Raw genomic sequence first — 72,089 nt, forward strand, 5'->3', positions numbered from 1 at the left:
TCTCTCAGCTTTGATAAACAGCCGAACAGAAGGTAATATTTTAAATTCAGACAAGCGTTGCATAGCGCATATGAACAAGTTTTCATAATACAGGATTACACGAGCAAGTTCATTCAAATATTACATCTTTCGCACACTCGTCCGCTACGAGACGGGCACCCTTCAGGACACCCTCATAGTACATCTCGGGGTGGCGATGCTCCTTGCCCTGCGGCGGCCCTTCCTTCACCAGCTTCACGGCGTCCATCTTGGCCCATTGCACCTTCACACGAGCGAAAGCCCGGCGTGCACCTTCGATGCAGACGGACCGCTTGATGACTTCCAGCCGTGGGCAGGCATCCACAAGCCGCCTCACTAGGCCGAAGTAGCTGTTGGGAAGGGCGTCGCTAGGCCACATCCGGACTATAAAGCCCTTCATGGCCTGTTCGGCCGCCTTGTGGAGCTCGACCAGTTGCTTCAGCTGGTCGCTCAGAGGCATCGGGTGTTCGGTCCCAGTATACTGAGACCAGAACAGCTTCTCCGTTGAGCTTCCCTCCTCGGCCTGGAAAAACTGTGCGGCATCCGACACGCTGCGGGGCAAATCTGCGAATGCTCCTGGAGAGCTCCGGATTCGGGTAAGTAACAAGTAATTTACTTTCACATGCTTGCTTTGCATATAGAATGCCTTACCCGCCGCTATCTTCTTCATCGCATCAATCTCCTGGAGGGCCTTTTGGGCTTCGGCCTTGGCACTCTTTGCACTCTCAAGGGCCGTGGAAAGCTCGGACTCTCGCGTCTTCAAGTCAAGCTCCAATGCCTCGTGCTTCGTCATGAGAGCGTGGAGCTCTTGCTGCACCTCGCCCACCCGTGCCTCATGCCTTTCCTGCTCAGTGCGTTCCTTGGCCGCTTTGTTTTCGGCCTCGGATAGCGCTTGCTTCAGGGTCGCCACCTCGGTCGTGGCCCCTGGCAAATTTATGATGATCCTGTCATTTTGCATTTGCATTCTTTTTATATATATATCCATAGACTAGGTATTACTTACCTTTGTTCTCCTCGAGCTGCCTCTTAGCAAGGCCGAGCTCTTCTTTGGACCCTTCGAGGTCCTGGTTCAGTGCGGCGACCTCCGCAGTCAGTGCAGCAGAGGCCAGCAGCGAAGCCTACATACGCATATAGACATACTTATATTAGACTCCTGCGATATTGTTTGATCCTCTGTTCGGCTTTTCTTTGTGAACACCGAACAGAGCATCAGGGGCTACTGTCTATGCGGTAATATTTTTCCTATATTTCAAATACTTACCTCAAAGCCTGTCAGAAGGCTGGCACAGGCTTCAGTCAGCCCGCTCTTGGCGGACTGAACCTTCTGGATCACCGCACTCATAATAGTGCGATGCTCTTCGTCGATGGAAGTGCTGTGAAACGCTCCAAGCAGATTGTCCGGTGCCTTTGGATGGACAGAGGTCATCGGCACAGGCGTATTGCCCCTTTTGGAAGGAGGCCGCCTGCCTGAGTCCGGAACCACTAGAGGTTCCGGCGCAGTGTTTGGCTGAGGGCCAAACTCGGAGCCCTCGGGAGCCTTGCTCCCTCTGCTCCCGGAATCCGGAAGGTCGCCTCGAGGCGCCTCCGGGACTGTCTCCCCTTGACCCGGTGCCTCTTGAGACAATACCTCGGCATTGTCCATAGGGCAAGGGGAGGTGGAGGTCGGAAGTGGATCGCTATCCATATCCGACGAGCCCAGGGAGCCGTCCGACGATACGTCGATACGGGCTCGTGGCGGTCTGCATAATCATAATTCGGCGTTAGGAGAAGCAGTGCGACAAAGGTATTCTATGAGTTACTCTGGCATCCGAATACTTACGACTTCGCCAGGGGCTTGGCCCTGAGCAGCCACTCGCCTTCGCCTTCGGCGGCGGTGGTGGAGTAGTCCGAAAGGAGAGTCCTTCCCTTCTTGGACCCTTCGCCCCCCCCCCCCCCCGGTTGGGCGACCTTCCTTTTCTTGTCTCCCCCGACTGGAGGGGGAGCATCTTCACTTCCTCCTCGTCTTCGGGGGAGGAGTGCGTCGCGGAGTTATCGGACGATGAGTCTGATAACACCTGGCATCCGGAACTCTTTCGGGTTCCCTTGGCCTTCTTGGTCTTCTCCGGCACCTTGTAAGGAGCCAGAGTCAGCATCTCCATCAGGAGAGCATCCGCAGTGTCTTCGGGCAGAGTGGCCGGACAGTTAATCTGCCCCGACGTCTCCGCCCAGTCCTGTCAAAGGCATGGAGCTCAGACCCCGCACATGATTAAGCTAGGGGAAATAAAATATCCTACCGAATGTACAGAACTCACTGAATGCGCTGGGCGCTTCACGCCTAGCCCACGATCCTCGGTGAGAGAGGGAGGGACCTCGGCGCCCTTGAACAGCACCCTCCAGACGTCCTTGTGCGTCGTGTCAAAGAGCTCGCTCAGAGTCTGGTGCTGGGCCGGGTCGAACTCCCACAAGTTGAAATCCCGTTGTTGACACGGGAGGATCCGGCGGATGAGCATGACCTGGACTATGTTGACAAGCTTGAGCTTTTTTCTTGCCATATTCCGCATACACTTCTGGAGTCCGTCCAGCTCCACCGATGAACCCTAGGACAGACCCTTCTCTTTCCAGGAGGTGAGCCGCGTGGGGATTACGGATCAAAACTCGGGGGGCCGCCACCCAGTTGGTGTCGCGCGGCTCGGTGATGTAGAACCACGCCGATTGCCACCCCTTTATGGTCTCCACGAAGGAGCCTTCAAGCCATATAACATTGGGCATCTTGCCCACCATGGCTCCGCCGCATTCTGCTTGTTGGCCTCCCACCACCTTCGGCTTGATATTGAAGGTCTTCAGCCACAGGCCGAAGTGGGGCCGGATGCGGAGGAAAGCCTCACACACGACGATGAACGCCGAAATGTTGAGGATGAAGTTCGGGGCCAGATCATGGAAGTCCAGCCCGTAGTAGAACATGAGACCACGGACGAATGGATGGAGGGGAAACCCCAGTCCATGGAGGAAGTGGTGGAGGAAAACTACCCTCTCGTGAGGTTCCGGGGTAGGAACGATCTGCCCCGCAGGGGGCAGCCGATGCGCGATATACGTGGCTAAGTATCCGGCTCCGCGCAGCTTCTTGATGTGTCCCTCCGTAATGGAGGAAGCCATCCATTTGCCTCCCGCTCCGGACATGTTTGGAGAAGGTTGATGGGAAGGATGTGGACTTGGGTGTTGGAGCTCGAGTGCGCAAGAATGGATGAGCAAGGAGGAAGAAGGCGTGGGTAGAAAAAGGTTAAACCTTGTCCCTTTATAAGGGTGGCCGAAACTATGCGCCCCCACTAGCCTGGTAAAACTCGCTTATCCCCCAAGCGCCGTAATCGATGGCGCGGTTGGGTTACCCACGCCCGTATTGATGAGAATCCCGTAATAAGGGGGACACGATCTCTGCTTTGACAAGACATGTCAAGAAACTGCCTCGCGTTATGTGCGGGGCTAGTTAAAGGAAACGGTTCGAATAATCATCGGGCCATGGCATAATGTCATGTTGCCAAAATGGGTCAGCAGATTAGATTTGTGGAAATATTATTCTCTCTACGGTGGTATGTGGAACTTATTTTGCAGGGTCGGACACTATCCTTGTATTCAAATTCTTCCGTGGTGTATTCGGAGGAGGAACCCGCCTTGCAATGTCGAAGACAATACTGCACGCCGGACTCATCGTCATTGAAGCCTGGTTCATGGGCTACTTAGGGAGTCCTGGATTAGAGGGTATCCGGACAGCCGGATTATATCCTTTGGCCGGACTGTTGGACTATGAAGATACAAGATTGAAGACTTCATCTCGTGTCCAGATGGGACTCTACTTGGCGTGGAAGGCAAGCTAGGCAATACGGATATGTATATCTCCTCCTTTGTAACCGACCTTGTGTAACCCTAGCCCCCTCCGGTGTCTATATAAACCGAAGGGTTTTAGTCCGTAGGACAACATACAATCATACCATAGGCTAGCTTCTAGGTTTTAGCCTCTCTGATCTCGTGGTAGATCAACTCTTGTAACACTCATATCATCAAGAATAAATCAAGCAGGACGTAGGGTTTTACCTCCATCAAGAGGGCCCGAACCTGGGTAAAACATCGTGTCCCCTGCCTCCTGTTACCATCCGCCTTAGACGCACAGTTCGGGACCCCCTACCCGAGATCCGCCGGTTTTGACACCGACACCCACCGACATGCCGTTCTCTGGAACTATGGAGCGAGCAACAGATTTGTTGGAAATCATACATACTAATGTATGTGGTCCAATGAATATTGAGGCTCGCGGCGGGTATTGGTATTTTCTCACCTTCACAGATGATTTAAGCAGATATGGGTATATCTACTTAATGAAACATAAGTCTGAAACATTTGAAAAGTTCAAAGAATTTCAGAGTGAAGTGGAAAATCATCGTAACAAGAAAATAAAGTTTCTGTGATCTGATCATGGAGGAGAATATTTGAGTTATGAGTTTGGCCTACATTTGAAACAATGCGGAATAGTTTCGCCACCCGGAACACCACAGCTAATGGTGTGTCTGAACGTTGTAATCGTACTTTACTAGATATGGTGCGATCTATGATGTCTCTTACTGATTTACCGCTATCGTTTTGGGGTTATGCTTTAGAGACGTCTGCATTCACGTTAAATAGGGCACCATCAAAATCCGTTGAGACGACTCCTTATGAAGTATGGTTTGGCAAGAAACCAAAGTTGTCGTATCTTAAAGTTTGGGGCTGCGATGCTTATGTGAAAAATCTTCAACCTGATAAGCTCGAACCCAAATCGGAGAAATGTGTCTTCATAGGATATCCAAAGGAAACTATTGGGTACACCTTCTATCACAGATCCGAAGGCAAGATATTCGTTGCTAAGAATGGATCCTTTCGAGAGAAGGAGTTTCTCTCGAAAGAAGTGAGTGGGAGGAAAGTAGAACTTGATGAGGTAACTGTACCTGCTCCCTTATTGGAAAGTAGTTCATCACAGAAACCGGTTCTTGTGACATCTACACCAATTAGTGAGGAAGCTAATGATAATGATCATGAAACTTCAGATCAAGTTACTACCGAACATCGTAGGTCAACCAGAGCAAGATCCGCGCCATAATGGTACGGTAATCCAGTTCTGGAGGTCATGTTACTTGACCATGACGAACCTACGAACTATGAAGAAGCGATGATGAGCCCAGATTCCGCAAAATGGCTTGAAGCCATGAAATCTGAGATGGGATCCATGTATGAGAACAAAGTGTGGACTTTGGTTGACTTTCCCAATGATCGGCAAGCCATCGAGAATAAATGGATTTTCAAGAAGAAGACAGACGCTGGCGGTAATGTTACTGTTTACAAAGCTCGACTTGTTGCAAAAGGTTTTCGACAAGTTCAAGGAGTTGACTACGATGTGACCTTCTCACCCGTAGCGATGCTTAAGTTTGTCCGAATCATGTTAGCAATTGCCGCGTTTTATGATTATGAAATTTGGCAAATGGATGTAAAGACTGCATTCCTGAATAGATTTCTGGAAGAAGAGTTGTATATGATGCAACCTGAAGGTTTTATCGATCCAAAGGGAGCTAACAAATTATGCAAGCTCCAGCGATCCATTTATGGACTGGTGCAAGCATCTCGGAGTTGGAATAAACGTTTTGATAGTGTGATCAAAGCATATGGTTTTATACAGACTTTTGGAGAAGCCTGTATTTACAAGAAAGTGAGTGGGAGCTATGTAGCATTTCTAATATTATATGTGGATGACATATTTCTGACTGGAAATGATATAGAATTTCTGGATAGCATAAAAGGATACTTGAATAAGAGTTTTTCAATGAAAGACCTCAGTGAAGCTGCTTATATATTGGGCATCAAGATCTATAGAGATAGATCAAGACGCTTAATTGGACTTTCACAAAGCACATACCTTGATAAAGTTTTGAAGAAGTTCAAAATGGATCAAGCTAAGAAAGGGTTCGTGCCTGTGTTACAAGGTGTGAAGTTGAGTAAGACTCAATGTCCGACCACTGCAGAAGATAGAGAGAAAATGAAAAGTGTTCCCTATGCTTCAGCCATAGGCTCTATGATGTATGCAATGTTGTGTACCAGACCTGATATGTGCCTTGCTATTAGCTTAGCAGGGAGGTACCAAAGTAATCCAGGAGTGGATCATTGGACAGCGGTCAAGAACATCCTGAAGTACCTGAAAAGGACCAAGGATATGTTTCTCGTTTATGGAGGTGACAAAGAGCTCATTGTAAATGGTTACGTTGATGGAAGCTTTGACACTGATCCGGACGATTCTAAATCGCAAACCGAATATGTGTTTATATTAAATGGTGGATATGTCAGTTGGAGCAGTTCTAAACAGAGCGTCGTGGCGGGATCTACATGTGAAGCGGAGTACATTGCTGCTTCGGAAGCAGCGAATGAAGGAGTCTGGATGAAGGAGTTCATATCCGATCTAGGTGTCATACCTAGTGCATCAGGTCCAATGAAAATCTTTTGTGACAATGCTGGTGCAATTGCCTTGGCGAAGGAATCCAGATTTCACAAGAGAACCAAGCACATCAAGAGACGCTTCAACTCCATCCGGGATCAAGTCCAAGTGGGAGACATAGAGATTTGCAAGATACATATGGATCTGAATGTTGCAGACCTGTTGACTAAGCCTCTTCCACGAGCAAAACATGATCAGCACCAAGGCCCCATGGGTGTTAAAATCATTAATGTGTAATCTAGATTATTGACTCTAGTGCAAGTGGGAGACTGAAGGAAATATGCCCTAGATGCAATAATAAAGTTATTATTTATTTCCTTATTTCATGATAAATTTTTATTATTCATGCTAGAATTGTATCAACCGGAAACATAATACATGTGTGAATACATAGACAAACATAGTGTCACTAGTATGCCTCTACTTGACTAGCTCATTGATCAAAGATGGTTAAGTTTCCTAACCATAGACATGAGTTGTTATTTGATCAATGGGATCACATCATTAGGAGAATGATGTGATTGACTTGACCCATTTCGTTAGCTTAGCACTTGATCGTTTGTTTACTGCTATTGCTTTATTCATGACTTATACATGTTCTTATGACTGTGAGATTATGCAACTCCCGAATACCGTAGGAACAGTTTGTGTGCTACCAAACGTCACAACATAACTGGGTGATCATAAAGCTGCTCTACAGGTGTTTCCGATGGTACTTGTTGAGTTGGCATAGATCAAGATTAGGATTTGTCACTCCGATTGTCAGAGAGGTATCTCTGGGCCCTCTCGGTAATAAACATCACTATAAGCCTTGCAAGCATGATAACTAATGAGTTAGTTACAGGATGATGTATTACAGAACAAGTAAAGAGACTTGCCGGTAACGAGATTGAACTAGGTATTGGATATCGACGATCGAATCTCGGGCAAGTAACATACCGATGACAAAGAGAACAACGTATAGTGTTGTGCGGTTTGACCGATAAAGATCTTCGTAGAATATGTAGGAACCAATATGAGCATCCAGGTTCCGCTATTGGTTATTGACCGGAAACGTGTCTCGGTCATGTCTACATAGTTCTCGAACCCGTAGGGTCCGCACGCTTAAAGTTCTTGACGATCGGTTTTATGAGATTATATGTTTTGATGTACCAAAGGTAGTTCGGAGTCCCGGATGTGATCACGGACATGACGAGGAGTCTCGAAATGGTCGAGACATAAAGATTTATATATTGGAAGCTTATATTTGGATATCGGAAGTGTTCCGGGTGAAATCGGGATTTTACCGGAGTACCGGGGGTTACCGGACCCCCCCCCCCGGGGGGGGGGGGGGTTAATGGGCCATGATGGGCCTTAGTGGAAGAGAGGAGGGGATGCCAGGGCAGGCTGCGCGCCCCCTCTCCCTCTAGTCCGAATTGGACAAGGAGGGGGGCGGCGCCCCCCTTTCCTTCCTCTCTCCCTCCTCCTTCCCCCTTCTCCTATTCCAACTAGGAAAAGAGGGAGTCCTAGTAGGACTCCTCCTGGCGCGCCTCCTCCTGGCCGGCTGCCTCTCCCCCCTTGCTCCTTTATATACAGGGGCAGGGGGCACCTCTAGACACACAAGTTGATCATTGAGATCTCTCCAGCAGTGTGCGGTGCCCCCTCCACCATAATCCACCTCGGTCATACTGTAGCGGTGTTTAGGCGAAGCCCTGCTGCGGTAGCTTCATCAACATCGTCACCACGCCGTCATGCTGACGAAACTCTTCCTCGAGCCCTACTGGATCGTGAGTTCGCGGGACGTCACCGAGCTGAACGTGTGCTGAACGCGGAGGTGTCGTACGTTCCGTGCTGAGGATCGGTCGATCGTGAAGACGTACGACTACATCAACCGCGTTGTTATAACGCTTCCGCTTAACGGTCTACGAGGGTACGTGGACGACACTCTCCCCTCTCGTTCCTATGCATCACCATGATCTTGCTTGTGCGTAGGAAAATTTTGAAATTACTACGTTCCCCGGCACCCTCTCCCTCTAGTCCGAATTGGACAAGGAGGGGGCGGTGCCCCCCTTTCCTTCCTCTCTCCCTCCTCCTTCCCCCTTCTCCTACTCCAACTAGGAAAGGAGGGAGTCCTACTCCCGATGGGAGTAGGACTCCTCCCTGGCACGCCTCCTCCTGTCCGGCCGCCTCCCCCCTTGCTCCTTTATATACTGGAGCAGGGGGGCACCTCTAGACACAACAATTGATCTCTTGTATCTCTTAGCCGTGTGCGGTGCCCCCCTCCACCATAGTCCACCTCGATAATATCGTAGCGGTGCTTAGGCGAAGCCCTGTGTCGGTAGAACATCACCATCATCACCATGCCGTCGTGCTGACGGAACTCTCCCTCAAAGCTCGGCTGGATCGGAGTTCGAGGGACGTCATCGAGCTGAACATGTCCTGAACTCAGAGGTGTCGTACGTTCGGTACTTGATCGGTCGGATTGTGAAGACGTATGACTACATCAACCACGTTGTGCTAACGCTTCCGCTTTCGGTCTACGAGGGTACGTGGACAACACTCACCCCTCTCGTTGCTATGCATCACCATGATCCTATGTGTGCGTAGGAAATTTTTTGAAATTACTATGTTCCCCAACAGGGTCACACCATGCCGGGTCACAATTACAAATTTTAATTATTACTTAGCAATTTTAGGCAATATTGTAGAATATAAAAGTGAACCTAACAACTGCATAGATGATTCTAGTGCTAAGCAACTACAACAAGAGTAAGGTAAGCATGCAAAATAAGATGAAAGTAAAGGTAAAGACACAACTAACCACAAGTAGCAAGCTATGGTTAGGGATAACCGCAACTCCGAGAGACGAGGATGTATGTTGATGTGCACTTCCTTGAAGGGAAGCTAGTCACTGTTAGAGAGGTGAATGTTACCACGAAGGCACACGAATGCCACGAAGGCTCACCCGCATTCTCCCTTTGAGACAACACCATGAACGCGTTTCTCAACCACTAGTGGTAGACCTTGAGGTGGTCTTCAAACCTTCACAAACTTTCTGGGGGACGGGGGGTAATCACAATGCTTGATTCCTCACCGAAGAACTCCTACTGCCTAGGAGTCTCCAACCTCCAAGAGTAATAAGATCAAGGGGAAATGCTCAAGACTTTCTTAAATCACAAATTCCTTTGGTCAAGAGAAGGGGAAGAAGTGGATCTATCACTTGATTGGAGAAGCTATGAAGATCTTTCACAAATTCCTCCGGAATCAAAGATTTGGTGTATGAAGATGTGAGAAAGTGTAGAATATGTTCTAGCGTTATCTCAAAGTGAATTGTCAACCTTCTCCCCGAGTGTAAGAAAGCTATTTGTAGTGGAAGTGCTAAAATGGTCGTTGGAGTTACTTACCTAAGATCTTACCATACGTCTAGAGGCAAAAAAAAAGCATCGGACGTTTGACAGAGCTACCGGCTGTTCGACTGCCAGAACATGCACACACAAGGGTGAAGTGTAAAGATTCCACAAATGGGGTATTGCCAGACATCTGGTACTTTTCGGTTGTCCGGTATCTCGAGAGGCACCGGACGTCTGATGGTTACCGAAAATCCGACAATAAGATTATGTTGGGAGACAATCAGATTTCCGTATAGAGACAGTCATCCGTTGGAAGGAGGGACCGAACGTCCGGTTGGACTGGACGTCCGACATTTTGACTTTGCAGGGATAGAGAGGATGTCTGGCCTAGACCGGAAATCCGTCAATTTGGTTATGTGGTGAGACACCGGATTTCCGGGGGGTACCGGACGTCTAGACGTCTGGTAACTACAAGTCATCCATTTGAACCAAAGACAAAGCAGAACAAACCCTAGGAGATAGTATGATGGAGAGTTTAGGGTAGTATTATGTGTGAAGAATGAGATATCTGTGGGTTTTGGAGCAAGTCAATCACGAGTACCGATGATCCACTCTTAATAGTGCGAGATCCCTATACCCAAGAGCCAATGGAAAAGCCTAAGATATTTTTCTTGTATCTTTGTTCTTGATAAATATACACTTGGTAGTCATGATCCATACATCATTCCTTGGGGACTAAACCTGAGATATACTTGACAAACATGATTGGTCCCCTATATGTATATTGTCATCAACATCAAAATATGATTAAGATCATGATTTCACTTTTAGCCCCAAACTACTATGAGTGCCACGGGTTGAGCGGTGGATGTTAGGGGCTATGTGAGAAGAGTGTATCAACACGTGCGTGTGTGTGCGCGCACACACACAACTCACGTGCACACGTACAAAGTAGTATTAGACCTTATGAAGTTGAATACTTTTGCTTTGCATTTGTTGTTTACTACTTAGGCTACAAGTCCCTTTTATAGGACAAAACAAACCAAATACATGAGGATGACCTCATTGCTTACCTATGTACTAATTGACCTGACATGCTCATTAAATGCATGTTATCTTATCATATCCTATCCTGCCATGAGCAGGTTATCTTATCCTATCCTATCCTGCCATGAGCAGGTTATCTTATCATATCCTATCCTATCCTACCATGAACAATTATCTTATCCTATCCGGTTGCAGGCTATCCCTTGCATCCCTTTTTGACTTGTGCTGCAGCTTGTTCACACTAGCTGTGAATTTATCTAGACAGAGTTTAATCCCAACAATCTCCCCTCAACCATGTCGAAGAGGTTTGACATTGTTGATCCCCACCCTGTCGTGCACCTCCTGGAAGTGAACACGGCCAAGGGGCTTGGTCAAGATGTCTGTGTTCTGCTCGTAGGTCCCAGTGAACTCCACGACCACCGTGCCCTTCTCGATGCAATCACGTATGAAGTGGTAGTGGAGATCGATGTGCTTGTTGCGGTTGTGAAGTATCAAATTGTTGCAGAGTTAGATCGCGAACTTTTTGTTGACTATGGGATCACATGGGTGATGTCTTTATTCGGCATCTCACTAAGAAGTCGAGCCATCCAGATCCCCTGTCACGCTATTGTTCCCGCTGTGATGTACTCCGCCTTGCACAAAGAGGTGGTGACAATATTCTGCTTCAGTGACTGCCAGGTGATTGGACTGCTCCCAAGGGGGAAAACGTGCTCGAGGTGCTTTTCCTGGAGTCCACATCGACGATGTGGTCAGAGTCGTTGTAGCCAACCAAGGTCTCACCATTGCCGCGGTGATACACACATTCGTGCGTGAGTGTGTCGGCGATGTAGCAGACCATGTGTTTAACAGCCTCAAGATCATCATTGGTTGGAGCCTGCTCAGGAACCCGACGATGATCGAGATGTTCGGTCGAGTGTGCACGAGATACATTAGGTTGTCGATGACGCTCCAACATAAGATAGTGTTCGTCGGCTTCTCCTTGTTGAGCTTGCAATGTGCCTTCATTGGGGAGTTCACGACATGGCAGTCCGCCATGCTCGCTTGCTTGAGTAGCTTGCTTGATTAGGCCGCTTGAATGATCATGGTGCGACAATGCTCCTGGTTCACCCCCAACCCGAGGTAGTACCAGAGCAGGGTGAGATCGCTCTTGTTAAAGAGAATTTTTCATCTCTTTCTTGAAGTTGCGCACCTCGTGCGGCTCGGCTCCAGTGATGAAGAGGTCATTGACACAGATGCCAATGATGAGCATCATGTCCCCAATTCCATGTGCGTACACACCATTCTTGGAGGCGTTGTGATGTCAAGCTTGTATCCTTCTTGGCATTCCACGCCCTTGGTGCTTGCCGAAGTCCATACAGTGCCTTGTGTATCATGTATAATCCATGCTTGTGTACATCGGCTATGAAGCTAGACGGTTTGGACTTGTAGACCTTCTCCTTGAGGTTGTTGTTGAGGAATACCAACTTGACATACTTGTGATGGACCTCCCAGCCCCAATGTGCCGCCAAGGCAAGGATCAGTCACACAAACTCGAGCCTTGCCACGGGTGCGAAGACTTCCTCAAAGTCCACCCTCGCGTGTTGTACATACCCTTTTTCTACAAGTCGGGCCTTGTGTTTGATGATGGTGCCGTCCTTGTTCTTCTTCACCTTGAATACCCACTTGAGCCCAATAGCTCCATGCCCTGGAAGCAGCGTGGTAAGTGTCCAAGTGGTGTTGTCGTCGATTGACGATACCTCATCCAACATAACGCGATGCCAATAGTCCTTGCGCTCTTCCTCAATGAATGTGGCTGGCTCCTTGGTGTCCATCAAATGCAACACCTCGTTGTCATCAAGGCTCTCCGCCAACTATGGTAGCTCGATGAGAAGGTCATCGATGCTTCGGTACTGGTGTGAGGCACCGGTGCTGTCATCAACGTCGATCAGGTCCGACCTCGCGATCGGTGGAGTTGTGAAGTGAACTGGCTCGACCTCACTTCGTGTGTCTGGGGTCGCTGAGCGTAGGGTTGTTGTGCCCATTATGCTCCGAACCACTGGGCTTGGGGTCGTAGTGCTCGAAATTGCTTTACCCAGGGTCACTATTGTGCTCGAGGTTGCTTCCCGAACACTAACACTTGTGCACACCATGTACTCCACAATGAAGGAGCTGCTCACTAGCGCCTCTCCGGCGCCTCCCATCCCCAAAGTGCCTCCTCATCAAAGACAATGTCGTGGGAGATGTGCACGCGCTTCGGGACGAGGTCATACATCTTGTATGCCTTAGATCATGTCTCATAGCCAAAGAATACCATTGGGGTGCTCCGATCATTGAGCTTATTCAGGTGTGGGTGTGTCGTCTTAACATGCCCAATGCACCCGAAGAATCGGAGGATGTGCACGTCTAGCTTCTTCACGTACCACGACTCGTAAGGCATCTAGCATTCGACACTCCTTGTGAAGGAATGGTCGAGGATAAAGACGGTCATGAGCGTGACCTCCCCCAATACGTGCTCGGCACCAGGTTGGCCTTGAGCATGCTATGTGTCATTCCGAACATGGTCTGATTCCGTCGCTCAAATATCTTTCGTTCTTTGTGAGATCGATGTAGTTGTCAGGTGTGAAGCAACTATGGTCTTCTTGGGCACTTCCCAAACTGATGTTCTTCGGCTGGCTAGTCCTCACATTTCCGTGTTGGACTTTATATCATCTTCAATCATGGGGAATGCCGCACCACGGGCCTACTCGCTTTGCCTTCAGGAGCCCAAATGCATTACCACCTCATTGTCCAGTGCTCAAGGAAAATATGGTTTCAGGTCTTCAATCACTTGGATTAGGGGACATATGCTGAGACTGGTGCACAGACATCATCACCTTGGCTGGTGGCGTGAAGTGCAAAGAGCTAAATCCCCTCACCATTTTCACGATAAATTGCATTTGGCAGGAATGGAATCAATGCACATTCAAGAACATCTATTCCTTGACCTTCATGGTTACCAATCATCTTTGTAATAAATGGAGACTATGGCTTGTGGTGCGGCAACAAAAACATAGGGTAGGGTCTCTAGTAGACGAGCGTGAGTAGTCCGAGTGGTTCTCCGGTGGTAATGTGGCATAGACTAGGGTAGTCACCCCCTAATCATTCTTTTTTGTAACTAATTATGCATTTTGTAATGAATGTTGCACAAATCTCTTGTGTATCCGGGGAAAGGGTGAATGGATCATGTCTACATCTACCAATGCCAACAAAGATCTTGCTTATTCTAGGGTAAAAAACTATGACCGCATCTCAATGTAAGTACAAAATGGTGCACCGAGCTCTTACATATGCCGAGAAAAATAATGATGAAACGAAGCACACAATGCAACTACAAGTAAAATGTGTTGTTCAGCAAATTCCTACTCACAAGTCATCCATGCCATGGATGGTTGTGGGCGCTCAATGGTAGTCCATCCCTAGCTCCTCCGACGGATTCAGATGGGCCTGGCCAATACATAACGGAGTCGATATATTATGCCTTCTTTCTGAGATCGACGTGGATGTTAGGTGCAGAGAACTATAGTGTTCTCGGGCACCTCCGAGATTGAATTTATTTGATTGGTTGTTCCTCAAAAATCGGGGTTGGAATTTAATGGTCTCCAAGCATGGGGTGTATGCTGCACCAATCGAACTGCTAGATTTGCCTTCATAAGCCGAAATATACTAACCAACTCATGGTCGAGCGTTCTTTCTCACCGAGTCTATTCTTAGGTTCTTCAACCGCATGGATTGGGATACATATCCCACTCCTTCGATGAACTTGGTCAACTGATGGATAGTCGTTAGCGCCTCCGCTGGTGGTGTAAAGCATAAATAGCTAAATTCTCTCACCATCCTCACCATGAGCTTCATTTGCCCGGAATGGAGTCAACACGCCTTCAACAACGCCACTTCATTGACTTTCATAGTTGTCAAGCACATCTGTATTGCGTGGACACTATGGCTTATGGTGTGGCAATAAACATGTAGGGTAGGGAGTCTAACAGCCAAGTGTGAGTAGTCTGTGTCGGTCTTCGATGGCAATGTGGCACAAAGTGCGGATGGTCACCCCCAATCACTCTTTCTTGTAACCGATTCTACATTTCTTAATGGTAGAACACAAAAGATCTTGCGTGCTACAAGAGGAAAAATATGAACATACCATCAATGCAACTTCAAACACCACAGCCCGCACATTCTGAGAAAGGGTGAACAAACCATCAATGCAACTACAAAACGATGCGTGAAGCTCTTGTGTATTCCGGAAGATGAAAGAAGAGGAACCTGCCACCAATATATCACCATTCTTGCTCTATCTTTCGTCATATCGTATATTGGTGCAAATTTAACTTTTCGCGCCATTGAGCTGAAGAACAAAGGAGGATACTACAATACAAGCATCTCTTAGGGTGCAAAAACAGAAAAATTCAACATGGACCATCCGATCCCGGACGAACGCACCAAATTCGAGCGGGAGAGCAGTCGAACAACTTTGATCGTTTTGTCGAAAACCGCCTGGCTAACACCTATATCGAAAGCAGGCCCTTTCGATGGCTCCCACATGACAAATCCAGGCCATCCATCCCAGATCCAACAGCCTACGTTCTATTTTTTTCTTCCTATTTTTGCAGCCAAGGGGGTGAGGGAAGGACTGAACCAAGAAAGCCAGAAGCTCGGGGTGTAAACCATAAACGGCAGCCACACTAACGACTTCCTCCCTCCGCCCCCTCTCTCTCCACCCCTCCCCCCACTTTCCCACTCTGGAGTCGTCGTCTCTGCTCCGGTCTCCGGAGAAAAGCAAAGCCAGCGCCGAGCAGCAAGCCCCACACGCCAATTCGGAATCCTTCTCCTCCCCTCCGCCCCCGCGATCCCGCCCCTCGCCGCCTGCCTGATCGGCCTGCTTCCTGCCGGGGTAAGAAGTCCCGCCTCGCTCACGCCCAATTCGGTCCCCAATCGCGCGGTTGTTAGTTTTTCGGGTGATCGATTGCTGGTTTTTCGCGCGATTTGGAGGCGGATGGGTCGTTTGCGCCTCACCGTGTGCTGGGTTGTTGCGCCTGGTTGACGGATTTTGGAGGGATGGGCGATCGAGCTGGGAAGGGTCTGGAGGAATTTTTCTTGTTTTTCTAGGTTGAAGGGCTTAAAGTTCGTGTGTAGACATGTAGTATAGATGTAATTTTGGTATTTACAGAAAATGGGCAAAAAAATATTATATCTGTCATTTACAGAAAATGTTCTTGGTTGTAAGATAAGCGATTTTGGTACTTTCAAACGAGAATTACATGCTGTGTATGCTTGATAACTCATTTCTAATGTTCAGCTTGCTATAATTGCAGGTCTCGTGGGTGTACGGAAGAGAGCATTTCTTAGTTGAGGATGTACAGTTAATCTGCAGCAGCTCGAGTTGTAGCATTTGGATCTTCTGACATGGCTGAAGGGGCAAGGTTTCATGGCATGGTTGGCGGTGGCGGCAAGGGGATGCAAGAGAACGAGTTCAATGGCTTGTTCAGCATGCCCTACTATCAGAAAATTGGGGAGGGCTCCCACATGTCTGTCGACAGCACTGACAACTACAACCTCGCCGGTGGCTCCGTTACCATGTCTGTGGACAACAGCAGTGTGGGCTCGAACGAGTCCCGCACCGTCATACTTAAGCACCCGGGCCTCCGTGATGCCCCAACTGCAAGCTATTCGGTTGGCAACAGCGTCTTTCGTCCCAACCGTGTGGCTGCACACACCCTAAATGAAGATGCATTGGCCAGGGTTCTGATGGACCCAAATCATCCAACAGAGATACTTAGCAAGTACCAGCAGTGGGCCATTGATCTGGGGAGGTTGGATATGGGGGTTCCCTTTGCACAGGGAGCCTTTGGGAAGCTGTACCGGGGTACCTACATTGGAGAAGATGTTGCCATTAAGCTGCTGGAGAAGCCTGAAAATGATATCGAGAGAGCACAATCGTTGGAACAGCAGTTTGTCCAAGAAGTTATGATGTTATCTACCCTAAGGCACCCAAATATAGTAAGATTTATAGGGGCTTGCAGGAAGTCAATTGTGTGGTGCATTATTACTGAGTATGCAAAAGGTGGCTCAGTCAGGCAGTTCCTGGCAAAAAGGCAGAACAAGTCGGTACCTTTGAGGCTGGCTGTCAAACAAGCATTGGATGTTGCGAGGGGAATGGCATATGTGCATGCTTTGGGATTTATCCACAGGGACCTGAAGTCGGATAATCTTCTAATTGCAGCAGACAGATCCATTAAGATTGCTGACTTTGGAGTTGCTCGAATTGAAGTGAAAACAGAGGGGATGACACCAGAGACAGGAACCTACCGCTGGATGGCACCGTAAGTTCAATTGATGTTTGGTTTCATATGTACTCCCTCCGTTCCAAAATAGATGACCCGACTTTAGTACAAAGTTAGTATAAAATTGAGTCATCTATTTTGGAACGGATGGAGTATATAGTTATCTTCAACATTTGAAATCTATGGTGTTTGTCATTTAATTTATTTGCACATGCCAAATCCTGTATCCGCTTATACAGTTGTCAAACCTTCACCGTAGAACATTCAGCTGCTTGCCAATAATCTATTACTGTAGTGTGATATTTACAAACTGTCCATAGAGATTTTTTCCCCACAATGTACCTGGATGCTCCAATTGTATGCACCGGGCTCTCATATAACTCAAACTGTACACGTTGTTGCCTTGTGTTAAACAGAAGTATCATCTACCTAGTGCCATCTTAATTTTGCATCTGATTAACAGCCTTCTGCTGCACCCCTGGAACGATTGAAGGTTGGACTAACCTTATAATTATTAACAAAGCAAGTCTATTATACAACAGTTCCAACTTTTTGTCCATACAAAGCATGGTCCATCGTAATCAAAATTGAAATATTGCAGAGTTGGCAACTGTTTTCTCAACAGTAGGGTAGTAGGGTACAGTGGCGGGCTATTATACCAGTAACATAACTAGCATACAATTTTCCCTTTTCTGTTTTATATATTAAATTCTCTTTGCATACATGGAGAAATGGTAGAGAATTGTTTCACTTCGACTGTCTCATAGTAACAAGCTGCTTCTGTTTGCTCCTCTCTCGCCAAAATTCCAGCATTATGCTGTGTATATAATTGATGATGTAGTGGTTGGTCTTTTTTGTGTGCAGGGAAATGATCCAGCACAGGCCTTATGATCATAAGGTTGATGTCTACAGCTTTGGGATTGTCTTGTGGGAGCTTATAACTGGCATGCTTCCTTTCACAAACATGACAGCTGTTCAGGCGGCTTTTGCTGTTGTAAATAAGGGTGCTCGTCCAGCAATCCCACATGACTGCCTGCCTTCCCTAACCCACATCATGACGCGCTGTTGGGATGCAAACCCTGAAGTTCGCCCACCATTCACCGAGATCGTCTGCATGCTTGAGAACGCCGAGATGGAGGTTGTGAGCCATGTCCGTAAAGCACGCTTCCGCTGCTGCGTTGCTGAACCCATGACCACCGACTGAAACTAAAGCAGGTTAGACTATCGCAGCGGGCATTAGGGAAGAAAACAGGTAAGGATGAAGAAAAGAGGCAATGCCAATGTGTTCATCGTTGTCAGTGTGTGGGGTCTGTGTGCCTTTACCAGTGCGCATTCTGTCTTGTGTAAGTTGCACACCTCAAGTAAAAGTAATTTCGTATAGATGTTGCCTTGTATGCTAACAAAGACCAAATGGAGCTTTTCCGTGTTAATAATATCCGCTTGCTCTTGTACTCGTGCAAGTTTGTGCTTCGCATTTGCGTGCTGTTGTTCTTCATCATGTTGATTTCTGTGGTGTCGGTTGCCTGGACACTATGTTGTGGTTCATAATATTTTTGCCTTTTTTTTACACCAATTCTTGCTTGGTTGGTAACCTGTCAATTGGATCAATCATTGTCACTTGATCCAAAGTTTATGATAATCATGGTGACACTTCAACATATGAGCAATCCAGCTGGTGGTTTCATTTTGAAAATCACAACTTGTTGAGCTGTATATTTTAGTGTCTGTTCTGCCTCAGTATCAGCCACATACTGACCAGATTCAGGCTGATTTATATTGAAGACAACCGTGATGGTGACCCGGTTCTACATCTTGTGTGTCCTAACGCGAGCTGTTTGGATAGTTTGCTTTGAGGAGACAGGATCGCTTTCTTTACCTGGAATTATATGATTATAGTCTGTTCTTTGATGTATGTGTGTGCACGTTCTACAGAACAAAATTATAATTTAAATTGTGGGCAAGTCAAATTAGACTGTTCTCTTCGGCCTGCGCAATGAAACAAATTAGTGTTATCTGCATAACAAATATGAAATCATATCGTCTATGATTACCCTCTTCCGGCGTAGCAAATGGTAAAAAAGATCGCCGCAAATCAGTAATGGAGATTACTGGTGCAAATGGCTTGTCAGGGAGAAGAAAATATACAAGTCGTCACTTTATGAAACAAATCATGTCCAGATTCATCAACAATGGTTTCAAAACGAGCCAACAAATGGCAGCAGGGTTGTACAATGGAAAAATAACAAGGTGACCAATGAGTATGTAGGTAACATTAACAGTGAGATTTTCCACTCTGATAGTAGTTGACAGGAGCAGTTCTTGCATAAGCTCTTCCTGGCTGTAGATCCAAAATCATACAGTGCGTCTCGCGCATCAATTCATCCGGTTTACGCCAAAGAAAGTGGATTCATAGCCACTGCTGGCGCCATCCATGGTGAAACGGACGAACTGAGGCGATGGTGCCATGGGCTGTCCTTCGGCACAGGACGCCGATGGAGGGCTCCCTCCATGTGGTGAAGGGCCCCGGCTGTTTTGGCTGGCACCAGTGAATTGGACGAGACAAGATGCTTGCTGTACAGGATCAGGTAATCCACAAGAACTAGCTGACAGAAGAGAGAGAGCACGCTGAAGATCCGGTGCTCCACCTAATTTTGAAGCGGTTACAGATGCGTCCGGACCTACAGGAATTCATCAATCGGTCAATCAAAAGGATTCCCTCACCAAAGTATGGACACTCAAGAACATCCAAATGTTGGGAGCAGAGATATCTACAAAGGTGAACGAACATCATGTGGCTCATATGCATTCGAGATATATTTCGATCGAAAACAATTGAGCAGAATTGCTGACAAGCAAACTGCAGTATATTTGGTTATATATAACTAGTCCTCCATGTTGAATTATGAGTATATTGCCCACCTTTCCTCGTCAGCTTAAGCTTTTGGTTTTAACTGTTTTGAGGCATGAGACTCAACAGTCTATTATTCACTATCAAGGACTTTAGTGAATGGACATACCAAAGTGAATTTGAGAGTTCCTATGCTTACTTATGCATATTACCAAAAGTATCTGCCATGACACCATCTTTTCACATGGGTCGTGACAAACATTTGAATATACAAGATCAGCTATTTGATATCATTCTTTATGCAATACAGAGCTGTCTAACCACAAGATCACTATTGATTGTAGTTTTAAATGTGTGATATTCATTGTTATAAAAAAATTGGTATCATTATAATTGTTATTTCAGCTATACCTGAAGCCCAATTAATCCAGTGCAATGTAGGTGCAAGTTGTTCCAACGGAAATTCATAGTAGTGATTAACTGATTAATCATGTTGTAAGTAGGACATTTAACTACATATATCCAAGCATACTAACGTTTATATGTAGGTGCAGGAAAACTAGTAATATATGTCAATACTGAAAAACAACTTAAGTCAAATCACCTCAGGCTGAAAAACTACACAAAACATAAATTTTGCCACACAATCTAGCATAAAACCTCTTTTTTCTCTAACAGTCCAGTTCATTTAATCTACAATGATTCTTTTTCCTGATTCTTAAATGTAAAGCCATCAAGGCTTTGGAACCAAAGAGCAATCAGTTAATCTACAATGAGTATTTTTTCTGATTCTTAAATGTAAAGCCATCAAGGCTTTGGAACCAAAGAGCAAAGACTAACTACTCCCTCTGTTCACAAATGCAAGACATTTTGGCAGTTTAAACAGCCAAAACGTTTTACATTTGTGAACAGAGGAGTATATATATCAATGATGACATTTTTTAATGGGGAAACATTCCCACTTGTTGGGAACTATAAATGCTCGTGAACAGCAGGAGTTCAAAGAAAGAAAAAAATGAATGTTGGCAGGAGTGCCAAATCCATTGATTAGAAAGGGGCCTTACAAGAACAGCCAGAAAGAGGAATGCACCGCATAAAAGCAAGTGCCAAAAAAGAATAAGTGAAAAAGCGGGCTGATTAGCTCATCAAGGAAAACCGGGTGAAAACCTAAACAGCGCCTAGCTAGTTCAAGGTAAGCTTTGTAGTGTAAGATTCACATATGTTAGAGAATGAGTGAAGGCCAAGAAAGCATCCTCCTCGGTCTGACTGGGTGGAGTGGAACCACATTTTTATAGTGCTGACTTTTCCGAACAGAGAACCGGAGTTTGCTCTCTCCGATTCAAGGATTTTCATAGGAAATTTTATACGTTTGTCATGTTCAAGAATTTTTCCTATGCTGGTTGTTCAATATGTAGGATGGTAACCCGTAGGAATTTTTCCTACAGGTCTTCTGTACTCCATTCTAAAATAATCAATTGACTCAAACCAGTTGGGATGATTCCTATATTATTATTTTCTATGTACAATCAAACATCTTTCAATCCTGTGGGATTCAAGATGGCATGGTATTACAATCCAACTTTTCCCTGTTCTGATGTTTTTGGAATCCCACGAATCAAAGAGGCCTACATTACATGTAACATTTTTTGCCCGTAATAAATGTGCCAGACCACCTAGGAAAGAAGATACTAGCACGCAGCTTTTTCATCGATGTGAACTGCGATAGATACAAAATGACTGACAAATCATACCTTTCATTGGTAGCAGCTCAGCTATGTCATGACTCAGTGCTGGAACAGCATTGGGTAGATGAGATTTATCAAAATGAACTTGTCCATTGATTGATACTTCTCTTATTTCCTTCACTTGCGGGAGCTTGAAGTCAGATGGGCTGTCCCATGGAGAACATGGGAAAGGCCTTGCATGGCTGAGTGGATCTTTATTCCAGACAAAACTTATTTGCCGTCTATCATCTGTAACATCAATGGCAAAAGCATTTATTATTTGTAAAAGGTATAAGAAAGTAAAAAAAAAAATTCAAACGACTAGCTATCATCTCATATATCAACTATTGAAGATAATTTCTGACTAATCATGGCATTAGCGAAAGCCGAAACTCATACCTAGCTCAAACACAATTTATCGAAGAAGTTCAACTCACAACCAGCCAATTAAGCATAAAGAACAGTAGTTTCAGTGCGATATGGTGTGGAGAGCAAGGAAAAATACAAATCCCGCATAATTACCCACTTAAAGTATGGACATATTACCAAACACCAATGACGACGGGAGCCTTGCCGGTGTAAAGGAGAATGCGTCTGGCTGTGGTTTCCGGCGCCGAGCATTGTGATCGGACAGCCGCCTCCGGCAGCTCCTCTTCTTCTGGTCGAACTCGGACAGCGCATGGAACCTTGATCACCAAAGGCCAGGCAATCAGCAAAACCACAGACAGTACTGCAAATATAGACTACTTATATATGTACCAACTAAGATCTAAGAGTATGCATACACAGAGGAGAAATCTCCACACAGTAACTGAATCACAGTAGCCACAGCACAACAGAACTTCAGCCCAAAAGTGCACACACGCGCGGGACAAGTGCCCTGCCAAAACTGGAAACAGGTCTTGCACAGCCGTTCAGCCATGCCATGCAGCACGATTCTCCACAGGTCGACAGTACTATAATTGTGGGGAAAAGGCATCTTCGCCTCCCAAATCGGGAAACAAGCCGTACCCGCACAGGATAACCACAGTTTCCGGACACACACAAAAACACAAGGCTCCCGGATTAATCAACTGACGACGAACAGAATTATAGCGCGGCGCGTTTGCACCATGGTCTAAGGAAGTGCGGAGTTCGCAGATAGACGGGGGGTCGTTGAATCTCCTGCTTCCCGGAATTCCAAGAACGAAAGACACGCGCGGAGTAGAGCAAGAGCAATCGCAGAAAGATCGAGCTTGCAGCTTTGCAGAGAGAGAGAGAGGGAGAAAGAGAGAGGGCAATCGCAGAAGTCAAAGAAAAGCACGGCTCCGGCGAGCAGCCAGGGTGCAAGAATAAACTCCGGCGAACAACCTCGGAGCGTCAAGAAACACCCACCGGCTGCACTGCTGGCAGAAGCGGCGCTCCTGGCCGGCGACGACGACGCGGGGGAACTTGGTGTGGGCCTCGCAGACCCGGTGCTTCCGGTGGTACTCCTTGGCGTCGCGGAGCTCGACCCCGCAGCCCTCCACCTGGCACCTCACGCCCCCTCCTCCTCCGCCTCCGCCTCCTCCGCCGGCCGCCTCCCCCCTGGCCCGCTTCTCCTTCCCGCGCCTCCCCGCCGCCTCGCCGGAGGAGCCCGGCGCGGCGGCGTCGCCCCAGTCCCAGAGGAGGTGGGGCGGGGAGAGCGGGGTGGACTTCGGGGCCGTCCACTCCATGCGGGGCGGGGGCTTGGTTGGTCAGCTTGGGATTTGGGGATCGAAGAGGAGATGAACAGTGTGGACTGTGCAGGAGAAGAAGAGAAGCAGGGATGGGGGAAGAGAGACTTGGAATAGAAAAGGCAAAGTCTTTTTTAGTGTTCGGTCCCCTCTCTCTCTCATTTTCCCCTTTCTTGTTCTTTCCCACCATTTTTCTATGCTTGGCTTGCCATAAGTGGATTGTGGATGGAAATCGTTTATTTTCATCCAACTTATAACAGCGACGCGTAAGTCGCCTCGTCCTAGCGACGCGTGTCCCGCGTGGCGTGGACTTGGCAACCTTATCCTCTCCGCGTGCCTTTCGTATCCCTCATCTCCTACCGCTGCAGAAGCAAATCCCCATCTCCTCCCGATGCAGGATAAGCAAGCCGCCACCGGCCACCGGCCCGTCGTCGTGGCAACCGCCGCTGCATGAGCCAACCCAACCCGCTGCTGCAGGCACCACCAGCTGCCACCACCGCTCCACCTGCTTCTTCTCCTTTTTCTAGGCGTGACCACGGCAGCACTGCGACTCCACGATCTCGCCGTTGACCAGTGACACCGCAACGCGAATCGCCGGGGAGCTGCAGTGCAGCAAGCGACATGCGACCCATGGAGCCGGAGCCGTCGGTGCTGCCTTGGACTACGCCGGGCTGCAATGGAGCTCCACGGGAGTTGCAATGGAGCTTCGCCGGACACGTCGACACTCGATGGAGCTCCGGTAGGGCTGCAATGGAGCTTGACCGGAGTTGCAATGGAGCTTCGCCAGAGCCGTCTGCGCTGCATTGGAGCTCCGCCGAGGCTGCATTGCAGCTTGGCCGGAGTTGCAATGAAGCTTTGCTCGAGCGTCGGTGCTGCATCGGAGCTGCGCTGGGATTGCAATGGAGCTCGCCGGACGCCATCCGTGGTGCTGCGTTGGAGAGCTCCGCTGGGACTGCACTGACGCTGCGTTGACTCGCTGCTGCCGTGGCATCGTTGTAATTCAACGGCCACCAGTGCGCCAATCGAACGGCTGAATAGGCGAATGATTTCTTAGAGAAATCATCCGGATGATTTGTAGCAGCCCCGTTTGTGGATAGCTGGACACAGCTTGTGCATTTTCACAACTTATTTTGGATGCTCTATCTATTAGCATTAACTTTTAGAAGAACAAAAACTAATTTACATCAAACTGATTTTAGCCAAAAGGAAAAAGAATTATCTGGATAAAGTAAACAAAACCCGAAAATGATCTCCAAGTTGCTTCAATTTTTGATAAACTTAAATATTTTTCAAAACATTTGAATAAACATCCTCATTCTCATATACCTCACCCATGTACTCCCTTTGTTTCTAAATATAAGTCTTTTTAGAGATTTTAATATTTTTCTCAAATACGCACGAGTGTGCGTATCATTCTTTATAGAAGAGAAGGAGGGAAAGGAAGACTACCAAAATGTCCAGTTTTACATCTTATACATGCGGGGGGGGGGGGGGGGGGGGGGACATCCCCGACTCCGTCTTACACCACCCTACACCTAGACGGATTACTCTTAAGCGGCCCACCTGCTACCTAGTTCCTCGAAGCCTCTATTGTCTTCCTTGAACAATCCTACTTTGGCCCAGAGCTTTCCTTCCACTCTGATGCGTTCCATGGCCCTTGCAAGTGAGGGGGTAGCTTCATTGAAGACGATGTCGTTTCAATGTTTCCAGATTGTCCACATGGCTAGGATGCATTTAGCTCTTGTCGACCCCCGGTGTCTTGAGTTTTGTTCTTGTCTTAGGCAATGTTGGGGATATCGCTTATCGGGAACTTATCGGTCGACCCATGATAAGGGGTAAATCGGCCAGTTTATCGGCATATCGGCTGATTTATCGCCATATCAGCTTATTTATCGGGCAATTTAGCTTATCGCTCAGACAACGGTAAGCGATAAATCGGCCGATTTATCGGAATATCGGAAGATATCTTGAACAGTGGTCTTAGACACCATTCTCTAAGGGTCTCATCCTGCAGCTGCTCGAGCCCTGGACGTCATGTCATCTCACCCATCTCATGCCAGATTTTCTTTGCAAACACGCAATCGATTAGCAAATGTTGTATGGACTCCTCATGCTGATCACACAGAGGGCAAGCGTCTTGGTGCGGCAGTCCTCGTCTGGCCAATCTATCAAAGGTCCAACATCTGTTTTTGCTCGCCAACAACATGAAGAAACGACATTTCAAGGGCGCTTTGGACTTCGAGGTGAAGGCAGCCATTGGTGACACTTCGAGCCCCATGAATTTTGCCGCATAAGCAGATCGGGCCGAGAAGCGCCCATTGTGCTCCCAGTGCCAGGTAGTCTTGTCCTCCACCTCCTCCAATAGTTGTGTGCCCTGGACCCTGTGCCACTGCCCGTTAGGTCCGGACTGATGTCACCTGTTCATGCATCGTTTGCAAGACGAATTGCAGAGATTTTAATATGAACTACATACAGATGTATATAGACATAATTTAGAGTGTAGATTCACTTATTTTGCTCTATATGTAGTCCATATTGGAATCTCTACAAAGATTTATATTTAGGAATGAAAGTATAATTTAAACACTAAAAATCACAGTAATATTTTACAAAAGAATATACATTATGGTGACGTTGAATATGTATATGTGCATAGTCATGGACTAAGTAAGAGTTACAAAGAATTTTGGCAACTGACAATTCGTAATAAGTAAGAAATTCTCATTAAAGTTCTGCAAATTGAACAACCAACATAAATATTTACAAGAATCATGATGATATGAAGATTTATGAAAGTCATTCAGATCAAAAGGCTCTTATTCCACGGCCTTTTCTGAAATGGCAGGATTCCTATGTTGATTAAGAAAAAAAGAGTTGCTCAGTTAATTATGAAAAATAGATTGTCCAATTAATTAAACATCACAGCCGTTGAGCGACACACATAAGATACACCACGCACATCACTTCGAAGAGGGACTCGACGAGACAGCACACATGTGTCACCGTCATCACTCCTCCCCTAGAGGCGCCATCGCCTACAATGGCGGCAACCTTTTCATTGTCAGGAAATAAATAAATAAACACAAGTAAACTTTTGACCTATGATAAGCCGTTATCGTATATAAGTCATTCGAACCAAAAAGCTCTTATTCTGTGATCTTGTCATCGTCTATGGTGGTGGCAAACATTTGTTTCATTGGCGCGCACGAGAACTCGATAGAAGCACGGCAAAGTAAGAGCATCTTCAATATGTGTCTTATAATAGGGCATTTTTACATCATGAGGACATGAGGGAGCGAAAACGGCGCACCAATAGATTCCCTATATGCAAAAAGTATTACTCTAAATTTACAACACCTGAAAATACATCACCAAGTGTTGCGAATTAGCAACACTTGGGCGGTTGCCGCAGAACAATAGTGTCACGCTTAAGTAGCCAACCATCGCGTTGAAAGTTCCCGCGCCGCGCCCGCATCCCCGCCTCCCAACGCCCGCCGCCCCCGCCTGACCGCTGCCGAAGCCCCATGGACGGATCCTTCGACCCCGTGGCTACTGACGCCGCTCCGACGCTCCTCGTTATGGCCACATCCTCCTCTCCCGATGCTCCCGCCGTCGTTGCCACCATGCCCCCTGCTTGGTGCGGCATATTATAGCGTCGCCACGACCCATCCTTGCCGAGGAAATGGATCCGCTACCACAGAAGAAGAAGGCCGTCACGACCAGTCAATGAGACGGTGGCGGCAGGAAGTGGTCGCCGCACAAACCCTCTGTGACTTTGTCCCGGGCGAAGAAACCGAAGACCATCACTGCCATGCCCCCTGTTTCGTCTCTTACTGATGCGACTTCATCGACGGCTATTGCTGCTTCCGTGCCTCCTCCCTCGCCACCTCCGTCCATGGAGGACGAGCCGTCGATGCATGCCACCGTCCTCCGCAACATGATAGATGAAATGACAGAAAGGTTAAAAGAAATGTCACATTCTTTTCAACAAATTTTGTCATGTTGAGATGAATGCAATGATGAGATGACGTGTGCTTATATTCAATTTTGTGTGTGCATTTGTAGTGTTAATGATGATTCATTCTTGCAATTCACAAATATTGCAAATGAAGATTTTGTCTCTCAATATTTTACCTCCCAAGAATATGAAACACAATATGATGAGGACAATCTTGACATGGACAATGAGAGTTTTCTTGACGCTCCATGGGGAAGTGACGCAAAGTACAACAACACCGAAGATGTGTTGATATGTATGGCTTGAAAGAAAATCTCATATTGATGCCACAGCAACCAGTCATAGTTCATATTTTGTTAAATACATGTGCATTTGAAGATAAAAAAAATCATGGTGTGGCAACTATTTTTACTCCTATTTTAGGGCATCTATTGGAGCACTAATGCTCTATTTTAGAACATCTATTGGAGCACCCTTTTTTTTTTACTTTTTTGGAGATAAAAACATTATGGTGTGGCAACTGTTTTTGCTCCAATCATAATTTGGTGCCCTATATTGGAGATGCTCTTAGATAGCATATTATCAAGAAATAGTATTTTGTATGGGGTAATTGCTATCAATTATTATGTGTGTAGATACCGGCCAATATGGGTTGTGAGTTCTTAATTGAATAGCATTATCATGAATGAAATGACATTTCGTGCGTAGAATTGTTATGTGCAACTGGTGTGTGGACAGGAATGCGCTAAGAAAGAGGGGGGAAAGGTGCAATATCATCCAGAATAGTAGTGATTAATCCTCTTTTGGCCCCAAGAAAATGATTCGTGACCATCACCAACCAATGTAGTGTGAATAGAATATTTCTCAACGTTTGGTCGATGCATACATACTACCCCCTCCGTTCCTAAATACTCGTGTTTCTAGGCATTTCAACAAGTGACTACATACGGAGCAAAATGAGTGAATCTACATTCTAAAATATGTCTACATACATCCGTATGTAGTAGTCATTTGAAATGTCTAGAAAGACAAATATTTAGGAAGGAGGAAGTAGATTAATTACTAGTAGTAGTCTATTGCCGACATACCATGCCGTGGGATATCTTGTGTACTTTTATTACATCGCATGGAATTTTGAAAGTTCAACACTTCACTAGTACTCTTCTGTTCACTTGGTCAAAGTCATTGGTGAACAGTGACAGCTTTAGCCGTAGCATTTTCCAATTTGGGTGTTCAGAGACTCAAAAGGCTAGCTAGTACAAGGTACAGAAATTCTCCACGGCCAAAAGGTTTACAAAATGTAGTTACTTGCGTCAACATGTGAAATTATCTGGAGAAGTTGCAAAATAATATGGAATATATACAGTCTAGTATGACTGCATTTCGAAATCATACCATTTTTCTCTCTCAACAGGCCATGCCCTTTTCTGAAGAAGAAAAAAGCAGTCATCTCAGGAAAAATATCACTGTATTTTGTCTATATGGGGTAAAATATCCAAGGAAAAAACTCTAGAATGAAAACATCCAACGATAATCACTGGATTGACTGGCTGGGCTAAATAATTCAAGAATTAACTATGAGTCGATTGTGTGACTACTAGGTTAGCAGGGTGCAAACTGCAAAGAGCTCACCAGTTAGGCTTAAGTACCTTCTTGGCTAAACAGGGGGCATAAATCTTTTTATGAGACTAGTTTATCAACATACATGACTAAAAGCATCTCTAGCACACCCTTTAAAAGCTCAACGACCCGTTAAATTCCGACGGATAAACAGGACGCGTGAAAAAACCGGCCTGTTGAGATACCGAAAAAATGGCACGGCCCGTAAAATTATTATGGGCGGCCTGTAAACCGTCTGCGTTTCCGCTATATATACTGGAGCGGCCGTGATTTAAGGTTCCCATCCGCTATCCCCCCCCCCCCCCCCCCCCCCCGCCGCAAATCGTTAGCTCCGACGAGAAATCCTTCTTTCTCTGGCCGCAGTTTGCCGCGCGCAGGCACCTAGAGCTTACCCCAGTGTCAAGCGCTGGTCGCGGGAGGGGTGGCAGAGGGGGAAAGCGCCGACATGATGACGAGGCGGGAAGCTCCTCCCTCCGCCCGCCGGTGGAGGAGTGGCGCAAAGTGCAGGCACGGGAGCGCAGCGCGCACTCCCGCAGCGGTGGCTCGCGGGAGTGGCGCAACTTCGAACGTCTCAACAAGATCTTCTGGCCCGCACCCAAGCGCCTCCGGGAGGCGGAGCACGCGTGGTACGAGGCGAAGGAGGTGGCCACCACCGGGGAAGAAGGTGCCACGATGCGGGTGGAGGCGGCGAAGAAGGATTTACGACCCGGCGTTCGTCCTCTCCAACTCCTTGATGAAGTACCACCTCCACGTCAAGAAGGTGATGATGGAGTAGATTTAGTTTTTTTATTAAACTTGTATGTTTTAAGTTTATCGTACGAACTGTGTTGAATTCTGGCGATGTATGTTGCGTGAACTAGTAATTTAAATTATGCGGTATGTGTTTACCGAATCTGATCTTTCATGCCGTCCGCGATACCGCAATTCGTTTACAGTATCCCGTAAAAGAAATTTGCAGTACTGCGGTTTGTGAGATTTGCTAAAGATGCTCTAATAGAGTTACTCGCTTATGCAACGAATTTGGAGTGCATCTGGCCCATGTTGAGAGACCTGTACACCCATGCTCAATTTGGGGCCTGCTCCTGTTAGCTAAGAACAAAAGAAAGAAATGGAATAAATGCTCTTTTGTAAAAATTACATAGAGTTCGTATGTTCTATTAGAGAAGTACATAAAAAGATACTCACTCTAATCCACTTTGTACTAAATCACCGACAATTAATATGAATCCGAGGGAGTACAAAACTTCCGAACAAAAGTACACATATAGCCTGAAAGGGCGCCTTGGCCATCCAGCCTTATCGCAGAACTGCAACGTCCGCACGTGCCCGTCCGGCGTCTTCTCTGCCGAGATTCGTCCTGGGACTTCGAAGACGAGCGGTATCTTGACGCCTTCATTGTGACGTTAGAGGAGGACATGACTGAGGTGGAGTCCGAGTCGGAGGAGAAGGACGACGAGTAGTTTTTTTATCTATCGTTTTATCTATCGTAAGAGGAGGCTATGAACTATCTACGCACCATCTATGTATTGTTTTTTATCTATCGATTATTAATCTATCTATGTATTATTTATCTATCATTTTAGTCTAATCTATCTATTGTTTTTATCTATCTATACATATATGTGTATCGAGTCATAGTAGAAAAGAGAACGAATATAGCGCGTCTGCTGGAGCAGCTCGTGCGCGCTCTATTTTGCGGTGGCCGCTGAAGCCAGCGCTCCGCGGCGCGTAAAAACTCGCGTGAACGGCGTTGTGAACGCTTTTTTTGCGTGCCGCGTGTTGCGCGCCTGTTGGAGAGGCTCTGAGCTTGCAAGCATTTGTAAACAGAAGAATGGTCTTATGCCCACGGAGGAAAAGTAAATTCCACTGCTCTAAAAAAGTGCAAATTTTGGCTTCTTATAAAGGTTGCAAAACTTTTTCCTTCTCCAAGAAAATATACATGATTCAGATATTTACATACCGAATATGTTCTAGAATTTTGTGTCATAAGGAAAATTACTTTTTGCACCCGTGTGCACCTTTTGATTTCAGCTACAAGAAATAACTCAACAACTATGCAACTTGTGAGGGCCCAAGTGAAAGAAGAGCATGCAGTACTGCATAATACATTCCACTCTAGCCTACATAATCTTCCAACAATGAAAACTCTGAATCACACAATGTGCAATTATCTATACACAGTTGAGAGAGGCTGGTGAGTGTGAGTGCTAGCTGCATCTCCTTCTGAATAAAGAATGGAGGTCAGGGGTCGTTTTCCTGCCTCACTCGTCTCTATTTTTTCAGACTACAGCACTTTTTTCTTCTCCTCTCGGTTGATGGAAAAGGATAGATGGATGGATAATGACGTGTGTGATGCCATATGGAGGTTTCTGTGACTCGGATTGGACTCGGATCTGGCCCAGTTTTATTCACGAGAGTCATTGCCTTATCTTGTAATACATGTTCTTTTCACTTGAAATTCATGAAAGGTCAATGTGGGATTCTGATGTCTGGTTAATGATATGCAGCAAGATGAGTGTGCAACTTCTCGGGAGATGGAAAGTGATATGCTCGAACATATTCACCGAAAAAGGTTCGCGCCCCCCCTTTATAGATTCCACGGGAAAAATGCTATATGGTGAAAATCAATCCTATACATGGAAAGAAGCAAAATGGAGATAGAAGAAATCAAGTGGGAGGTGCACTAGCACCAACAGAACGCAGGATGGCGTTTGGTACGAGCATGTGTGCTCGTACCAGCCGTCCACAACACCGTGATGTCCACTCCAACAACTTCTATAAAGGGACCCATACCTGACTCGTGAAGAGCAGATACCAGAACCTCCATCTCCGCATCAGAAGCCATTCACAGACCCTAGCTGTCGCCATTTCCCATCTCATATACATAGCCACCACCATCTTCACCAGCACAACAATCCATCTCCAAGTTAGCCGTACTTGTAATCTTGTATCACATCTGGCAACCATTTTAAGACATATTATCAATAAAGCTTTCACCTTGATGTCTTCTTCGGCGATTTCTTCGTGCAAACCGATCGCCATGTGTGAGTAGTTCGGCAAGGCAATGGGTTAAGGCATAGCCTTTGCAACCCGATGTGTTTGTATGAGGGGTCGATGTAATGACTTTGAATAAACGGCATGCATATGTGAAATAAAATTACATCATAGTTGTCTCTTGTCTCTTATTCTTCGACAGTGCATGTACCCAAGATCATAGAGTTCGAGCCATGAGGAGGTTAGGAGCAGGGAGGACGTGAAGCGCTATTCCGAACACCAGTGACAAAAAGATTTAGTATGGTAGCACAAAGCCAATCCTTGGGGTACATGTGGTGTAGTCATTAAATTCCCAATGCTTTTGTCTGATTGTAAGTGCATCTAGTGCCCCTTAGTGATTTTGGTGTATTGAAGAATTATAGGTTAAGGGACTAATGCGTTTGTGAGTGTACACAGGTCTATAAATCTATGAGGAGTTTGATATTTACAGAGAAAGTCGACCCCTAGAAATAAAGTTCTTTGACTGAAGACTTTGGATTTCTGAAGACTTTCTGAAAACTTTGAAAGTGAAGAAATTGGTGTGACCTTGAAGACTTGGTATTCATTTGAGGAACATGAAGCGTGAAGACTTTTGTTTTCGTAGTTTCATTTTCTCTTTCTTGAGTCATATGAAACACCGTACTGTTAAAGGGGTCGAGGAAATACTAAGGAAAAATTTTCATGTGATGCTCAACTCAAAATCCTACACCTACCAATCCCTTCGATTGAAGCCATTGAAAATCTCATACAGTTCAGTCATATTCTTCAGTGACAGAGACAAAGTTCTTCTGGTCTGTGAGGAATTTGTTCTGACTGAGGAGTTAGGAATTCGCCAGTGCGGATTGCCTACACAGTGAGGAACATGATAGCCCTGAGGAATTTGATACTCAAAATTCTGACCGTTGTTGTGCTATGCGCCAGCTGTCCCAAAATATCTACCCACCTAACGGTCATATCATTGAAGGGCATTTATGTCTTATCATGTCGGGCTGCTCCCTAGGCTATAAATAGCCGCCCCCTACAACCACTAGCTGGTTGGCTACTCCGAGAGAAACTGACACTTGTCATTTGAGAGCATCCCATCCTCCGAGGACTTTGAGTGAAAATCATCAAGTGAGGAAAATCCAAACCCAAACACCTACAAACCCCAAATGATTGAGCATCACTGAAGAGATTGATCCTGCGTGGATCCGACGCTTGTTACTTTTGAAAACTGTGCATCTTCCAGACGGTTAGGCGTCATGGTCTAGAGCATTCAAGAGGAATTGTGGATCGCCGAGTGACCGAGATTGTGAAGGTTCGGAAGTCGCGTGAAGACTTACCATGAGTGATTGGGTGAGGTCTGTGTGACCTTAGCTCAAGGGAAATACGGTGAGGACTGAGTGTTCTGAACTGCGTGTTCAGGACTGGGTGTCCGGGACTGTGTGTCCTCAGGTTTAAATACCTAGCCGCCCTAACCAGACGTACAACTGTCACAGCAGTTGGAACTGGTCTACCAAATCATTGTCTTCACCAAGCTACCCGGTTCCATTTCCTCAACCCTTCCATTTCCTCAGTTATGTGTTGAGTGCTTGTTCATATCTGTTTGAAGACTTTGACTGAAGACTTTCCCAATTTCCCAGTTCAATTTCTTCAGTTTATTTGTCTTCATCCTGTGTCATCCTGTGTTTACGCTTTCCGTACTCTATGCTTGTCTTCATTTCATCATGATGACCATGCTTGTGTTCTGTTATGTTTACTTCTGAGTACTTATTCCGCTGCAAGTAGTTCTCCGCTAAGGAATTTCCTCACCCTGAAATTCCTCAGTGAAGAATTCATAAAAATCGCCTATTCACCCCCCTCTAGTCGATATAACGCACTTTCAATTGGTATCAGAGCGAGGTACTCCCTTGTTCTGTGTGATTTTGGTTTAACCACCTGGAGTTGTAGTTATGTCGACTGTAGGTATGATCAAGGTTTCTGCTGGGTGTCCTACCTTCGATGGGTTGGACTACCCCTACTGGAAGAATAAGATGTGCATGCATCTTGAAGCAATTGATAATGATCTCTGGTACGTTGTGGAGAATGGTGTTCCCTCTGCCACTCCCATCATCAATGCTGCTGATGTGAAGAGATTCAAGCAACTCGACTCCCAAGCGAAGAATATCATATGTGGCCATCTGAGCAAAGGACAGTATGGCAGAGTGAGTGCTTTGGAGACAGCCAAGCTTATCTGGGACAGGCTGTCCAAGGTCAATGAGGGAGTCTCAACATAGCGTGACTCTCGAGTTGACGTTCTTCGAAATCTCTTCAACCGCTTCAAAAGACTCAACAATGAAAATATTCAGCAAACCTTCGATCGCATCACTGACATCTCAAATGAGCTTCAAACACTTGGTGCCGCCGATATCACCGACCATGAGATGGTGAAGAAATTGCTGAGATCGCTTGATTCCTTATTTGATACATTGGCATTGATGATACAAGAACGTAGAGACTAGAAGTCACTTGATCCTGCTGATATCCTCGAGAGACTAAACACTCATGAGTTTCATCTTGCTGAGAAGAGAGATCTCTATGGACCAAGCTATGGTAGATCACGGGCTCTGAAGGCCAAGGCGGTATCCGAATCTGATGGTGAAGATTCTGACAGCAGCCTTAGCGACCCTGAAGAACTGAGCCAGGAGCTAGCAATTCTCATGAGGAAGTTCCAAAAATTCTCAAAACGTGGCCGTTTTGGTAAATCCTCAAGAGGTGGTGACTTGAGATCAGATTCCTCATCCCATGATTACAAGAAGAGACTCTGCCATAAATGCAAACAACCTGGACACTACATTCAAGATTGTCCTCAGTGGGAAAAGGAATTAAAGAAGAAGAAGAAGTACAAGGATTACAGTTCTGATGATTCAAAGAAGAAGAAGAAATCTTCAAAGTCTTCATCATCAAGAAACTCAAAGTCCTCATCTCACAAGAAGAGCAGCTCCAAGAAGGCTTGAGCATTCATTGGCAAGGAAATGGACTCTGAGACTGAATCTGAAGAAAATGAGGAAGAGGAGGAATCCGAAGAGTCAGACTCTGGTGTGGCGAGCCTAGCCCTCGCAACTGCTTTCGTCAGCAAGTCTATCTTCAACTCTGAAGAAATGGACCTCCCCAACACTACTGATGACGACGACGAGGACTACGCTCCCACCTATTGCTTCATGGCAAAAGGCTCAAAGGTACTCAAATATCCCTCCTCTGAATCTAGTGAGGATGAATCTGATGAAAACCTCAAACCCAGCTACTCTAAACTTGCTAAGATTGCTGTGAAACTGGAAAAGGCTCTTGAAAAGGTTCAAAATATGCTAGATAAAAGCGATGATATGTTGGGTGAGGAAATGGATCGCACTAAAATCTTGACTGAAAATCTCCAGGGACTCCAGTCCAAGTTTGAAAATCTTCAAGGTCATCATAACACTCTCATATCTAATCATGAGAAGCTTATGAATTTCTTCAAAAAAAAGCAAGACCTTGAGCAGTTAAGAGTGAGTTATGAAGATCTTCAGAAGCAGCATGATTCATTACTCGCTCAATAGATCAACGCTACTCAGGATGAATTTGTTCCTCCATGTTTGAAGTGCATTGAACGTGAAACTGCTAATTCTTCACCTGAATGCTCAAATACTTCCATTGCTGCAAATTCTTCAACTGCCTCTGCTATCACTAATTCCTCATCTGAGTACATTGCTAGTATCACTGATGATGCAGGGCTGAAGGAATTGTATATGACAGGCATGTACAAAAGCCTCAAAGGGCATCAGGCTCTTTGTGACGTGCTTAAAAAGCAGATCCTCAACAGGAACCCTAGGAAAGAGGGTATTCCATTTGAAAGGAAAATCAATGCTGATGGGACCTACTAGAAACCTGAGCAGTATCCCAAAACCTCATGGGTTGCTGCAAAGGGACCTTCAGTGGATCCATCTACCTTATCTGGCTTTACATGTGAATCTTCATATTCTTCTGATGAGTCATTTGACTCCAACTATAAACTTTTCAAAAATCAGAATGGTGAAGTATTTGCTAGTATGTTGGCACTAACTGCAGGAACGATTCCCCTATGAAGAAAATCTGGGTTCCCAAAAGGTGCCTTGAAAATCTTCAGGTGAATGTCATCATGACGTCACTTGTGAAGAATATGAACCCCAGATCAAATTCTTCATATGGATCCAAGTCCTCATACGGACCAAACTCCTCACGTGGATCAAATTCCTCAAAAGGATCAAAGTCCTCATATGAACATCATCGTGCTAACCCGTCTGTTTCACAAGGAAGATTTAAGGATTATGGATATGTGCATTATTTTTCAAATCATTATGTTCATAAGTCCTCAAAGAATTTCTCTGCTTACTCTTATGCTTACCCTAACTTCTCTTATGTGAAACAAAGTGGATTGGCATCTATGCCACCTTTCTCTTATGGAGCTCCCAGAATGATGAACTCTTTGCCACCCCTTCAGATGTGGGTGGTGAAGAAAAAGAACTAACCTATTATGCAGGGTCAGGTCTCCAGACGAACTTAAACATCTGATGAATTTGTTGGAGACCTGAATATGCTTGAAAGGACGCAAGCTAATCATGAAGAAATGAATTTTCATTCCTCACGTCCTCATACTATTTTATATGTTCTATTGTCTGATGAAATTGATGTCATATTCTTCAAATTCGTCAACAACGCAATGGTATATTCATATCTCAGGAGAAATACCTCAAGGATGTACTGAGGAAATTCGGCATGCAAGATTACAAAGGCGTCAAAATTCCTATGCCCACAAATGGCCATCTATGCACTGATGAAAATGGTATTGACTTCGACCATAAGGTATACCGCTCCATGATTGGTTCTTTATTGTACTTATGTGCATCTAGGCCAGATATAATGCTTAGTGTTTGCATGTGTGCCCGATTTCAAGCTACACCGAAGGAATCACACCATAAGGCTGTGAAGCATATTCTTCGATATCTTGCTCACACACCAACACTTGGATTATGGTACCCCAAGGGCTCGACTCTTGATCTCATTGGATATTCTGACTCTGACTATGCTGGTGATCGTGTGGACCGCAAGTCAACATCTGGTACATGTCATTTCCTCGGACGATCTTTGGTCTGTTGGTCCTCGAAGAAACAGAACTGCATATCACTGTCTACTGCTGAAGCTGAGTACATTGCTGTTGGTTCTTGCTGTGCTCAATTGCTGTGGATGAAGCAAACTCTCAAGGACTACGGCGTCAACGTGAAGAATGTGCCTCTCTTCTGTGATAATGAGAGTACCATCAAGATTGCTCACAACCCAGTTCAGCACTCGAAGACAAAGCACATTCAGATTCGTCATCATTTTCTTCGTGATCATGTGTTGAAGGGCGACATTTCTATTGAGCATGTGAAGACTGAAGAACAACTAGCCGATATCTTCACAAAGCCCTTGGATGAGAAGAGATTTAGCAAGTTGCGGTGTGAGCTAAATATCTTAGAATCTTCAAATGTTCTTTGAAAAGGACACTCATCCTAACACTTATGCAAAATTGATGACTTAGATGTGCAACACATGAAGAAACGTTTTTCTTCAATCAATGAAGACTAACACTCTAAGTGTGAAGAAGTTAACGAAGACCGATTCTCAGAACCCTACGACAATTGTACCCGGTGTCTGAAATCATCATTCTTATACGGTGGGTCACGCCACCACAAAAAGTTGAGAATATTCATTTGAGTTTTTCCTCAGTTCTTTTTCAACTTTGCATTGTTTTCACTGTTTCCGACGTTTTTCTTCATTGGCTATATATATATATATGAGTTTATGTCCTCTACAGCATTCACTTATGACTAATTCTTCAAGTTGTTTTTTTGCTAAGTGAATGTGATCGGACCCAACCCCCTCTATGCTAAACTCAACCCATTCTATTCACAAATTCTTCATGTGCGTTCTATTTGAAACTCGTTCAAAATCTTTACTGTGTCCTTGTCAGCTGAAGAAATTGCGAACGAAACTTTAAAACCTATCTTATCTAAATTTTCGGCTTTGTCGCTCAAACCATTCCACATCCCACGATAACACTTATCCATTCACCCACGATCTCACACGATCTCCACTTCTCAGTACGTGGGTGACACTTGTCAAGTGAATGAGAAGGGCCAGGGGCACGTTCATCCAAATTCTTCGGGTGAGCAGTTTTTCATCGTGGCTATAAATACCCCTTCCCTTCCTCACTTCTCTTTTACTCCGCTCGACCTCACTCCAGCTCGAGCTTCTCAAACCCTAGCGCCGCCGCTACTTCATCATCGCTGGTGAGGAAGAGCTTCACTGCCTGGACCTCGTCGTCATCGTACTCGCGCCGGCCACAAATTTCTTCACTCCGCCGCCGGCGTAGCTGTCTTCCTCTGCCGAGTTAGGGCGTGGAAGATCTGCACTGACGAACTTCACATCTCCACTTCCTAGTTCGTCGTGTTCTTTGTACAGGGTAATTAAAAGTTACTTTTACTGCCCTCTTTGATTCAAATGATTTCTACAAAATCCTTAAAGGTGTTTTTCTTCATATCTTCACACACTAAAACACCTCACATGTCATCTGTTCTTAATTCGTTTTTCTAAGCTATGTTTTTCTTCAAGATTCCTCAAATGTGTGGATTTTCGATCTATACATCTCTGGAACCTAAGACAAAGAACGCTTAGTGAAATTCTTCAAGACTCATCTGGTCAAATTCCTCAAACTTGTTCTTTTTGAAAAACCTTTAAGAACGCATATGACCTCTCCAAATTCCTCGCAACTATACTTTGTTCACAGGTACTCATGTCAGCTGCTGAATCACTAGGTTCTCATCAACTTAACTCATTTGCAGCGTTCCTCGAAGAAAAGTTGCATACATCTTTAGACAATTCCATTGTTCAAATTCCTCAACTGAAGAAAATGGCTGACGGTAAGAAGCCACAGAAAGGAGGAAAGAGGCCTGAGGTCAATACTGCTTTTGAGATCCCTGATGACATATATAAGGACTATTGCACTCCTGATGAGGCCACTCATGGCCAGGAAACCAAGAATGAGCACAAAGTGCGCATCCAAAGAATAGAGAGGAGATGGGCAAGAGAGTGGAGGGAGTACATATATGTTACTCCAAAATACATGAAGAAATTCGCTCTAAATCCTCCATGCCCAAGACCTCCGCTGGCACCTGGCCAAGAAGTAGATCCCACCAGCCTCAAGCGCGGTGAGGATTATCCTGATGAATGGGCCAAGCGCCAGGCCAAGTTGGCCAGACAAGCAAGAGAAGCAGTGAGGAAATTCAATGAAGACTCTGCTGCTGCTGCTGCCACTGTTGAGGCCTCTGCAAGCAAGCCAAAGAAGGCCATGCCAAAGAAGCCTGCTCACAAGCCAAGTGCTTCTCCATCAATGCCCTCACGGCCAAGTTCCTCAGCAATGCCCTCTCAGCCAGACTCTTCAAAGCCCTCACGGCCGACTCCTCATGCTGCTACTAAGTCCTCAGCTCCTCCGCCAAAGTCCTCAGCTGCTCCAACAAAATCCTCAACACCTGCGCATCTCGCCACGTGCCAAAGGACGAAGGGCATTTCTATTGCCTCAGGAGCATCTTCTAGTTCCTCAACACCACTTCATTCTTCAACTGGTCCCACTCTGTTGAAGACCAAGACAACTGCTGGACGAGGCTCTCGACCCGTTCCTCAGAAGAAGCAAGTTGCCTTCCAAGTGCCGTCAGATGAAGACGAAGCTGATGATGAGGAACTTGCCGAAATCATCAGAGACAGGCAAGTCAGGGCCGCTAGAGCCAAGGGCACAAGTGTGCCTCTGCTTTTGGATCCAAAGTTGATCCTTGAGTACATTGACCTATGGCACAAGGACCCAAATACTCCTATGCCTGATTTCAAGCTGACTCCTGGATAAAGTCATATGTTGACTCACTTCATACAAGAAGAAAAATGGAAGTATGAGAAGGCTAGGCAGATCAAGAAGGCGCAATACAAAAATGAGCGCTCCCTGAAGAAGAACGTTGTCTCTATGACAACTGAAGAACTTGTCACAATTCAATCTGAGATCAAGAAACTCAATGATGAATTTTACGCATACCACGCTGACTGGCTGGGAGCCAAGGTTCGTTTTGTGAGACTCGCTGACAACTTCACTTCAAATGTTGCAGTCCCAACACAACCAGAAATTCCTCGGGCTGAAGCATATGCTCAGCCGACTGAAGAAAATGCCAGCACCGCTGATGACAATCAGGTTGATGAAGAAAATGTGAGTTCCAGGGCTGATGACTACATTCCATCCGCTGAAGAAATTACCAGGGCATCCACTAGTGGTGCGCCTGAAGAAAGTGAAGACGTCAGGGCAACTGCATCAGTTGTGCCTGAAGAAACTCAACCAAATTCCTCTGCTCCTTCTGCGCCTACCCCAACTCCGATCCTTCCATCTGCATCAGATGTGAAGAAGACTAAGGCTGCAGAGCGTGTAGCGGTGAAGAAAAGGAAAGCATCAACTGCATCAGATTCTTCAGCTCAGAAGAAGATGAAGCCACTGACAAGCTCGTTTGAAAACCCAATTGATGTTGTTCCTATCTCAACCATGCCATCGAAGGACCTTGTTCTTTTTGATGAACAATATGTGATTCCAAGTGAATCCGATGAAGAGAATCCCTTTGCTGCTTCGTCAGAGCAGGTGGATGAAGAAATTGAAGTGGATACAATCCCTTCAACACTAGTTGTCTCCTCGCCTATGCCTCAGTTTACTGCTGAAGAGGCCGGCGTTGAAGAAATGGAAGATGAATATGTGGACATTGACTATACCACACCGGTGCTAAGTGATGAATTTTGGGAAAGTCAGCACCCCAACTCTCCACTCTTCACACCATTGCAACAAATTCCTCAGTCCCTAGTAACTACTGTACACATGGGATCTGATGAACCACATGCCCCACCGTCTGTCCATGAAGAAATTCCAGCCACTAGTGCTGAAGATCATGTAAATGAAGAATTGAAGTCCCAGGCTGCCACTGAAGCAGCACCTGAAATTCCTCAGCCTGTGGAACCTGAGATCGAGATCCCGGAGGTTGTGATGCAATTGACTGACACTCCTCACCCTAAGCCAAAGGATCCATTCTCAAAGAAGCAGAAATTCAAGGCTGATGATTTCTTCGGCGAGCACGTGTTCTTCACTGACTACAATCCTTATGATTTTGCTCGTCTTAGAAGGAAGCGCTTCTGGACTGCCAGCCAGGCTAACTTCTATTCTTCACTGCTTTTCAACAAGGACAAAATCTTCTACCATGAGCATATTCCTCATGTGGACATGGAATCATTGCCTTGTTTCACTCCTGTGCTTAGTGTGCTTCATGACGCGGGCCTCCTCAACTTTTGCACTGACATCGTTGATTGGAATAAAGAGCTCATTCTTCAGTTCTACACTACACTGCATATCACAGGTGATCCTGAAGATATCAACACCTGGGTCTTGGACTAGATGACCGATAATACTCACTATAAGGCACCAGCCTCTGAATTGCTTCACGCCCTGCCCATCAGTCCAACTAGTGAAAGAGCTCGCTGCCTGTACCATGAACCTGAACTCACTACTCATTACATGCAAGTGATAATGAAGCCTCTGAAGCCCGGTCAAGCCCCAAGGACCAAATTCCTCGTAAAGGATTTACTCTATGTGCCCAGAACTGTCTATCTTATTCTGACGAGGACAATGAGTCCCATCAAAGGCCACGACTCATCTGATGAGGAAATAGTTGGCATCATGAAGAATCTGCTATTCAACATAATTCATAGCATTCCTATCAACTATCACGATTTCTTCATGAGGACTCTGGCAAATGCTGCACTTTCTCCGTTTGAGCTGAAGCCTTATGCACCTTGGATCATGAGATTCCTCAGAACAAGGTCTTCACTCAACTTCAAGGCTGATTTTCAGAATCACCTCAGCTACTTGCCCCCGATTGAAGTCCTCAAGCAGACCTTTACTTCAACAGATGAAAAAGGCAAGGCTCATGTTGTCATTGATGAAGGTATTCGTCCATTGGATGGTCAGTTTCGCAAAGCTGCATCTTATTCCACCAATGATGACTCTGCCACTCAAGATTCTGCTGCCCATGCCTCCAAGCCAAATCCTCAAGCCACTGCTCCTCGTGTGATGACTGACCATGAGCTTCTGCTTAGTCTTCATCAGAAGGTGGATCGAAACCATAAATGGGTTAAGCGTCAGTTTGGTTCATTTCTTCACAACATGACCGCTACACAAAATGCAGTGAAGAAAAACCACTACTACCTCCATGAGGTTTTCGGTCGCACCTGGGCTATTCTGTCCCATGTCTATAGTGAAGAAGATCTGAAGAAAATGGGTCTCAAGGAAGATTTTGATTGGTCTGCACCTCCACCGAAGAAATTCAAGAAGGTCAAGGTCCCTTCCTTGGTATCCAGCTCTTATTCTTCATCGCGCGACACCGATGAGCATGAAGACTTGGACGACACTGCGACAGGCCCCACATCAACAAATGACCCCAACAACGCTGGTGCTCCTTCATCAACTTGAAATTCTTCAGGGGCGTTAGTCCTCATTTTCGATCCTTTTGGTCATTTGATGGCAAAGGGGGGGATTTGAGTTAGTCTTCAAGCGGGTCTATCTTATATGGGCATTTTTTTTGCTAAGTTACAACTCTCGTTCTTCTGAAACTTTATTGGATCGAGTTGTAAACTTAAACCCGATGGTGCTCTGATACTTTTGATGCGTTTTTCTGCATGCTTATTCATCATATATGTTAATGCACGCATGCTGAATTACTCAGTCACCATATTTCATCATGCATTTCAAATTCTTCATATTATGTCAATTGCGTGTATGAATTACAAGATATAGGGGGAGATCTCCATGATTCTATTCTTCAAAGTGTGCAATGCTTCAAAATCAAATTCCTCACTATGCACATCTTCAGGGGGAGTTCTTCTATATCTTGCAATCAAATTCCTTAATATTAGTATTTACACTTCATATGTTTATCCCCGTTGAAAACTTAACCTATATTGTCATCAATCACCAAAAAGGGGGAGATTGTAAGTGCATCTAGTGCCCCTTAGTGATTTTGGTGTATTGATGACTTACAGGTTAAGGGACTAATGCGTTTGTGAGTGTACACAGGTCTATATGTCTATGAGGAGTTTGATATTTACAGAGAAAGTCGACCCCTAAAAATGAAGTTCTTCGACTGAAGACTTTGGATTTCTGAAGACTTTCTGAAAACTTTGAAAGTGAAGAAATTGGTGTGACCTTGAAGACTTGGTATTCATTTGAGGAACATGAAGCGTGAACACTTTTGTTTTCGTAGTTTCATTTTCTCTTTCTTGAGTCATAGGAAACACCGTACTGTTAAAGGGGGTCGAGGAAATACTAAGGAAAAATTTCCATGTGATGCTCAACTCAAAATCCTACACCTACCAATCCCTTCAATTGAAGCCATTGAAAATCTCATACAGTTCAGTCATATTCTTCAGTGACAGAGACAAAGTTCTTCTGGTCTCTGAGGAATTTGTTCTGACTGAGGAGTTAGGAATTCACCAATGTGGATTGCCTACACAGTGAGGAACATGATAGCCCTGAGGAATTTGATACTCAAAATTCCGACCATTGCTGTGCTATGCGCCAGCTATCCCAAAATATATACCCACCTAACAGTCATATCATTAAAGGGCATTTATGTCTTATCATGTCGGGCTGCTCCCTAGGCTATAAATAGCCACCCCCTACAACCACTAGCTGGTTGGCTGCTCCGAGAGAAACTGAAACTTGTCATTTGAGAGCATCCCATCCTCCGAGGACTTTGAGTGAAAATCATCAAGTGAGGAAAACCCAAACCCAAACACCTACAAACCCCAAGTGATTGAGCATCACTGAAGAGATTGATCCTACATGGATCTGACGCTTGTTACCTTTGAAGACTGTGCATCTTCCAGACGGTTAGGCGTCATGGTCTAGAGCATCCAAGAGGAATTGTGGATCGCCGAGTGACCGAGTCTGTGAAGGTTCGGAAGTCACCTGAAGACTTACCACGAGTGATTGGGTGAGGTCTGTGTGACCTTAGCTCAAGGGGAATACGGTGAGTTCTGAACTGCGTGTTCAGGACTGGGTGTCCGGGACTGTGTGTCCTCAGGTTTAAATACCTAGCTGCCCTAACCAGACGTACAACTGTCACAGCAGTTGGAACTGGTCTACCAAATCATTGTCTTCACCAAGCTACCTGGTTCCATTTCCTCAACCCTTCCATTTCCTCAGTTATGTGTTGAGTGCTTGTTCATATCTGTTTGAAGACTTTGACTGAAGACTTTCCCAATTTCCTCAGTTCAATTTCTTCAGTTTGTTTGTCTTCATCCTATGTTTATGCTTTCCGTACTCTGTGCTTGTCTTCATTTCATCATGATGACCATGCTTGTGTTCTGTTATGTTTACTTCTGAGTACTTATTCCGCTGCAAGTAGTTCTCCGCTAAGGAATTTCCTCACCCTGAAATTCCTTAGTGAAGAATTCATAAAAATCACCTATTCACCCCCTCTAGTCGATATAACGCACTTTCACTGATTTATCTTAATTACTGAGGTAACCCCGCAACGGTGTCTTGGACTAGGGGGTGCATGCCACGTCGGCCTACTGTTCGTAGGCCGGGTCGATGATCCACCAGTAACTGAAGAATGGGCCCCACATGCCCTAGTCCTTGGCGTAATCAAGATGGATACCTCTGAAGACTTCTCGTACACTTCAAGGCGAGTTTGAATGATTGACATGTTTATCCCTAGATTGTAACCGACCATGTGTAACACTAGATACCCCTGGTGCCTATATAAGCCATGGGGTTTAGGCCATAGAGGCAAGTGTTTCGAGATTAAGAGCTTAGAGCCTGTTCATACGATCTCTAGGTAGATCATACTATACTTTGTACCCGGCCCATCCCACAATCAATATAATAAGAGCAGGATGTAGGGTTTTTCCTCCTCAAGAGGGCCCAAACCTGGGTAAAATACCGTGTCCCTATTCTTCCTGTTATCATTGTTCCTAGATCACCAGCTCAGGACCTCCTACCCGAGATCCATCGGTTTTAGCACAGACACCCCGCGTGACGGATAGGGTTGATGGTTGCACAACTGACTCTCGATGTAGAGCGTGTTTCGTCTAGACGTAATTTGGACACATCCCTCTGTAAGTGCATCTAGTGCCCCTTAGTGATTTTGGTGTATTGAAGACTTATATGTTAAGGGACTGATGCGTTTGTGAGTGTACACAGGTCTGTAAGTCTATGAGGAGTTTGATATTTACCGAGAAAGTCGACCCCTAAAAATGAAGTTCTTCGACTGAAGACTTTGGATTTCTGAAGACTTTCTGAAGACTTTGAAAGTGAAGAAATTGGTGTAATCCTGAAGACTTGGTATTCATTCGAGGAACACGAAGCATGGAGACTTTTGTTTTCGTAGTTTCATTTTCTCTTTCTTGAGTCATAGGAAACATCGTACTGTTAAAGGGGGTCGAGGAAATACTAAGGAAAAATTTCCAAGTGATGCTCAACTCAAATCCTACACCTACCAATCCCTTCGAGTGAAGCCATTGGAAATCTCATACAACTCAGTCAATTTCTTTAGTGACAGAGACGAAGTTCTTCTGGTCTCTGAGGAATTTGTCTGACCGAGGAGTTAGGAATTTGCCAGTGCGAATTTCCTACACAGTGAGGAACATGATAGCCCTAAGGAATTTGATACTCAAAATTCTGACCGTTGCTGTGCTATGCGCCAGCTGTCCCAAAATATCTACCCACCTAACGGTCATATCATTGAAGGGCATTTATGTCTTATCATGTCGGGCTGCTCCCTAGACTATAAATACCCGCCCCCTACAACCACTAGCTAGTTGGCTGCTCTGAGAGAAACTGACACTTGTCAATTGAGAGCATCCCATCCTCCAAGGACTTTGAGTGAAAATCATCAAGTGAGGAAAACCCAAACCCAAACACCTACAAACCCAAAGTGATTGAGCATCACTGAAGAGATTGATCCTGCGTGGATCCGACGCTTGTTACATTTGAAGACTGTGCATCTTCCAGATAGTTAGGCGTCATGGTCTAGAGCATCCAAGAGGAAATTGTGGATCGCCGAGTGACCAAGTCTGTGAAGGTTTAGAAGTCACCTGAATACTTACCACGAGTGATTGGGCGAGGTCTATGTGACCTTATCTCAAGGGGAATACGGTGAGGACTAAGTGTCCTGAGCTTCCTGTTCAGGACTGGGTGTCCAGGACTATGTTTCCTCAGGTTTAAATACCTAGCCGCCCTAACCAGACGTATAACTGCCACAATAGTTGGAACTGGTCTACCAAATCATTGTCTTCACCGAGCTAACCAGTTTCAATTCCTCAACCCTTCTATTTCCTCATTTCTTTGTTGTGTACTTGTTCATATCTGTTTGAAGACTTTGACTGAAGACTTTCTCTATTTCCTTAGCTCAATTTCTTCAGTCTATTTGTCTTCATTTTGTTTATCCTGTATTTACGCTTTCCGTACTCAGCGCTTGTTTTCATTTCTTCATGAATACCATGTTCATGCTCTGTTACATTTACTTCTGAGTACTTATTCTGCTGCAAGTAGTTCTTCACTCAGGAATTTCCTCACCGCAAATTCCTTAGTGAAGAATTCATAAAAAATCGCCTATTCACCCCCCTCAAGTCGATATAACGCACTTTCAATTGGTATCCGAGCAAGGTACTCCCTTGTTCTGTGTGATTTTGGTTTAACCGCCTAGAGTTTTAGTTATGTCGACCATGATACGTCTCCAACGTATCTTTAATTTTTGATTGTTCCATGCTATTTTATTATCTGTTTTGGATGTTTATGGGCTTTATTATACACTTTTATATTATTTTCGGGACTAACCTATTAACCTAGAGCCCAGTGACAGTGCCACTTTCTGTTTTTTTCCTTGTTTTAGAGTATCACAGAAAAGGAAAATCAAATGGAGTCCAATTAACCTGAAACTTCACCGAACTTATTTTTGGACCAGAAGAAGCCCACAGAGTACCGGAGTTGGACCAGGAGAGTCCCGGGCTACCCGCGAGGGTGGGGGGCGCGCCCACCCCCTGGGCGCGCCACCCTGCCTCGTGGACAGCCTGGAGGTCCACCGACGTACTTCTTCCTCCCATATATACCCACATACCATAAAAACTTCGGGGAGCAGAATAGATCGGGAGTTCTGCCGCCAGAAGCCTCTATAGCCACCAAAAACCAATCTAGACCCGTCCCGGCACCCTGCCGAAGGGGGGGGAATCCCTCTCCGGTGGCCATCTTCATCATCCTGGTGCTCTCCATGACGAGGAGGGAGTAGTTCTCCCTCGGGGCTGAGGGTATGTACCAGTAGCTATGTGTTTGATCTCTCTCTCTCGTGTTCTTGAGGTGGTACGATCTTGATGTATCACGAGCTTTGCTATTATAGTTGGATCCTATGATGTCTCTCCCCCTCTACTCTCTTGTAATGGATTGAGTTTTCCCTTTGAAGTTATCTTATCGGATTGAGTCTTTAAGGATTTGAGAACACTTGATGTATGTCTTGCGTGGGATACCTGTGGTGATAATGGGGTATTCTATTGATCCACTTGATGTATGTTTTGGTGATCAACTTGCGGGTTCCGCCCATGAACCTATGCATAGGGGTTGGCACACGTTTTCGTCTTGACTCTCTGGTATAAACTTTGGGGCACTCTTTGAAGTACTTTGTGTTGGTTTGAATAGATGAATCTGAGATTGTGTGATGCATATCGTATAATCATACCCGCGGATACTTGAGGTGACATTGGAGTATCTAGGTGACATTAGGGTTTTGGTTGATTTGTGTCTTAAGGTGTTATTCTAGTACGAACTCTAGGGATGTTTGTCACACTTATAGGAATAGCCCAATGGATTGATTGGAAAGAATAACTTTGAGGTGGTTTCGTACCCTACCATAATCTCTTCGTTTGTTCTCCGCTATTAGTGACTTTGAAGTGACTCTTTGTTGCATGTTGAGGGATAGTTATGTGATCCAATTATGTTATTATTGTTGAGAGAACTTGCACTAGTGAAAGTATGAACCCTAGGCCTTGTTTCAACGCATTGCAATACCGTTTATGCTCACTTTTATCATTAGTTACCTTGCTGTTTTTATATTTTCATATTACAAAAACCATTATCTACTATCCATATACCACTTGTATCACCATCTCTTCGCTGAACTAGTGCACCTATACAATTTACCATTGTATTGGGTGTGTTGGGGACACAATAGACTCTTTGTTATTTGATTGCAGGGTTTCTTGAGAGAGACCATCTTCATCCTACGCCTCCTACGGATTGATAAACCTTAGGTCATCCACTTGAGGGAAATTTGCTATTGTCCTACAAACCTCTACACTTGGAGGCCCAACAACGTCTACAAGAAGAAGGTTGTGTAGTAGACATCAAGCTCTTTTCTGGCGCCGTTGTCGGGGAGGTGAGTGCTTGAAGGTATATCTTTAGATCTTGCAATCGAATCTTTTAGTTTCTTGTTTTATCACTAGTTTAGTTTATAAAAGAAAATTACAAAAATAATGGAATTGAGTTTGCCTCATACGCTTCATCTTTTTAATATCTTTCGTGAGTATGATGGAAAGGAAAATTGTGCCAAAGTGTTAGAAGAAGAATGCATTAGAATGTTTGGCACTAAATATTTGAATGATGAGCATGATTGCAATTTTATTAGTATGAATTCCTTGAATATCCATGATGCTAATGATATGCAAAGCCACAAGCTTGGGGATGCTATGTTTGACGAAGATGATATTTTTAGTCCCCCAAGTTTTGATGTGCAAATTTATTATGATGAGAGCATGCCGGCTATCTATGATGATTATTGTGATGACTTGTATGCTATAAATAATAATGATATTCATGAAACTTGTCATCATGATTTTAACTTTCAATTGGATTATGCCTCACAGGATAGTTATTTTGTTGAGTTTGCTCCCACTACTATTCATGGGAAGAAATTTGCTTATATGGAGAGTAAAAAAAATTCTATGCTTGTAGATCATGAAAAGAATGCTTTATGTGATAGTTATAATGTTGAATTCATTCATGATGCTACTGAAAATTATTACGAGGGAGGAATATATGCTTGTAGGAATTGCAATAATATCAAGCTTCCTCTCTATGTGCTTAAAATTTTGAAGTTATGCTTGTTTTAACTTCCTATGCAAGTTGATTATTGATCCCATAAATTGTTTGCTCACAAAATCCCTATGCATAGGAAGTGGGTTAGACTTAAATGTGCTAGTCATATTCTTCATGATGCTCTCTTTATGTTTCAATTCTTATCCTTTATGTGAGCATCATTGAAATCATCATGCCTAGCTAGGGGCGTTAAACGATAGCGCTTATTGGGAGGCAACCCAACTTTATTTTTGTTCCTTGCTTTTTGTTCCTGTTTAGTAATAAATAATTCATCTAGACTCTGTTATGGTTGTGTTTTTTGTGTTTAATTAGTGTTTGTGCCAAGTAGAACCTTTGGGAAGACTTGGGGAAAGTCTTTGCGATCATGCTGTAAAAAACAGAAACTTTAGCGCTCACGAGAATTGCTGCCAGTTTTATTGGAGAGTGATATTGAGTTAATTCTTTTTGAAGATGATTAATAGGCAAATTACTCAGGTCCACCAATTTATTTGAGAATTTTATGAGTTCCATAAGTATACGTTTGATACAGATTACTACAGACTGTTCTGTTTTTTGACAGATTCTGTTTTCTATGTGTTGTTTGCTTATTTTGATGAATCTATGAGTAGCATCGAAGAGTTTATAAAACATAGAGAAGTTGGAATACAGTAGGTTTAACACCAATATAAATAAATAATTAGTTCATTACAGTACCTTGAAGTGGTGTTTTGTTTTCTTACGCTAACGGAGCTTACGAGTTTTCTGTTAAGTTTTGTGTTGTGAAGTTTTCAAGTTTGGGTAAAAATTCGATGGACTATGGAATAATGAGTGGCAAGAGCCTAAGCTTGGGGATTCCCAAGGAACCACAAGGTAATATTCAAGTACAACCAAGAGCCTAAGCTTGGGGATGCCCCGGAAGGCATCCCCTCGTTCGTCTTCGTTCATCGGTAACTTTACTTTGAGCTATATTTTTATTTGCCACATGATATGTGTTTTGCTTGGAGCGTCAATTTATTTTGTTAGGATTTTCTTGCTGTTTGAATAAAATATCAAGATCTGAAATTCTTAAGTGTTAGAGAGTCTTCACATAGTTTCATAATTATTCGACTACTCATTGATCTTCACTTACATCTTTCGGAGTAGTTTGTCATTTGCCCTAGTGTTTCAGTTATATCTTTTAGAGCACGGTGGTGGTTTTATTCTATAGAAATAATTGATCTATCATGCTTCACTTATATTATTTTGAGAGTCCTAAACAACATGGTAATTTTCTTTGGTTATGAACTTAGTCCTAATATGATGGGCATCCAAGAGGGATATAATAAAAACTTTCATATAAAGTGCATTGAATACTATGAGAAGTTTGATACTTGATGATTTTTTTGAGATATGCGGATGGTAATATTAGAGTCATGCTAGTGAGTAGTTGTGAATTTGAGAGATACTTGTGTTAAAGTTTGTGATTCCCGTAGCATGCACATATGGTGAACCGTTATGTGATGAAGTCGGAGCATGATTTATTTATTGATTGTCTTCCTTATAAGTGGCGGTCGGGGACGAGCGATGGTCTTTTCCTACCAATCTATCCCCCTAGGAGCATGCACATAGTACTTTGTTTTGATAAGTAATAGATTTTTGCAATAAGTATGTGAGTTCTTTATGACTAATGTTGAGTCCATGGATTATACGCACTCTCACCCTTCCACCATTGCTAGCCTCTCTAGTACCGCGCAACTTTCGCCGGTACCATAAACCCACCATATACCTTCCTCAAAACAGCCACCATACCTACCTATTATGGCATTTCCATAGCCATTCCGAGATATATTGCCATGCAACTTTCCACCGTTCCGTTTACTATGACACGCTCCATCATTGTCATATTGCTTTGCATGATCATGTAGTTGACATTGTATTTGTGGCAAAGCCACCGTTCATAATTCTTCCATACATGTCACTCTTGAGTCATTGCACATCCCGGTATACCGCCGGAGGCATTCATATAGAGTCATATTTTGTTCTAAGTATCGAGTTGTAATTCTTGAGTTGTAAGTAAATAAAAGTGTGATGGTCATCATTATTAGAGCATTGTCCCAGTGAGGAAAGGATGATGGAGACTATGATTCCCCCATAAGTCGGGATGAGACTCCGGACGAAAAATAAAAAAAAGAGAAAAAAAGAGGCCATAAAAAAGAGAAAAGGACCAAATATAAAATAAAATAATAAAAAAATGAGAGAAAAAGAGAGAAGGGGCAATGCTACTATCCTTTTACCACACTTGCGCTTCAAAGTAGCACCATGATCTTCATAATAGAGAGTCTCCTATGTTATCACTTTCATATACTAGTGGGAATTTTTCATTATAGAACTTGGCTTGTATATTCCAATAATGGGATTCCTCAAAATACCCTAGGTCTTCGTGAGCAAGCAAGTTGGATGCACACCCACTTAGTTCTTTTTGTTGAGCTTTCATATACTTATAGCTCTAGTGCATCCGTTGCATGGCAATCCCTACTCACTCACATTGATATCTATTAATGGGAATCTCCATAGCCCGTTGATATGCCTAGTTGATGTGAGACTATCTTCTCCCTCTTTGTCTTCTCCACAACCACCATTCTATTCCACATATAGTGCTATGTCCATGGCTCACGCTCATGTATTGCGTGAAGATTGAAAAAGTTTGAGAACACCAAAAGTATGAAACAATTGCTTGGCTTGTCATCGGGGTTGTGCATGATTTAAATATTTTGTGTGGTGAAGATGGAGCATAGCCAGACTATATGATTTTGTAGGGATAACTTTCTTTGGCCATGTTATTTTGAAGAGACATAATTGCTTAGTTAGTATGCTTGAAGTATTATTATTTCTATGTCAATATTAAACTTTTGTCTTGAATCTTTCGGATCTGAATATTCATACCACAATTAAGAGAATTACATTGAAATTATGCTAAGTAGCATTCCACATCAAAAATTCTGTTTTTATCATTTACCTACTTGAGGACGAGCATGAATTAAGCTTGGGGATGCTGATACGTCTCCAACGTATCTATAATTTTTGATTGTTCCATGCTATTATATTATCTGTTTTGGATGTTTGTGGGCTTTATTATACACTTTTATATTATTTTTGGAACTAACCTATTAACCTAGAGCCTAGTGCCAGTTTCTATTTTTTTTCCTTGTTTTGAAGTATCATAGAAAAGGAAAATCAAATGGAGTCCAATTGACCTGAATATTCACGAAACTTATTTTTGGACGAGAAGAAACCCACGGAGTATCGGAGTTGGACCAGGAGAGTCCCGGGCTTCCCACGAGGGTGGGGGCGCACCCATCCCCCTGGGCGCGCCCTCCTGCCTCGTGGACAGCCCGGAGGGCCACCGACGTACTTCTTCCTCCCATATATACCCATATAACCTAAAAACTTTGGGGAGCAGAATAGATCAGGAGTTCCGCCGCGAGAAGCCTCCGTAGCCACCGAAAACCAATCTAGACCCGTCCTGGCACCCTGCCGGAGGGGGGAATCCCTCTCCGGTGGCCATCTTCATCATCCCGGTGCTCTCCATGATGAGGAGGGAGTAGTTTTCCCTCGAGGCTGAGGGTATGTACCAATAGCTATGTGTTTGATCTCTCTCTCTCTCTCTCGTGTTCTTGAGGTGGTACGATCTTGATGTATGCGAGCTTTGCTATTATAGTTGGATCCTATGATGTTTCTCCCCCTCTACTCTCTTGTAATGGATTGAGTTTTCCTTTGAAGTTATCTTATCGGAATGAGTATTTACGGATTTGAGAACACTTGATGTATGTCTTGCGTGGAATACCTGTGGTGACAATGGGGTATTCTATTGATCCATTTGATGTATGTTTTGGTGATCAACTTGCGGGTTCCGCCCATGAACCTATGCATAGGGATTGGCACACGTTTTCGTCTTGAGTCTCCGGTAGAAACTTTGGGGTACTCTTTGAAGTACTTTGTGTTGGTTTGAATAGATGAATCTGAAATTGTGTGATGCATATCGTATAATCATACCCGCAGATACTTGAGGTGACATTGGAGTATCTAGGTGACATTAGGGTTTTGGTTGATTTGTGTCTTAAGGTGTTATTCTAGTACGAACTCTAGGGCTGTTTGTGACACTTATAGGAATAGCCCAACGGATTGATTGGAAAGAATAACTTTGAGGTGGTTTCATACCCTACCATAATCTCTTTGTTTGTTCTCCGCTATTAGTGACTTTGGAGTGACTCTTTGTTGCATGTTGAGGGATAGTTATGTGATCCAATTATGTTATTATTGTTGAGAGAACTTGCACTAGTGAAAGTATGAACCCTAGGCCTTGTTTCAACGCATTGCAATACCGTTTACGCTCACTTTTATCATTAGTTACCTTGCTGTTTTTATATTTTCAGATTACAAAAACCATTATCTACTATCCATATACCACTTGTATCACCATCTCTTCGCCGAACTAGTGCACCTATACAATTTACCATTGTATTGGGTGTGTTGGGGACACAAGAGACTCTTTGTTATTTGGTTGTAGGGTTGCTTGAGAGAGACCATCTTCATCCTACGCCTCCTACGGATTGATAAACCTTAGGTCATCCACTTGAGGGAAATTTGCTACTGTCCTACAAACCTCTGCACTTGGAGGCCCAACAATGTCTACAAGAAGAAGGCTGTGTAGTAGACATCAGACCACATGAATGAAGATTGTGACATGCCCCATCTTTGACGGTCATGATTATCCCAAGTGGAAGGCCATGATGAAGAAGCGCCTCATGGCGATGAACAGCGAACTCTGGACCGTCACCGAAATTGGTCTTACTGACCTATGCAAGATGGCGGAGGCTGATGATATTCGCAAGTACACGCTACTCAACCTCACGGCGAAGGACATCATCTGCTCCAGCTTGTCACAAAACCAGTTCAGGAACGTTATGAATCTCAGCCATGCGAAACTCATCTGGGACCGACTCTCTGAGGTCTATGAAAGTCATCAATCTCGCGTTCGAGGACCTCATGGAATCACGCAAGGCTATGACTTTCAATCCAGAATCATCATCCTCTGCACCATGCCTTATGGCAAAAGGTGCCAAGGTAACTGAATGCTACTTATCTGAGTCTTGTGGTGATGAATTTGGACCCAGTTATGTCAAACTTGGTTCCCTTGCCACTAAACAACAAAGAGCTTTGGAAAAAGTTCAAAACATGCTAAATGAGAGCGACGATATGTTGGGTGAAGAAATGGATCGTTCCAAAGCTTTGGCTGAAAGTCTTCAGGGACTCCAGTCCAAGTTTGACAATGTTCAAGGTCATCATAATGCTCTCTTATCTGATCATGAGAAGCTTTCTTATGAATTTCTTCAAAGAAAGCAAGATCTTGAGCAGTTACGAGTGAGTTATGAAGATCTTCAAAAGGAGCGTGATTTATTACTTGCTCAACAAATCAGCGCTACTCAGGAAGAATTTATTCCTCCATGTTTGAAGTGCATTGAACGTGAATCTGCTAATTCTTCACCTGAATGCTCAAATGCTTCCATTGCTGCAAATTCTTCAATTGTCCCTGCTATCACTAATTCCTCACCTGAGGACATTGCTAGTATCACTGATGATGCATGGCTGAAGGAATTGTATATGACAGGCATGTACAAAAGCCTCAAAGGGCACCAGGCTCTTTGTGATGTGCTTAAAAGGCAAATCCTCAACAGGAACCCTAGAAAAGAGGGCATTGCCTTTGAGAGGAAACTTAATGTTGATGGGACCTACTGGAAACCTGAGCAGTATCCCAAAACCTCATGGGGTGCTGCAAAGGGACCTTCAGTGGATCCATCTACTTTATCTGGCTTTACATGTGAATCTTCATATTCTTCTGATGAGTCAATTGACTCCAACTATAAACTGTTCAAAAATCAGAATGGTGAAGTATTCGCTAGATATGTTAGCACTAACTGCAGGAACGGTTCTCCTATGAAGAAAATCTGGGTTCCCAAAAGTTTCCTTGAAAATCTTCAGGTGAATGTCATCATGACACCACCTGTGAAGAATAGGAACCCCATATCAAATTCTTCATATGGATCCAAGTCCTCATACGGACCAAACTCCTCACGTGGATCAAATTCCTCAAAAGGATAAATGTCCTCATATGAACATCATCGTGCCAACTCGTCTGTTTCGTAGGGAAGATCTAAGGATTATGGATATGTGCATTATTCTTCAAATCGTTATGTTCATAAGTCCTCGAAGAATTTCTCTGCTAACTCTTATGCTTACCCTAATCCCTCTTATGTGAAACGAAGTGGATTGGCATCTATGCCACCTTTCTCTTATGGAGCTCGCAGAATGATGAACTCTTTGCCACCCCTTCAGATGTGGGTGGTGAAGAAAAAGAACTAATCTCTTATGCAGGGTCAGGTCTCCAGACGAACTTAATCGTTTGAAGAATTTGCTGGAGACCTGAATATGCTTGAAAGGACGCAAGCTAATCATGAAGAAATGAATTTTCATTTCTCACGTCCTCATACTGCTTTATCTGCTCTATTGCTTGATGAAACTGATCTGATGAAATTGATACCATATTCTTCACTAATGAAGTATATGAGTTTGTAAGTTGCACTAATTCATCTGCAGGATGATCAACCCAAAGCCACTGAGTGGGTCCTTGATAGTGGATGTACAAATCACATGACCAGTGACAGGAGCTTATTGATGGACTCTGCTTTATCTCCATCACATCTGAAGCATATCACCTATGCTGACAAAGGAAAAAGCAAGGTATTGGGTCTAGGTAAGGTTGCAATCTCAAAGGATCGACACATGGACAAAGTCATGCTTGTCGAGTCCTTAGGGTTCAATCTCATGTCTGTCTCAATGCTTTGTGATCTTGATATGGTTGGCAAGTATCGTTGTGTTGTGATCATGGAAGCTGGCAATTCCAAAGTCTTCGAAGGCTTTAGCAAAGGAGATTTGTATATTGTTGATTTCTCTACAGGACCACAACCTGGTACATGTCTACTTGCAAAAGCTTCAGAAGGCTGGCTATGGCATCGACGACTTGGTCATGCTGGCAGGAGAAATCTGCAAACGCTCGCGAAGAAGAAGCATGTCATTGGCATTGAGAATGTCAAATTCCTCAAGGATCACTTATGCGGAGCCTGTGAAGCTGGAAAGATGACCAAGGCCAAGCATCCAACAAAGACTATCATGACTACTACTCGACCATTTGAATTGCTTCACATGGATCTCTGTGGCCCTACTCACTATGCCACATTTACTAATTCTGCATCTTTATATGGCTTTGTCATTGTTGATGATTATTCTCGATATACATGGGTGCATATCATCACTTACAAAACTGAAGTGCAGGAAGTCTTCAAATGATTTTCCTCAAGGGCTTCAACCAACTTTGGTGTGAAGATCAAGCACATCAGAAGTGATAATAGAACTGAGTTCAAGAACACTGGTCTTGATGACTATCTTGATGAACTTGTTATTACTCATGAGCTATCTGCTCCTTATACTCCTCGGCAAAATGGCATCATGGAGCGCAAGAACATGACTCTTGTTGAGATGGCCCGCACTATGCTTGATGAGTACAAGACGCCTCCTCGCGTCTGGCCTGAGGCAATTGATACTGCCTGCCACATCATCAACAGGGTATATCTTCACAAATTCTTTAAGAAAACTGCATATGAACTTATCATTGACAAGAAACCCAACGTGAGTTATTTCAAAGTCTTCAGTGCTAAATGCTGGATTAGAGATCCTCATCACAGTTCTAAATTTGCACCGAAAGCACATGAAGGTTTTATGCTCGGTTATGGTAAGGACTCACACACCTACAGAGTCTTCAACACCTATCACCACAAGGTTGTTGAAACTGTAGATGTGTGGTTCGATGAGACTAATGGCTCACAAAGAGAGAACCTACCTTCTGTGATAGATGAAATACCTCCTGAGGAATCTATCAAGTTCAAGGCTACTGAGGATGTCATTCCTACCGAAGAATCTGCTGAAGAAGTCATTCCAGAACATGAAGAACGTCATGCAGATGCACCTAAGGAAAATGGTGCTGAAGAAAATGCTGATCGAATTCCTCAACGACAACCCGCTCATCCTCACGTTGCAAATGAAGTGCAAATTGAGAAAATCATCAGCGACATCAACATTCCAGGTCCTCTCACACACTCAAGAGCTTCACATTTATCTAACTTTTGTGGGCACTTTGCTTTCGTCTCTATCACAGAGCCCACTAAGGTAGATGAAGCATTTTTGGAGCCTGAGTGGATTCAAGCTATGCAAGAGGAATTACATCAATTCGAGCTCAAAAACATCTGGGAACTGGTCAAACGTCCAGATCCTGGCAAGCACAATATCATCGGCACAGAGTGGATCTACCGCAACAAGCAAGATGAAAATGGCCTTGTGGTGAGGAATAAGGCACGACTTGTAGCGCAAGGCTACACACAGGTTGAAGGAATTGACTTCGATGAAACTTTTGCACCTGTTGCTAGACTTGAAGCTATTCGCATATTACTTGCTTATGCTAACCATCATGATATCATCTTATATCAATTGGATGTGAAAAGTGCATTCCTCAATGGTAAGCTTGAGGAAGAAGTATATGTTGCTCAGCCCCCAGGTTTTGAAGATCCAAAGCATCCTAACAAAGTCTTCAGACTCAATAAGGCCCTCTATGGCCTCAAGCAGGCCCCACGGGAGTGGTATGATACTTTGAAGGAATTCCTCATGAAGAAATGCTTCAAACCCGGTTCACTTGACCCAACTCTTTTCACTAAATCTTATGATGGCAAATTGTTTGTATGCCAAATTTATGTTGATGATATCATTTTCAGCTGTACTGACCAACGTTACAGTGATGAATTTGCCTATATGACGAGTGAAGAATATCAAATGTCTATGATTTCAGATTCATCAACAGCGCAATGGCATATTCATATCTCAGGAGATATACCTCAAGGATGCACTGAGGAAATTCGGCATGCAAGATTGCAAAGGAGTCAAAATCCCTATGCCCACAAATGGCCATCTATGCACTGGTGAAGATGGTATTGACTTCGATCAATAGGTATACCGCTCCATGATTGGTTCTTTATTGTACTTATGTGCATCTAGGCCAGATATTATGCTTAGTGTTTGCATGTGTGCCCGATTTCAAGCTACACCAAAGGAATCACACCATAAGGCTGTGAAGCATATTCTTCGATATCTAGCTCACACACCAACACTTGGATTATGGTACCCCAAGGGCTCGGATTTTGATCTCATTGGATTTTCTGACTCTGACTATGCTGGTGATCATGTGGACCGCAAGTCAACATCTGGCACATGCCATTTCCTCGGAAGATCCTTGGTCTGTTGGTCCTCGAAGAAACAGAACTGCGTATCACCGTCTACTGCTGAAGTTGAGTACATTGCTGCTGGTTCTTGTTGTGCTCAACTGCTCTTGATGAAGCAAACTCTCAAGGACTACAACATCAACATGAAGAATGTTTCACTCTACTGTGACAATGAGAGTGCCATCAAGATTGCTCATAACCCAGTTCAGCACTCGAAGACAAAGCACATTCAGATTCGTCATCATTTTCTTCATGATCATCTGTTGAAGGGCGACATCTCTATTGAGCATGTGAAGACTGAAGAATAGCTAGCCGATATCTTCACTAAGCCCTTGGATGAGAAGAGATTTAGCAAGTTGCGGTGTGAGCTAAATATCTTAGAATCTTCGAATGTTCTTTGAAAAGGACACTCATCCTAACACTTATGCAAAATTGATGACTTAGATGTGTAACACATGAAGAAACGTTTTTCTTCAATCAATGAGGACTAACACTCTAAGTGTGAAGAAATTAACAAAGAATTTTATTCTCAGAACCCTACGACAATTGTATCCGGTGTCTGAAATCATCATTCTTATACGGTGGGTCACGCCACCATCAAAAGTTGAAAATCCTCAATCTGAGTTTTTCCTCACTTTGAAATTCCTCAGTTGTTATTCAACTTGCATTGTCTTCACTCTTTCCATCATTTTTTATTGGCTATATATATATATATGTGAGTTTATGTCCTCTACAACATTCACTTATTGCTATTTCTTCAAGTTGCTTGTTCTGCTAAGTGAATGTGATTGGACCCTTTCCCCCTCTATGCTAAACTCAACCTAGTCTATTCACAAATTCTTCATGTGCGTTCTATTTGAAACTCGTTCAAAATCTTCACGGTGTCCTTGTTAGCTGAAGAAATTGTGAACGGAACCTTAAACTTATCTTATCTGAATTTTTGGCTTTTGCCGCTCAAATCGTTACACATTCCACGATAATACTTATCCTCTTCACCCACGATCGCACATGATCGTCACCTCTCAGTACGTGGGTGACACATGTCACATGAATGAGAAGGGTCAGGGGCACGTTCGTCCAATTTCCTTGGGCGAGCAGTTTTTCACTTCGGCTATAAATACCCATCTCCCTTCCTCACTTCGTTTTTACTCCGCTCGACCTCACTCCCTCGCTCGAGCTCTCAAACCCTAGAGGCCGCCACTACTTCCATCGTCGTCGGTGAGGAAGAGCTTCACTGCCTCGACCTCGTGGCCGTCGTACTCATGCCGGCCGTGGATTTCTTCACTCCGCCGCCGCCGTAGCTGTCTTCCTCAGCCAAGTTAGGGCATGGAAGATCTAAACCGATGAGCTTCACATCTACACTTCACATTTTGTCATGTTCTTCATCCAGGGTAATTAAAAGTTACTTTTAATTCCCTCTTTGATTCAAATGCTTTCTACAAATCTTCAAAAGGTGTTTATTATTCAAATCTTCACACATTGGACACCTCCCATAACATCTGTTCTTGATCTGTTTCTCTAAGCAAAAAATTTCTTCAAGATTCCTCAATTGTGTGGATTTTTCAATCTATACAACTCTGGAACCTAAGTTAAAGAACGCTTAGTGAAATTCTTCAAGACTCAACTGGTCAAATTCCTCAAACTTGTTCTTATTGCAAAACCTTCTGAGAACGCATATGACCTCTTCAAATTCCTCGCAACTATACTCTATTCAGAGGTACACATGTCCGCTGCTGAATCACTAGGTTCTCATCAACTTAACTCATTTGCAGCGTTCCTTGAAGAAAAGTTGCACACCTCTTCAGAGAATTCCATTGCTCAAATTCCTCAGCTGAAGAAAATGGCTGACGGTAAGAAGCCACAAAAGGGAGGAAAGAGGCCTGAGGTCAATACTGCTTTTGAGATTTCTGATGACATATACAAGGATTATTGCACTCCTGATGAGGCCGCACATGGTAAGGAGGACAAAAATCAGCGCAAGGTGCGCATACAAAGAATAGAGAGGAGATGGGCATGGGAATGGAGGGAGTACAAATATGTTACTCCCAAGTATATGAAGATCTCCATTGGCACCTGGCCAAGAAGCTGATCCCACCAGCCTCAAGCATGGTGCGGACTATCCCGATGAATGGGCCAAGCGCCAGGCCAAGCTAGCCAAAGTAGCTAAGGAAGCAGTGAGGAAATTTAATGAAGACTCTGCTGCTGCTGCCACTGCTGAGGCATCTGCTAGCAAACCGAAGAAGGTCATGCCTAATAAGCCCGCACATAAGTCCAGTGCTCCTTCGTCTGCAATGCCCTCACGGCTAACTTCTGCTAAGCCCTCACGGCAAATTCCTCAAGCCGCACCAGCTCCTCCAAAGTCCTCAGATCCTTCGTCAAAATCCTCAACACCTGTGCATCTCGCCACGTGCCAAAGGAAAACAAGCATCTCTATTGCCTCAAGAGCTTCTGCTAGTTCTTCAGCTGCGCCCAATTCATCAACTGGCCCCTCTCTGCCGAAGACAAAGGCCACTGCTGGACGAGGTTCTCGACCAAGTCCTCACAAGAAGTAGGTCGCCTTTCAAGTACCATCCGAAGATGACGAAGCTGATGATGAAGAACTTGATAAAATCATCAGAGATAGGAAGCTCAAGGCCGCTAGAGCCAAAGGCAGCAATGTGCCATTGATACTGGATCCGAAGTTCATACTAGACTTCATTTACTTGTGGCACAAGGACCCCAACACACCTCTGCCTGAGCTGAACCTCACTCCTGGTCAAAGTCATGTGCTGACTCACTTCATTGATGAGGAAAAATGGAAATTTGAACAGGGAAGGAGGGTGAAGAAAGAGCAGTACAAGAAAGAGCGCTTTATGAAGCAAAACGTTCTGAAGCTTTCACCTGAAGAACTTGTTGCTCTTCAATCTAAGATCAAGAAACTGAGTGATGAATTTGATCGCTACTATGCTGACTGGCTTGTAGCCATAGTCAGATTTGTAAAGATAACTGAACAATTCACTTCAAATGTTGCAGCCCCAACGCAACAAGAATATCATCAGGCTGAGGCATCTGCCCAGCCTACGGAAGAGCATGCCAGCGCCGCTGATGGAAATCAGGCTTCTGAAGATACTCACAGTACCAGGGCTGATGACTGCATTCCAGTCGCTGAAGAAATTGCCAGGGCAACCACTAGTGTTGCGCCTGAAGAAAATGAAGAAGTCAGGGCAACTACATTAGTTGTGCCTGAAGTTATTGAACCAAATTCCTCTGCTCCTCCTGCACCTACCCCAACTCCGATCCTTCCATCTGCATCAGATGTGAAGAAGAACAAGGTTGCAAAGCATGCAGCTATGAAGAAAAGGAAGGCATCAACTGCATCAGATTCTTCAGCTCCGAAGAAGATGAAGCCGCTGACCAGCTCATTTGAAAATCCTATTGATGCTGTTCCAGTCTCAAGCATGCCATCAAAGGAACTCGTTCCTTTTGATGAAGAATACGTGATCCCAAGCGGATCCGATGAAGACATTCCTTCTGCTGCTTCCTCAGAGTAGTTGGATGAAGAAATTAAAGTGGATGCAATCCCTTCAACCCCAGTTGTTTCACCGCCCATGCCTCAGTTCACTGCTGAAGAGGCCGACGTTGAAGAAAAGAGTGAAGAAGAAGATGTGGACATTGGGTGTACAACTCCAGTGTTGAACGATGACTTTTGGGAAAGTCAGCACCCCAATTCTCCTCTGTTCACACCCCTTCAACAAATTCCTCAGTCCCTGTAACCACTGAAGTTCAAATGGGATCAGAAGAACCTCATGCCACACCGTCTATCCATGAAGGGATTCCAGCCACTAGTGCTGAAGAAAATTGTAACACCCACAATGCGGCTATATCTCCCACGTGTTGGGGCACGACTTAGAGGCATAGCCGCATGGCAGGTTTGTCGCAAGAGGGGTAATCTTCACACGACCCCATGTACTGAATAAGAATGGGATAAAGAGTTGGCTTACAATCGCTACTTCACACAAATACAAGTTAAACATACATCATCCAGAATACAATCAAGGTCCGACTACGGAACCAAATTAAAAAAAGACAACCCCTAAATGTTAGATCCCCGATCATCCCAAATGGGCTCCACTACTGATCAATAGGAAACGAAAGATAACAACGACCAAGATCTTCATCGAGCTCCCACTTGAGCTGGGTTGCGTCACCTGCACTGGTATCATTGGCACCTGCAACTGTTTGGAAATATCCGTGAGCCACGAGGACTCAGCAATCTCACACCCGCGAGATCAAGACTATTTAAGCTTATGGGTAGGAAAGGGTAGTGAGGTGGAGCTGCAACAAGCACTAAGCATATATGGTGGCTAACTTACGCAAATAAGAGCAAGAAGAGAAGTAATGCAATGGCCGAGAAGCTAGAAGTGATCATGAAGTGATCCTGAAACTACTTACGTTCAAGCATAACACAAGAACCGTGTTCACTTCCCGGACTCTGTCGAGAAGAGACCGTCACGGCTACACACGCGTTTGATGCATTTTAATTAAGTCAAGTGTCAAGTTCTCTACAACCGGACATTAACAAATTCCCATCTGCCACATAACCGCGGGCACGGCTATCGAAAGTTTATACCCTGCAGGGTGTCCCAACTTAGCCCATCACAAGCTCTCACGGTCAATGAAGAATATTCCTTCTCCCGGGAAGACCCGATCAGTCTCGGAATCCCGGTTACAAGACATTTCGACAAGGGTAAAACAAGACCAGCAAAGCCACCCGATGTGCCGACAATCCTGATAGGAGTCACACGTATCTCGTTCTTAGGGCAACACCGGCTGAGACTAGCTACGAGTAAAACCAACCCTCAAGTTTCCCCGAGGTGTACCCGCAGGCAGCTCGGTTTGGACCAACACTTAGAGAAGCACTGGCCCCGGGGGGGGGGGGGGTTTAAAATAAAGATGACCCTTGGGTTGGCCGACCCAAGGGAAGGGTAATAGGTTGTTAGGAAAATGTAAAACCAAGGTTGGGCCTTGCTGGAGGAGTTTTATTCAAAGTGAACTGTCAAGGGGTTCCCATAACACCCAACCGCGTAAGGGACGCAAAATCAAGGAACATAACACCGGTATGACGTAAACTAGGGCGGCAAGAGTGGAACAAAACACTAGGCATAAGGCTGAGCCTTCCACCCTTTACCAAGTATATAGATGCATTAATTAAAAATAAGAGATATTGTGATATCCCAACATATCCATGTTCCAACATGGAACAAACTTCATCTTCACCTGCAACTAGCAACGCTATAAGAGGGGCTGAGGAAAAGCGGTAACGTAGCCAAACAACGATTTGCTAGGATGGTGAGTTAGAGGCTTGACTGGCAATATGGGAGGCATGATATAACAAGTGGTAGGTAGCGCGACATAGCGATAGAATGAACAACTAGCAAGCAAAGATAGAAGTGATTTCGAGGGTATGGTCATCTTGCCTGAGATCCCACAAGGAAGAAGAATGAGTCCATGAAGAAGACAAGCGGACGTAGTCGAACGGATCCTCACATCTCCGGAACGAAACCGAAGCTAACAAGAGAAGCAACCCGGAAAGAAGCAAGCAACATAGTAAACAACCATCACAAAAACACGGCATGATGCACAACCAAGTATGATGCATGTCCGGTTTAATGATACATGGCATGGCATGGCATGGCAAAGTGCACAAGCAATACTACAAATTAAGTGGAGCTCAATATGCAACGAGTTGCATATTGACGCAACACCACATTCAATCATTTAGTTCACTCTCGTTTATGTACCCAACAATATTAAATGTTGTTAAACATGGCAAGAGGTGAAGCATATGAGAACTACCTATCTAGGCAAGTTTAAATGAGGCCAGAACAACAAGCAAACAAGTCCAGAAAATCCTCATGTGCATATTTTAGATTTGGTACTGTTCTGTCCTAAGGCATATTTCAATGTTGTTAAACATGCAAAGTAAGTACATCATGTTAATGTATGCATTTTTCTACCCCATTTACATATAAAGTTTATTAAATTTGGAGCTACAGTTATTAAGTTATGGAATAAAGCATTTTTAACATGGCATTTGAGCAAATTTAAACAAAGAGCAATTTAAACATTTTTAACATGGATGAAAGTGGCATATTATGAAACTAGATAAAATTCTAGTCATATTTCATATATAAAACATTTCAATCCGATGCACGGTTGTGGAATTATTAAATGCATGATCGTGAAGGGGTTTACTGTAAATCTGCCAACTCTGGATAAATGCTAAAAACGCAGCGCAGGAAAAAAAATACTATGGGCCAAAATCTGAACAGAGGTCCAACAGAACAGGAAAAAGGGGGGGCGTTGGTGGTGGCCTCACCATGGGCTTGGCCCAGTCGAGAAGGACGCAGGCCGGCTTGGGCACCAGAGACGGGCGTAGTCCAAGGCCTGGGTCGAGCGACCAGGTAAACAACGGGCACTGGCACGACATGCTCGCTCGTCTCCTCGCATGGAGGCAGAGCAACGGCGACAGAGGGGTTCAGGGAATGGCAGCGTGAAGCAGAGGAGCAGCAGAGGGACTGTAGGAGGCTGAAGAGGGAGCCCCGGGGATGGGGATGACGGGTGGACAAGGGGCGGATCCGAGCCACTGGTGCTCCGGCGGAACAACAGCGGCGGAGGAGCATCTAGGCACGGGGACGCAAGCTCCTCTCGACGACCATGGAGGAGAGCTCCTGTAGAAGAAGATGAGAGGCAGTCCTATGAGAGAGAGACATGAAGAAGGGAAACGGGAGGAAGCAGAGGAGAGGGACGCGAGGATCATGCTGAAAGTGGTCGCCGGTGGAGCTCCATGGAGGGCACTGGCCGCTGTTGTTGCCGGAAGAAAGAAAAGATAGAGAGAGGATTCAGAGAGGAAACACAGGGAGGAAAACAGAGAGAGACGGCGGGCATGCGGGAGGAGAAGGGAACCGACGGAGGTGGCAGATACGGGGCGGGGTCCGTTCATGGCGGCAGTGGTACCGGCGAGCTCGAGGATGGCGGGGAAGGCTGGGAATGCAAGGGCGTGAAGACGACAGCATTGACGCTGTCGGCGAGCAGAGGAGGCCATGGCGTGGTGCTTTGCCTCCTGTAGAGAAAAAAAGGGGGAAGAGATGAGCAGAGAGAGAGAGTGGAGAAGCGGAGGAAGGAAAAGGAGTAGGGACGACGCTCATCTGCTGGGTGCGCCGGTGACGTGGATGGACGGACGAAGGCAGGGACGCGGGGCTCCGGGCAGGCGAAGCCCTCCTGCTCGAGGGGCTGCGGTGGCTGCTGTAGGTCGAGGAGGGCCAAGGGGAAGTCCTCGCTCGGGCGTCGGGCGAGCACGGGGATGGAGGTGACCGTCTCCAACGTCAGCGCTGACGAGGCAGTCGGGAACGTCGGGGTGAGGTGCGAGGCGACAAGGAGGAGGCAGGGCCTCGGGTGCTCGCGGACGAGGGGCGTGTGGAGGTGGCTATGGAGCTCAGCATCGAAGCAGAGGAGGCCGAAGGGATTTGGATCAGGGACGCAGGCGCTGATTGGATGGGATGGATCCCGAGGTGGGAGAAGACAAGAGGAGTGGCGGCGGCAGCTAGGAGGATCCCGAGGTGGGAGAAGACAAGAGGAGTGGCGGCGGCAGCTAGGAGGATCCCGAGGTGGGAGAAGACAAGAGGAGTGGCGGCGGCAGCTAGGAGGATCCCTAGAAATTAGGGATTTGGTCTCGGGTTAGACTAATATATATAGCGAGTTGGTTAGGTTAGGGGCTATCTCGTCCCTCCGATCAAAATCATACGTTCAGGAAAAATAGACTAGGGAGTCCAAATAAGAAAACGGTGATGTTTTATAGATGTTTGGGGATGATCCGGACCCAACGGTAACGAAAGTCCGGTTCGGGTTCGGGGAAGTTTCGGACACGAGCGAGGGGTCGATGCACTGCGCAAATAGGGGTTAGGCGAATGTGGTCAAGTGTGTGGTTGGACTGAGAAGAGAGAGGGGAAGGAGTGCAGCCCGGCGACTATTTCCGGAGACCGAAAACATCTAACGTTTGACCGACTATAATGCCGCTATAGTTAACCGTTGGGGCGTCAAACGGACTCCGAATGCGATGAAACTTGGCAGGCGGCCTACTGACAACATAACAACACCGCATGCCAACTTTCAACCCATTCTGAGAACATTTTCTGACCACTTATAAAATACTATTTCAGAGGTGCCTCGGGCGCGTGCAAGTGTGTCTGGGCTCAGAACGGACAATGGAAAGAACTTGGAGACCGGGACGGATGCAAGTTTTGAAAACATGATGATGCAATGCACATGATGACATGACAAGATGCAACATGCAAGCGAATGACATGGCAACAACGCGCATAACTGGAAGACACCTGGTGCAACGGTCTCGGGGCGTTACAACACTCCACCATGCTACCTCTTGAGCACTGCGTTCGTTTTCCCTTGAAGAGGAAAGGGTGATGCAGCAAAGTAGCGTAAGTATTTCCCTAAGTTTTTGAGAACCAAGGTATCAATCTAGTAGGAGGCCACGCACGAGTCCCTTGCACCTACACAAACAAATAAACTCCTCGCTACCAATGCAATAAAGGGGTTGTCAATCCCTTCACGGTCACTTACAAAAGTGAGATCTAATAGATATGATAAGATAATATTTTTGGTATTTTTATGATAAAGATGCAAAGTAAAGAAAGAAAAATAAACGGAAGAGGAAATAGCTTGTTAATGGAAGATTAATATGATGGAGATAGACCCGGGGGCCATAGGTTTCACTAGTGGCTTCTCTCGAGAGCATAAGTATTACGGTGGGTAAACAAATTACTGTTGATCAATTGACAGAATTGAGCATAGTTATGAGAATATCTAGGTATGATCATGTATATGGGCATCACGTTCGAGACAAGTAGACCGACTCCTACCTGCATCTACTACTATTACTCCACACATCGACCGCTATCCAACATGCATCTAGAGTATTAAATTCAAAGAACAGAGTAACGCTTTAAGCAAGATGACATGATGTAGAGGGATAAACTCATGCAATATGAAATAAACCCCATCTTGTTATCCTCGATGGCAACAATACAATACGTGCCTTGCTGCCCCTACTGTCACTGGGAAAGGACACCGCAAGATTGAACCCAAAGCTAAGCTCTTCTCCCATTGCAAGAAAGATCAATCTAGTAGGCCAAACCAAACTGATAATTCGAAGAGACTTGCAAAGATAACCAATCATACATAAAAGAATTCAGAGAAGATTCAAATATTGTTCATAGATAAACTTGATCATAAACCCACAATTCATCGGTCTCAACAAACACACCGCAAAAGAACATTACATCGAATAGATCTCCACAAGAGAGGGGGATAACTTTGTATTGAGATCCAAAAAGAGAGAAGAAGCCATCTAGCTAATAACTATGGACCCGAAGGTCTGAAGTAAACTACTCACACTTCATTGGAGAGGCTATGGTGTTGATGTAGAAGCCCTCCGTGATCGATGCCCCCTCCGGCGGAGCTCCGGAAAAGGCCCCAAGATGGGATCTCATGGATACAGAAAGTTATGGCGGTGGAATTAGGGTTTTGGCTTCGTATCTGGTAGTTTAGGGTACGTAGGTATATATAGGAGGAATAAGTACGTCGGTGGAGCAACATGGGCCCCACGAGGGTGGAGGGCGCGTCGGGGGGGGGGGGGGGGGGGGGTAGGCGCGCGCCCCTACCTCGTGCCCTCCTGGTTGCTTTCTTGACGTAGGGTCCAAGTCCTCTGGATCATGTTCGTTCCGAAAATCACGTTCCCGAAGGTTTCATTCCGTTTGGACTCTGTTTGATATTCTTTTTCTGTGAAACTCTGAAATAGGCAAAGACAGCAATTCTGGGCTGGGCCTCCGGTTAATAGGTTAGTCCCAAAATAATATAAAAGTGTATAATAAAACCCAATAATGTCCAAAACAGGATAATATAGCATGGAACAATAAAACATTATAGATACATTGGAGACGTATCAAGCATCCCCAAGCTTAATTCCTGCTCGTCCTCGAGTAGGTAAATGATAAAAACAGAATTTTTGATGTGGAATGCTACTTAGCATAATTTCAATGTAATTCTCTTAAATTGTGGTATGAATATTCAGATCCGAAAGATTCAAGACAAAAGTTTAATATTGACATAGAAATAATAATACTTCAAGCATACTAACTAAGCAATTATGTCTCTTCAAAATAACATGGCCAAAGAAAGTTATCCCTACAAAATCATATAGTCTGGCTATGCTCCATCTTCACCACACAAAGTATTTAAATCATGCACAATCCCGATGACAAGCCAAGCAATTGTTTCATACTTTTGGTGTTCTCAAACTTTTTCAATCTTCACGCAATACATGAGCACGAGCCATGGACATAGCACTATATGTGGAATAGAATGGTGGTTGTGGAGAAGATAAAAAGGGAGAAGATAGTCTCACATCAACTAGGCGTATCAACAGGCTATGGAGATTCCCATTAATAGATATCAATGTGAGTGAGTAGGGATTGCCATGCAACGGATGCACTAGAGCTATAAGTATATGAAAGCTCAACAAAAAGAACTAAGTTGGTGTGCATCCAACTTGCTTGCTCACGAAGACCTAGGGCATTTTGAGGAAGCCCATTATTGGAATATACAAGCCAATTCTATAATGAAAAATTCCCACTTGTATATGAAAGTGATAACATAGGAGACTCTCTATCATGAAGATCATGGTGCTACTTTGAAGCACAAGTGTGGAAAAAGGATAGTAGTATTGTCCCTTTATATATATATATTTGGGGCCTTCTTTTTTGGCCTTTTTTTGGACAATACTCTATGAATGATGATCATCACACTTCTATTTGTTTACAACTCAATGATTACAACTCGATACTAGAACAAAGTATGACTCTATATGAATGCCTCCGGCGGTATACCGGGATAGGAATGATGCATGAGTGACTTGTATGAAAGAATTATGAACGGTGGCTTTGCCACAACTAAAATGTCAACTACATGATCATGCAAAGCAATATGACAATGATGGAGCATGTCATAGTAAACGGAACGGTGGAAAGTTGCATGGCAATATATCTCGGAATGGCTATGGAAATGCCATGATAGGTAGGTATGGTGGCTGTTTTGACGAAGGTATATGGTGGGTGTATGATACCGGCGAAAGGTGCACGGTATTAGAGAGGCTAGCAATGGTGGAAGGGTGAGAGTGCGTATAATCCATGGACTCAACATTAGTCATAAAGAACTCACATACTTATTGCAAAAATCTACTCCCTCCGTCCCATAATATAAGAACCTTTTTGACACTAGTGTAGTGTCAAAAACGTTCTTATATTATGGGACGGGGGGAGTATTAGTTATCGAAGCAAAGTACTACGTGCACGCTCCTAGGGGGATAGATTGGTAGGAAAAGACCATCGCTCGTCCCCGACCGCCACTCATAAGGAAGACAATCAATAAATAATTCATGCTCCAACTTCTTTATATAACGGTTCACCATACGTGCATGCTACGGGAATCACAAACTTCAACACAAGCATTTCACAAATTCACAACTACTCAACTATCACGACTCTAATATCACAATCTCCATATCTCAAAACAATTATCAAGTATCAAACTTCTCATAGTATTCAACACACTCATAAGAATTTTTTTAATTAATCTTGAATGCCTAACATAATTAGATCAAATTACCACGCTGTTTTGTAGGACTCTCAAAATAATCTAAGTGAAGCATGAGAGAACAATAGTTTCTATAAAACAAATCCACCACCATGCCCTAAAAGATATAAGTGAAGCACTAGAGCAAAAACTATATAACTCAAAAGATATAAGTGAAGCACATAGAGTATTCTAACAATTTCCGAATCATGTGTGTCTCTCTCAAAAGGTGTGTACAGCAAGGTTGATTGTGGAAAACTAACAAATAAAGACTTAAATAATACAAGACGCTCCAAGCAAAACACATATCATGTGGTAAATAAAAAGAGTTAAATGCACTAGAGGTCCTAAAAGTTTCATCGTTGTGTCACTTTAGTCCTATTTCTTTGAAAATGCACCTTTAGGTCCCAATTCTTTCATAAGTGGTTCACCCGAGGTCCTTATCTTCACTAGCGCTCGCTGACCTGCCCTCGTGGCGCGTTGACCCATGCCACGTCGACACAGGGCCCATCCGCTAGGGGAGAAACTTTGCAATAAGCCCCTCCCCCCATCTATTCCCCTCTCAGTGGCACCCTATTTAGGGGCTACTCTGGCGACACTGGAGGCGATCGGCGGCGGCGACGACGACGATTTCCTCCAGATCACCTCTGATTGTTGCCGCACGGAGGAAATCGCCACCGCGTGCAGGAAATCGTCGCCGGCGCCGCCGCTGCCGATCGCCTCCAGTGTCGCCAGAGTAGCCCTAGAAGAGGAGATGGGGTGCCACTGAGAGGGTAATAGACCGGGGGGCTTATTACAAAGTTTCTCGCCTGGCAGATGGGCCCTATGTCGACGTCGCGTGGGTCAACGCGCCACGAGGGCAGGTTAGCGAGCGCTAGTGAAGAAAAGGACCTCGGGTGAACCACTTATGAAAGAATTGGGACCTAAAGGTACATTTTCAAAGAAATAGGACTAAAGTGACACAACGACGAAACTCTTAGGACCTCCAGTGCATTTAACTCAAATAAAAATATAGCTCCAAGTAAAGTTACCGATGGAAGTAGACGAAAGAGGGGTTGCCTTCCGGGGCATCCCCAAGCTTTGGTTTTAGGTGTCCTTAGATTATCTTGGGGTGCCATGGGCATCCCCAAGCTTAGGATCTTTCCACTCCTTGTTCCATAATCCATCAAATTTTTCACCCAAAACTTGAAAACTTCACAACACAAAACTTAAAGTAGAAAATCTCGTGAGCTCCGTTAGCGAAAGAAAACAAAACACCACTTCAAGGTATTGTAATGAACTCATTATTTATTTATATTGGTGTTAAACCTACTGTATTCCAACTTCTCTATGGTTTATAAACTATTTTACTAGCCATAGATTCATCAAAATAAGCAAACAACACACGAAAAACAGAATCTGTCAAAAACAGAACAGTCTGTAGTAATATGTAGCTAACGCAAGTTCTGGAACCCCAAAAATTCTAAACAATTGCTGGATGTGAGGAATTTATCTATTAATCATCTTCAAAATAATTAACTAAATATCACTTTCCAAATAAAAATGGCAGCAATTCTCGTGAGCGCCAAAGTTTTTGTTTTTTACAGCAAGATTAAAAAGACTTTCCCCAAGTCTTCCCAACGGTTCTACTTGGCATAAACACTAATTAAACACAAAAAACACAACCAAAAAAGAGGCTAGATAAATTATTTATTACTAAACAGGAGCAAAAAGCAAGGAATAAAAATAAAATTGGGTTGCCTCCCAACAAGCGCTATCGTTTAACGCCCCTAG

The 72,089-nt window shown here is 44.7% G+C and overlaps 2 protein-coding genes and 1 long non-coding RNA gene across 3 annotated transcripts; 2 read left to right on the forward strand and 1 right to left on the reverse strand.

Annotated features, from left to right (window-relative positions):
- The first annotated feature begins 15,600 nt into the window (after positions 1-15,600).
- Positions 15,601-18,651, forward strand: LOC125517289 (serine/threonine-protein kinase STY13-like). Its single transcript, XM_048682479.2, has 3 exons — positions 15,601-15,790; positions 16,212-17,219; positions 18,045-18,651. Exons 2-3 carry the CDS (start codon positions 16,303-16,305, stop codon positions 18,382-18,384), a joined length of 1,257 nt encoding a protein of 418 aa, XP_048538436.2. The 5' UTR covers positions 15,601-15,790; positions 16,212-16,302; the 3' UTR covers positions 18,385-18,651.
- A 669-nt stretch (positions 18,652-19,320) lies between these two features.
- LOC125517284 (squamosa promoter-binding-like protein 4) lies at positions 19,321-23,641 on the reverse strand. Its single transcript, XM_048682466.2, has 4 exons — positions 23,127-23,641; positions 22,299-22,438; positions 21,780-22,001; positions 19,321-19,858 (listed from the first exon to the last, which is right to left on the reverse strand). Exons 1-4 carry the CDS (start codon positions 23,444-23,446, stop codon positions 19,554-19,556), a joined length of 987 nt encoding a protein of 328 aa, XP_048538423.1. The 5' UTR covers positions 23,447-23,641; the 3' UTR covers positions 19,321-19,553.
- A 5,550-nt stretch (positions 23,642-29,191) lies between these two features.
- LOC125517368 (uncharacterized) lies at positions 29,192-32,031 on the forward strand. Its single transcript, XR_007287569.2, has 2 exons — positions 29,192-29,784; positions 31,532-32,031. It is a non-coding gene; the product is annotated as an uncharacterized LOC125517368 (long non-coding RNA).
- Positions 32,032-72,089: the final 40,058 nt, after the last annotated feature.

The sequence above is a fragment of the Triticum urartu genome, chromosome 6A, assembly GCF_056163025.1.
Source record: "Triticum urartu cultivar PI428250 chromosome 6A, HENAU_Tu73, whole genome shotgun sequence".
NCBI lineage: Eukaryota > Viridiplantae > Streptophyta > Magnoliopsida > Poales > Poaceae > Triticum > Triticum urartu.

Coding starts and splice junctions, on each gene's coding strand:
- LOC125517284 (XM_048682466.2), bottom strand. CDS start 23,446: ATGGAGTGGACGGCCCCGAAGTCCACCCCGCTCTCCCCGCCCCACCTC. Junction 22,002..22,298: donor CCCGTCGTCATTGGTGTTTG/GTAATATGTCCA, acceptor TTGATGTTACAG/ATGATAGACGGCAAATAAGT. Junction 19,859..21,779: donor TGAGCTGCTACCAATGAAAG/GTATGATTTGTC, acceptor GAATTCCTGTAG/GTCCGGACGCATCTGTAACC.
- LOC125517289 (XM_048682479.2), top strand. CDS start 16,303: ATGGCTGAAGGGGCAAGGTTTCATGGCATGGTTGGCGGTGGCGGCAAG. Junction 17,220..18,044: donor ACCTACCGCTGGATGGCACC/GTAAGTTCAATT, acceptor TTTTGTGTGCAG/GGAAATGATCCAGCACAGGC.